A 71500-nucleotide genomic window follows, 5' to 3' on the forward strand; every position below is an offset into this window, starting at 1 on the left:
CGCTGCGGCGGCGGCTGCACCACGCGCCGCGGCCCCTGAAGAAGCGCAGCTCCATCACGGAGCCCGAGGGCCCGGCGGGTCCCAACATCCAGAAGCTGCTGTACCAGAAGACCACGCTGGCTGCCATGGAGACCATCCCCATGGAAACCGCGGCCACGGCGGCGACGCAAGCTCAGCCCGAGGCGACGGAGAACGGGAGCGGCGGCGCGGAGCGTCGCTCGGCCTCTGGAAACGGCGGCCCCGGCGTCGGCCTCAGCTTCGGCCGGCCCCTCGCCGACAGCCCCGATGACGACCTGACTCCGCCCCCTGTGCCGCCCCGCTCGCCCATCTCTGACCCCGCCTCCTGCCACGCCCTGCCGCCCCCTCTGGAGGAGGAGGATGGCGAGGCGTGCCCCTCCTCCTCACGCCCTCAGGAGCCCTTTTTGGACGAGTACCCCCCCTACCCGCCGCCCCCCTACCCCAGCTCCGTGGAGGCGGAGCAGCCGGATGACATCATCAGCCTGCAGCCGCCGGAGGTCACCGGGCAGGTCGCCCTGCCGCCGGTAAGCAGGACACACACACACACACACACACACACACACACACACACACACACACCCTGCACAAAAACATTTGACCATCTTTGACTTTATTACAGACTGAAAAATTAGAGTATTAAAGTAATTAATAAGTAAATAAATATAGAAATGAATCTGGATCACTAAACTAACCCAAAGTTAATTAATAATTAATAAATAAATCTGGAACTGAAAACAAAACTGTTTAAAAAAAAAAAAAAAAAAAAAAAAAAAGCCGTCAGAATAATTTCACTCTATTATTTTGGACTTTTGCAGAATTAAATTAATTCTATTAATTATATGAGGTTTTTTCATTAATGCTGACAGCACGTAAACTGTTATTTTATTCATACGTCCATCAGCCACTGGAGCCTCGTTCATACTGACAGTTTGTAAAATATCCTAATTAATTTTCCAGTGAATCCACCAAACCAATCAATCGGTTTCTGTCTGTTTATCAAACGGAGTCTCGCTCAGACTGACTCCGCCTTTACGAGGTTTGATGGGCTCTGGCTTTGGACGGCTTAAAGAGACTTCCAGTTTATTAAAACGTCCAGTTTTAATATGCCAACATTTGTCATAATTTATAACTTGTGACAGGCTTCATCAAAAAACAATCAAAAATCAGTGAAAATAGCCATTAGCTGCAGCCCTATTTATTATTTTCTTTATTTCAGGGTGTTTTCAGATTTACTTTTTGGATCACATATATTTATTTGTTTTCTTGTTTCTTTGTGTTTCTGATTCCCGTCTCCCGTCCGGCCTCACAGGGAAAGAGGACGAACCTCCGTAAGGCCGGCTCGGAGCGGATCGACCACGGCATGCGGGTCAAGTTCAACCCCCTGGCGCTGCTGCTGGACTCGTCTCTGGAGGGCGAGTACGACCTGGTGCAGAGGGTCATCTACGACGTGAGTCCCCAAAGAGGAGCGTCTCCCCGTTTAGGACAGTTTAGGACACAAAACGTTCTCTCTGATATGCAACCGTACCTTTCACAAACAACAAAAACAACTGTACATCTGAGTATTTAGTTAGTAGTGAAAAGAATATATGAATACAGTCGTCCCTCGCTATAACGCGGTTCACCTTTCACGGCCTCGCAGTTTCGCGGATTTTTTTTAGTGCAATTTGCATGCTTTTTTTTTTTTTTTTTTTTTTTAATACAGCGCATTGTGTTCTGCGTCCTGATTGGCTAAGGGAGAGCCCACGCATTGTGTTCTGTGTCCTGATTGGCTAAGGGACTGTAGACCATTGTCAATCAGTCTCAGAATGCGTTCATTCTATAATACTGGACTTATTTTTCTACGAAGGTTTGAACTTTGAGAGTTTAAACAAGAGAGAAAAGTGAGAAAATGTTAATGCCTGTCTGAGAAAAGTGTATAAAGTGTGTAGTGAGGGGTTTTACAGCCTTAAAACATCTAGAATAATTGTAAAAAAATAAAGCTGACTACTTCGCAGATTTCGCCTATTGCGGGTTATTTTTTAGAACGTAACCCCCGCGATAAACGAGGGACCACTGTACCGTATTTCACCAATTAATCGCCCGGCCACAAATAGCCACCTGGTTCTTATAAACGCCTCGGGTCTGCACCCATTTTGCGTATTAAACGCCCACCCGAATAACCGCCGGGGCGATTATTTGCATCATAATGAGGTAAACCCAAAATAAGGCTACTCACCCTATTTTTGCAGCAGTAAACAGTTAGCCGCACAATAACTGTGCCGCACTTCTGTTTTCTGTCAAAATAAGAGCGCTAGCTAACATTAGAAAAAAAGGGTGTACCGTAATATTAAATTGCCCGACTGTAAATATGTTGGATGGTAACTGTCATCACGATAATGGCCTGGTGCAGGTCTGTGCAAAAATAAATAAAGGCCTGCAGCGAATAGCCGCCTGGTTCTTTTAAACGCCCGGGGTCCAAGTTGATTTTGCACATTAAACGCCCGGGCGATTAATTGGGGAAATATGGTAATGTAAAGTGCAAAAAAAAAAAGTTTACATTTGTTTTTTTTGTAATGAAAATGGTCTAATCATCGCCGTCAGTAGCTCTGATGTCCGTCACGTGTTGGTGTTGCAGGTGGAGGATCCCAGCATGCCGAACGACGAGGGCATCACGGCGCTGCACAACGCCGTCTGCGCCGGCCACACCGAGATCGTCAAGTTCCTGGTTCAGTTTGGCGTCAACGTCAACGCCGCCGACAGCGACGGCTGGTGAGTCCGAGCCGCCGGGATCCCCTCGTTACCCGGTTCAGAAGTGAACTCGTTAATATTTAAAGTGTAAAATGGAATATTCAGAAGCAACTAATTAATATTGAAGTAGCCGATTAGTAATGAATATTTTATTCATCACTCGATGGGAAAGGTAATCAGTTGCAAAAAATGGAGGCATAAAAACCTCCCTCCATCCTCCTTTCTTCGCTCCTCACCTCCATCCCCTCCATTCATTTCAATCCTCTTCTTCTTTCTTTTTCTTTCCTCCTCTCCATCCTCCATCCAACCAGTTTAAAAAACAAATATAAACAAATGATTTTTGCAAGATACAGGGAAGAGGAGACATGAGGTTGTGTGTGTATGTACATATTGTGTATGTATATAAATACAGTATATATTTTTGTTTCATTTTTTATTTAATACATTTTGTGTTTTTTTGTACAGAAATTACAGATGAACAAATTATTTTCTGACAGATTATAATGAAATAGAGATTAGGGGGTAGGATTAAATAAGTTTTTACTTCTTCCTGCTCCTTTTCGATGCATTTTATTTTTATTTGGTTTTACTTTATTGTTTTGGACCTTTGTTTTCTTATTTACATTTATTTAGTATCAATTATTATTTTGTTTTGTTTGATTTTACTGCTGTTTTTATGCTCGAAATAAAGATCTCAATCAATCGCTCCTCCTCCTCTCCAGGACGCCCCTGCATTGCGCCGCCTCCTGTAACAACGTCCAGGTGTGTAAGTTCCTGGTGGAGTCGGGGGCAGCGGTGTTCGCCACCACCTACAGCGACATGCAGACGGCCGCCGACAAGTGTGAGGAGATGGAGGACGGCTACGCCCAGTGCTCCCAGTTCCTCTACGGTGAGACGAAAACACCACACACTGCACACCTGAGCTTTTTCAAAAATGGGTTATTTCGTTCAGTGCTGATTTTTCTGGACCCTGTGAGCAGTGTTGGGACCAATTACTCACAAAACTCATAAGTTACAATTACTAATTACTTCTGTAAAAAAGTAATTTTGATTACCACTCAATTACTACTGCAGAAGAGTAATTCAATTACTGGGGAAAGTAATTTTTATGATTACTTTTTTCTTTTCTTAAATCCTCTTATTAATGCACATATTTTTGCGTTGCTGTTGCAGTGTGGACATTGCTGTCAAATTTCATCTATCATTGTCAGTGTTGGGCACGTTACTTTGAAAAAGTAATTCATTATAGTTTAAAGTAGTGATGACAGCTTGTCCAGGTGGGGAATTGAACCCCCGGTCTTCTGTATGGCAGGAGGAGATACTATCCGCTCTGCCGTCGGGGAACATGTGTGCTTTTTGTAATTTGTGCTCAGTCATTCTCCATGCATGTTGATAAGTTACAAAAAACTGCAAAGTCCGACCGTTTGAAAATTGACACACCGCTTTTTCTCCACAAGATGCACATTTTTCGATTAGGATAATAAAATAATAATGATAATAAATATTAGTAGTAAGTAACGGCTAGTAACGGCGCATTTTATTGTCAGTAACGGTAACGGCGTTGTAACGGGGGAAACAGTAATTTCTTTGATTACTCGTGACTGATAAAAGGAACGCCGTTTCTTTGTAACGCCGTTACTCCCATCACTGCCTGTGAGACACTTTGCATCAGAGGATAAAACATAAAACCACAGAATGAGCGAGCTAGAGGAAGGGTTAGGGTTAGGGTTAGGGTCTTTGTGTTTAAAGGAGGAAGAGCATAAAGGGCTTTTTGAAGGGGTTCTTGAGATCTTTGACAGGGTTCCTTGGGTTCTTGAGGGGGTTCTTGAGGGGGTTCCACAGCTCCTTTACATGTCCAATCTTAGGGCATTAGCTGCAGGGGCTACGGTGCTAGGACTACCCCCTCGTAACACTTCGTCCTAACTGGAAGTGAACGAATGCCAACAAAGAATGAAACAGATCACTGCCATTATTATCAATGGTGGTACGTCTCCACAGAATCTTCATGTCTATGCTTCCTATTCATTGTCTATGTAAGCAGCCATGCAGTGCATTGAGGTGCAGAGTGTGGATACCTGACCCGAGCCTGTCAGGACTCGTCAGGACCTGACGGTTCTGGCCGGGTTCGGACAAAAATTTTGAAATAATGTTTGGGTTCAGGTTGGGTTCGGTCACGTCGGTGCAGTTTTAGTGAAAAATGATGGACCTACTCTCTGTTCCGGCCAACTTCCTGTATAGTGCTGAAGTTTTCATGATGATGCTGAAGGCAACACTTTGGCAGTTTCAGGCGGTAAATCTCGGGTCTGGCTCAGTTTCGGACACAAAAAAAAAGAATACCTGCCAGGTGGCTCCCGTCTTGGCTCGGGTTCAGACAACAAGAGATGGGTTATCACATCTCCTCATTTGCATAAAGTTGACATCTCGGCTACTTTATGCAAAATCGGGGTATCAGGTGCAGCTCACCGCCTCTGGAAACTCCCTGAGAAACTTTTAAACTAAACATCATGGATCTTCACAGGTGTTGCTAATGAGAAGGAGGCCAACAGTTTCTGACTGAGCTCGGTGTGCGATGGCTTTTTGTCTGACTACGTTTGAATTTTGATTTGCAACCGGTAGCGGCTCAAGTGTAGGACTATTAGTCACTATAACACCGTTACTGTTTAGAGCCGACATCGTTCATTTGCATGTGTTTTCCACGAAAACAATGACGAGCCGAGCATGAAAAAAAAACCAAAAGAAGCTTTGATGTATATAGGGGAGAGTGGGGTAAATAGTGCCAATTTTTACTTAAAGTGCCTTTAAAACGAGGGGATTACAGTAATGCCTCCAACTAAAATATGCACATATAGTTTAGGATGTTGTGCATCCCTGGGAACAATCACTTTGGATCTTATATAAACTGTTTGAGAAATATAGCTTTCGAAAAAAAAGTGGTTTTGTGGCACAACTTGCCCCCGGTGCGGGGTAAATTGTGCCATTAGAGAGAATACACTGGGGTAAATTGTGCCATTGATAATTGAAGTAAAACAGATCATTTTAATCTCACAAATGATAATGCTATATAAAAGCAAAACAAATTCAAAACAAAATTATTTATTTAACATTTATTTATTATTTTAACAAGATCACAGGCCACTTTTCTATAACGAGGCCTCGCGCCACATGAACACACACCCAGAACAAAATAAAAATTCAAAAATGAGCACCTGCAAATCATCTTCATCTGAATCTGAATAGTTTTAGTGATCAAAGGTAAGAAGACAATGTACAATAACAATAAAATACAATAAAATAATATATAGTATATAATCACAAGTTGTGCCACTGGCACAAATTACCCCAAGGCCCTTTGGCACAAATTACCCCAAGCCCACCATTTTGAAAAAAATGCATCCCCCAGCTGTTTTGAGCTAACATCATGCTAACTGTATAGACTCATGGTGTAGCTTACTAAAGTACTAAAACCTGTGTGAACTGTTTTCAAAGTTTTCTATAATTGTTCAAACACAGCAATCAAAAAACCTTGATCATAGAAATTTTACTTTGGAGGGCAAAAAAATGTTTTTTGAACTTAAATGTGCTTTCCTCTCAAGCCATGTGTCTCCCTTCTTTATAAGATGAGTGAAATGGATGCCTCTTCAAAAATATGTGGTCACATGACCAACTTCTTCTATGGTTTTCTAGATAACAGGGGTGGACCTACTTGCCCCTTGGCACAAATTACCCCACTCTCCCCTATTTAGTATATTTAGTCTCTATTGTATATACTTTTAATTTTAATTTAATTTTATGTTTTTTTATTGATGCTGCCGTAACGTGTGAATTTCCCAGTTTGGGATCAATAAAGTATACCTATCTATCTATCTATCTATCTAAAGAAATAACAAAATCTATGAATAACATTTGAAAATGAAATGAGATGCCGGTCTCCAGTCCAGGAAAGTGGGCCATCGCAAACGGCCTCTCTGCACGGCGACTTCACCCCCGGAGCCTGAGACTGAATGAAGCCATTTTTAATCACAGGCTTCGCTCTGTTATCCCCCCAGAGGGCGGAGAATTCAACAAGTCGATATAAAACCAACACTTTAATGAGATTTACTCGCTGGGACTCAATCTCATTAAACTGAAGTCCTTGACATGAAAATGTTTGAGGATCCTTTTCTAAGAATGAAGAGTCTGACCTTATTTCAACTCGGAGCTGAAATCTGCACTGCCGCAGAATGAGAGCCAGAACGCTGGTCGCAGGTTTGAGTCCACACTGTGATTTTACTGTCCCGCTGTGCCCCCCCCCCCTCTCAGGTGTTCAGGAGAAGATGGGCGTGATGAACCGCGGCGTGGTGTACGCGCTGTGGGACTACGAGGCGCAGGGCGATGACGAGCTGGCCTTCAGCGAGGGCGACTGCATGACGGTCCTGAGGCGGGAGGACGAGGTGGAGACGGAGTGGTGGTGGGCGCGCTGCGGCGACCGCGAGGGCTACATCCCCCGCAACCTGCTGGGGGTGAGACACGAGCAAGATGCATGACTCCATGTTCATTTCCATGACAGCAGCCCGGCTTTTTATCCAAACCGTGAAATACTTGAGCCCGGTTTGATGCCTGGTGCCGGCCCGTTACAGACGAGGCTGCGTGGGCGGGACACGGCGCCATAACTGAGCACATCACCACAGAAACAGTTAATAGTTAAAGGAATACTCCAGTGTTTATGGTAAAATCCCCTTTTCCTGACTTCCCCAGACTGAGACCAGATGTTGGACACCAGTTCCACTTCTGTAAATCCAATCCCAGCTGGCATTCAACCGACGTTCAACGTTGAAATATAATTTAAAACATGTCAGTTGTTGTTTCTACATTGAAACAATGTTGAAATAATATATAAAGCTAACAATTGCGGAAACGTTGACAACCTATCAATAAATCAATGTTGAAATTTACACAAGATCTGTATGTTGATTCAACCTATTGGCCTCTTCCACCCAGCTGGCATTTTAACATTTATTCAACACTGAATCAACATCATAACTCATGGGTGAATCAGTGCTGAATTTGGTTTTGATTTTGAAGAGCGAATCAACGTTGATATCGTGATGTTGTTTCAACATGAGTGAACTAATGTTGAAGGCCCAACAATGTCTTTCTCCAATCTCCAATGTCTTTCCTCCTGTCTTTCAATGTCTTTAAGACATCGAAACAACATCACGATATCAACGTTGCTTCGCTTTGCAAAATCAAAACCAAATTCAACATTGATTCACCCATGAGTTATGATGTTGATTCAGTGTTGAATAAATGTTAAAATGCCAGCTGGGAATGGTTCAGTTCCTATGAGTAACATTTCCTGTTAGCTTAGCATAAAGACTTGAAGTCTATAGGAGTCGTTAGCCTTGCTCCGTCAAAGTGAAAAAATAAACCTCACAGCAGCTCTGAAGCTGTCAGATTTACACAGAGGATCATGCGGATCTGAAATACATGTCTTGGATGTTTTTTCTACAAAACATGAGGTTGGTTTCAGGAGCAGTCAGATGGTGGCGCTGTGACCTCTGAACACATTCATCCCTCCGTTTGTCGCAGTGATCCACACACTGCCGAAGGAAGAGGAAGATCCGGCACTGATTATCTTCTCAGACCACTCGAGTTTGTTTTTTTTAAATTCCAAGACGTGATTTTCAGATCCACATGATCCTCTGTGTGACTCAGACTCAGCTTCAGAGCTGCTGGAAGGTTTATCTTTTCACTTTGACTGAGCCAGGCTAACGACTCCCATAGACTTCAAGTCTTTATGCTAAGCTAACAGGAAATGCTGCCCGTAGGAACTGAACCACTGGACGTCCAGAGGTGGAAATGGTGTCCAACATCTGGTCTCAGTCTGGGGAAGTCGGGAAAACAGTATATTGCTCAAAACATTGTAATATTCTTTCCACAGCAGTTAAACATGATACAGTAAAATGACCAGACAGGAAAGTAGAGTATCTTTACTGCAGTGTAGTACTGAGTGTAGTACAGTATAAGTACTTCATGTATTTAGCCGGGAAGTTAGTTTGCTTACAGAGTTAGTTTAGCTACTCGCTAGCTATCAGTGTTGACAGGACTGACCTTTGAACTGCAGGTTTGAGCTCTTATGAGTCTGCAAAGCAAAGTTATCAGTAACTGACTCAAATAATGACAATATGAAGAACCATACAGAAGATCATTCACTGCTAAATTAGTTATTTTGCCTCCATACTGTGTCCGTCCCAGCGTTAAGCAGCGATATGCAGCTTTGAGTTTTACTAAGCTGCAGTCACATCAGCTGACCTGTGCATCACTCCCGGCTCTGGGAGGAGAAATATTACCTCCAAATGTGAAGCGGTACGCCTGCCATTTGAGAGCCATTAGCTCCTAAGACATTTTTTCAGCGGGCAATCTGTGAAATGATGAACTGTGTTTCCGACTCACAGAGTTTCTATAATGAGCATCTCGCTACGAGACAGTGAACAGGAAACAGAGCTGATGTTAATAAGCTGATGGGAATAAGGCAGCATCACCTGCAGGGGCTGCTCTCCTGAAACCTCAACCAACATGGCAACCAAGACAGACCAGGAGAGAGTTTGTAAAAAAATGTTTGAGGAAGACAAATTTAAAATCATGCTATTTTAAAAAGTGTGTAGCTGAGTTTCCTGATGGCTCTTCTGCCTTAAAGCGGCTCTGAGAATCCCCCCGCTCTGTAGTTTCATGTAAAATGTGATTTAGATGGTGCTTGAACAGTTTTACTGATTTGATTCCAGCGTAGTGACACACTCCTGTCGTTCCACAGCTTTACCTGAGGATCAAGCCGCGGCAGAGGAGTTTGGCCTGACCAGCGGCGTCCCGCCTGCCGGCCCTCGCCGAGCGCCCGGGCGGACCAACCACCTGATCAGGAAATGTTGTTAAAAAAGAGAGAGAGAGAGGCGTATTTTCCTCGCGGTTTGAGGCGTCCTGGTGGTTTTTCAGCCAGACGACACGGCAGAGCGTCGGCCTGATTCAGCCTGGAAACACCACGACGCCGCCTCAAGGCTCGAGCCACAAACCTGCTGTTCTCAAGCACAGACGATCTCCAATCTCCTGGATTACACAAGCAGGACCTGGACGTGACATCAAGGCTTTAGTTTCATGTGTCTGTGTTCGTTTTACAAACAGATGATTCGTTTTGGAGTGAAACTTGAATTAATCCTCTGCACCACACGAAGACTCAACCTGTCTTCACATCAAGCAGCACAATCAGACCGAGTCCCTTCACTTCCTGCAGAGCTGAGTCAGAAATCAGAAATCTGATGTAATGTTGACTACAAGCCCTAACCCAGATCTGGAAATTCGGGTTCCAGCACTTTTTCTCTGAGGGGAAGATCCTTGTTTTCTTGTCCCTGTCGCAGTCTGGGATTTGAGATGGCGTTTAAAACTTTTACCCACATGTTTCTCCCTCAAGTGGGAGTGGACCTACTAAATTCTGCTGCCACTTCCCAACCCAAATCTTTATTTTTCTCACACCGCTGCACGTTAAATACGTCGCTGCTGGTTCTGTGAGCGGCTTTGTCTGATAAATGTCCAGCTGAAATCGTTCTAGCTGCTGCTGAGCCATGAAAAAAACAGCCACCACATCCATTTCTGTCCCGTCTGTCCTCTTTGTTAAAGGACGACACCGAGAGCATTAAGTGGAGAATCACTACAACTCAGCACCGAGATAATGTTAAGGTTATAAAAAATGTGCAACATCTTTTTTTTTTTTTTGTTAATATAAATATATAAAGCTCAAAGAGACCGGCACACTCAGCAAAAAAATTGTTAATGTCTTATTTATTTTTCATCATGATGTACATGGAATGCCATATCATGTACATAAAATAAAAATAATGAGATAAACATATTTTTGCTGAGTGCGGGTCATACTGGACTTCAGTCTCTTTGCTGTGACTGAATTAAGTTAAAATTTTGTTTGTCAGCAGGTGAGCACATCAGTCATAAAGCATATTTTTTCTACATATACACACACCAGTGTCTAAACGTGATCGATTACTTTGAAAGAATCAGGAAAACCACATTCATTTCTCCTCTAGAGATTTGTTTTTACATCCATGTGACTGCGTGTTGCTCGTATTATTTTTAAAACCAAAGCCCAGGTAAACGAGGAGGTGCTGAAATCTGGTTGGCTGTGAAAATGTGTTGAATGACGCCATTCTCCTCGCTCAGCTCTGTAGGAAGTGAAAGGACGTGACGTGTCGATCGTGTTGCTGACGGCGTGAACGCCTGGTCTGCTGCAGAAAGCACACAATCATCTGCAAAGAGGATTTGATTAGAGCTCAGTCTCATTGTGTTTCTGAGGTGAAGGAAGCCTCTCGCCCAACGTTTTTTTTTTTAAAATGACTCCAGTTTAAGGCGATTACTGATGCCTTTGAGCACAAACACTACCGCGGATTTGTTACCGACACATCAGGCTTTTTTCTACTTCCCGTCGCTGCCGGCTTCACTGCGTCCTGCCGAGAAACTGATGATGAATGTAGACAAAAACCAATCCGAGCCGACGGGCTTGTTCACGCCTGCGTTCAGCAAAGAAGAAAAGATTCTGTCGTAACTCGGCGGTCCAGATCTGACCTTCTCGAGGCCGAGAGGGAAAACAGTTTGAACAGCTGTGAGAAACATCTGGACCGCAGCGAGCTGTCCGGATGCTGCAGAAGAGCTGAAGATCTGAATGTACATGTAGATATTTTTGTTTGTTCCTGGTTGCTGCATAAAACAAGATTTAGTAAGCCTGCGTCAAAGGGTAGCAGCATTTAATTTATTTTAGAGGAATGGTTAATCTGTTATGAAAAAAAAAATAAATACTGTATTTCACTTCCCCTCGAGCTGTTCTGTAGGACAGCGGTGCTGCCACCTCAGTGCTGGGTACTGTCTCCGACCGGATCTTTCTGGATGTTGAAAACAGGGAAAGTACAGTTATGAACGGTAATTTGAGCAAAAATTAAGGAGGCGTGTGGGCATTTGTTTTGGAAAGTGACTCTTGTAAAGCCTTAAACTGTTGAGTTGATTAAAGGCTATTTTATAAAGGTTTTAATAAAGGTTATTTTTATGAATATTAGAAGGCGGTTAGCATTTGGAGCTTCCAGCAGTCGGATAGCAGCACCACCGTTCTCTAGCACAGCTGCAGGGGCGTGAAATAATACCAGGTTTTTCCAAAAACTGGGTGAATTATCCCTTTAACCTTGCTGGAGGACCAGGTTAATGGCACGAGCACAGCGGATATGTTGCTAATGATCATTGATCTGTGATGTTCCAGTCGATCGGGTCATCGTGTGTCAAAGCTCCACCCACCTGGTGCTCCAGACAGGTTAAAATGAGCGCTCCTCTGGACCCTGTGCAGGTGTGTTTGTTTGTTAAGGAGCCGCCGGTGTTGCCGTCTGTGTTTGAGTTTGATGTTTCCGGTGCAGATTAACGAAGCCAACACCTCGACCGTGAATGTCGACCGAACTGAGACCAAGAGTTTCACTTCAGAATGAGGCGACGGCTGCTGTGAGAGCGCCACCTACCTGCACCACCCAGAACTTCATTTACTTTGTTTTTTTAAAGGATGGTAGAGAAATGTGTGACAGTGAAAAAAACACTACAAAGCAGGGGGAAGAAGGGGTAATATTCTGAGAAAGACTTACTGAATTATCAAGAAAATTAAATTTACATGAAAAAACTCAACTATTCTTCGAGGAAAAAAAAAATCACAAATTTCTTGAGAAAAAAAATAAATTGTGAGATTATTTAGTCACAAATTTGCTAGACAAAAACTCAGAAATTCTGAGATTAAAGTCATCTATTTATGAGAAAAAAATTCTGAGGAAAAAAAAACTTAAAAATGGTGAGATTATGAAGATTATGAATTTTATGATTTTATTTTATTTTATTTTTTTGCCAAGGAACCAAAAGATGCCATGTGGTTTCTTGACCAAAAAAAAAAAAAATCCAACTATTTTTCTTAGTGTTTTTCTTGTGAATTTGTGACTTTATAATCTCAGAATTTCTGGGGTTTTTTTCTCATAAATTTGTGAGTTTTTTTTTCGTAAATTTGCTTTAATCTCGAAGAATAATCATGTATTTTTCCTGTAAATTTATAACTTTAATTTAAAAAATTTGAGTTATTTTAGTAATTTTAGTTATTTATTTATTCATTTTTTTCCCTCAGAATACTACCCCTCATAAAATTGAGGTCCTTGGTTGACTAAAGAGAGAAAACTTTTCCAACTGGAGGCTGTAGATTTGGGAGATATTGAAAGGTGGAGTTCAGGTGTTAACTTTTCCACAGCAGACACACGACATTTTGCAGTGAAACTCTTCAGATCTGTTTTTTTCTGTTTTATTTGCCTCATCTGGATCCTGTTCACTGCTACTGGAGAAGCTGCAGATCAGCAAAGCCAAATAAAACTCTGTCCCTGAGGCAACGTGTCCAAACACTTCCTGCTGCTCTGCTTTCTTGTGTGTGTGTTGAAGAGATGAGCAGCCGGCCACAGAGTCCACAGTAAAACATGTTTAATGCACAGCTCGGAGCGCAGCACACACACACACACACACCTGTATGCTGCCTGGGAGTTAAGAAAAAAAAAAAAACACACCTCATGGATGCTAATAAACACGATCGGGAACATTTTGTCATGCTTTTAGAACAAAACAGTCCGTTATTCCAAATGCTGAGTCCACGTGTGGAGGCGCCGCCTTCGTGTCGCTGACCGGGAAAACTGATTTCAGCTGCAAACGACGATCTCTGCAGAAAAAGTCTCTGTTCCAAAGCGGAGCTCTGATTGGTCTGTTTTGTGCTTTCACTTCAGTCTGTCTGGAGAGAAAACTAAACCTTCAAGTCACAGCCAAGTTTTAGCTTGTTGGCAGTTTCTTTAACGAGTAATAAACTCAACACGGCCAAAAGATTTTACATTCTCAGACTTTCAGACCAAAACTAATACAGCAGATTTTCAGGGGACACTGGCACGTTCAGAGGCCCTTCCTTGAGTTTTATTATCAATAATCAATGACGGTCCAAAAATTTACCACCTGAAATGTTTTGTTTCACACTCTGAAAAAAGTTCACAAACAAAAACAAACTCATATCAGCTTTTTCAGATTTTTTGGGGGGTGATTTTCTTGTAGTTGGGGTAACTTTATGGTGTTTTGGATCTTTTTTTGTGTAAATTTGCGGTTATTTCTTGTAGTTTTATTAATATTGCTTTACTAACATCACATTTTCAAATTTTGTTGGGTAATTTTCTTGTTTGCAAATTTGTTACTAATGTTCTGATATTTATTTATTTATTTATGTATTGCCTAACTTTATCTTAATTTCTTGTAGTTTGACTGATTTTAATACTTATAAATATATTTTTCTTATTTTTTTAATTAACTTTTGGGGGCAGTTTTCTTGTTTGCAAATTTGTTACTAATGTTCTGGTGTTTACGTAATTTTATTTTATTTTTAAATTTTTTTTTGCCTGATTTTATGGTAATTTCTTGCAGTTTTATTAATTTTATTAATTATAGTTTTCTTACCATTTTTTTCCCTGAAATTTCTCAAATTTTTTTTATGATCCTCATTGACTTTTTATGGTGTTGCTGACTGAAATGAAGTGAATTTCTCAGGTTTAAAATCAATCAATAATAATAATAATAATAATAATAAATAAATCATATTGGTTGTGGGGGCCCTATACAGAGGAAGGCGGGACCCCCTGCTGTCAACCTGCAGCTTCACTGTGACTTGAGGAGTTTCCTGTGTTAACTGGAGGGCTGGCTGTGACAGATCGGCTCCTCTCTGAGCTCGGCTTCCTCGTCTCGCCGGCTGCCGTCCACACAGGCAGCGCCGCCAAAACACAAAGTGCAAAGTCAACAAGAACAAATGTCCGGAGCGCTCTCAGTGCCTCCCTCCGTCCATGGAAATACATTCAATATTTAAGTTTACAATTGCACAGAACCTCAAAAACAAAATGAAGATAAAAACACTTCAATAGATAGATATTATTTTGGAATCCATTAAAGTTAGGTTATCTCTTGCCGGTCAGTAGCATGCAGATTCTGGGTTTGTTTTGCCACAAAAAGCATCAACACGGCCCGCGGCGCTCTGCCTGCAAGCGTTTTCTACTCGACACTGAACAGTCGGCTGGAAATCACCGACTGTCCAAACCAGGATGCAGATGTTTCAGCAGCAGTCTTCTCTAAACGCAGATGCAGGCTGTATGAGTCACAACAGAGCTTTGTTTTCCTGCTGTGAATGTAAAACTGATGACCTGTGACCGCGTTCTGTCACCGCTGACTGAAGCCTGACGGATTTTTAACGTCATGTTTCATTTAAACAAAAAAAGTGAGAAGTTAATCTGGACGGTAAACGGCCACATTCAACGGTGAGTTCCAAAACTGTGCAGGTTCCTCCAGTGTTTCAGCAGCCGGATTGATTTTTTTGTTTTGTTTTGTTTTTGGGGCAAAGAGCAAACCGAGTGTCGGCTCTCCATCTGCTGGAGGAGCTGCAGAGCCGAAGATCTGAATTATACCACAGCGTATTCAGGCCGTTTTAGGGAGAAAAAAAATACAGCACCAGGGAGGAAAAAACTTTCCAAGATTGAAGTCATAAATTTACAAGAAAAAACTTGAATATTCGATGAGATTTAAGTTGTAAATTTATGAGAAAAAACGTATAATTTTCTGAGATTTTAGTAGTAACTATTGGAAAAAAAAATCAGATTTATGAGAAAAAAAAACTTGAAATTCTGAGATTATAAAATTTATGGGTTTTTTTTGTTTGTTTGTTTGTTTTTATTTTGGTCAAGGAACCACATGGCTCTGCTTGGTTCTTTGACCAAAAAATAAAAAAGTAAAAGAAAACAATTTTTCTAAGTTTTCTTCATACATTTGTGACTTCAAAATCTCAGAATTTTCAGATTTTTTTTCTCAGAAATTTGTGATATTTTTCTTGTAAATTCTGAGAACATTTTTCAGTATTTTGAGGAGAGGTATATTGCAATAATTATTGTTGTATGGACAAGCCCTAAGCAAAGGTATCATGGTTAACAACGGGGTTATGACTTCAGCATCACACCAGTTTAAATCTGGGATGTTGCCGTGACGACATTTTGCCCCTTCCTCTTTTATTTATTAAATGGATTCGTGAAGTCTGAAAATAAATTACGAATCGGTCAGAGTGACCATCCACCAACCAGAAGGTCACAGGTTCATGCGTCAGCTCATTCAGGTGATTCCCAAACTGGGGTCCCAGGGGCCACTGAGGGTCCTTGAGAGGGTTGAAGGACGTCCCAGCAAAAGTAAGAACACTTTAATGTAACGGTAACAGATTTCCCTTGAAGCCGGAGCAGCAGAATGAAAACTGATCATAATTTCTGCTGGTCCTAGTTTGACTGTACGTTCTTTTTTTCTTCCCACCATGACAAAAAAAACAAAACAAAACAAAAAAAAAAACATTCTCAGTCAAAATCCTCCAAAATATCGAGGCCATGGTCAGTTTTGTTTGAATGTTCTGGGTCCCTGACATGAAGAAAGTTTGGGATCCTTTGAGCTAAATGATGTGGAATTGTAAAGTCCTCTCAACAAGGTGTCTGCAGGTAAAACTGAACATTTCCTTCATGTCAGTGAGGAAAAAAAGAAAACACAGGCCTGTCAAACTGTCTTATTTCTAACCGGGAAAAAACGGCAACAGGAAACGGCAAAATATCTAACCTTCACCTCAGAATGGGACGTTCGGTCTCAGTGGGTGGAGGTGTCTGGGCGTTGAGGGGCGCAGCGGTAAAATCCTCAATTAGATCTTTTCCATGTGACTGCTGGACCTCATCAGCTCACTGCACCCACAAGACTTGAGAAGCGAGCAATCTGCCACTTTAAAACCATTCCTCAAATCCATGAAGTAATCCCGCCGGATTCTCGTGACAGCCGCACCGATGAAAAGGAGCCTCTTAATGCAATCTGTGCCACAACATCAGATTATCAGTGCGGGCTTAAGCTCGGCTCCCTAAGAGGTCAGCTGGCTGCGACTCAAGACACGAAATGTTTGTTGTACAAAAAAGAAAAAAAGCTAAAAAGACTTGAGGATTTGCCACGAGGAGAGAGATGACAGATTAATTTTCAGGCGAGTTGAGAGTCTTTAATGAGGAGGGAAGCTGCAGATAAGAGGACGGACGAAGGCGGATTAAGGAGGGCGAACCCGCTCTGTGGCGTGCTGATGACGTCCAGACGCTGGACGGACGTTCTCACGGAGGCGGACAGGAGCGTCTGGCGGCGTCGAGGTCCGTCCCGCTCCGTCCTCAGTGGTCCTGCAGGTTCTGGTCGTGGTTCTGGTTCTGGTCGTGGTTCTGCGAGGTGGGCAGGAGCCGGGTGACGTGGCCGATGCCTTTGGTGACGCCCTCTCTGAAGAGCAGCTTGGCACCCAGCCGGAGGTACTCTGGGTGTTTGATGAAGCGGAAGCGGACGACGGCCCGTTCGCCCGTACGCAGCTCCTCCTGCAGCCGGACAGGGACAGCACAAATTAGAGACGGACCCGGCCTAACCCCAACCCACGAACCCTAACCTGGACTGGGAAGAGGTTTGGTTTGGTTTATTTATTTAGCACACATTAAAGCTCAATGGTGCAAGGAGGGAACGAAGCCCAATGGGCTTGTACAAGAGTACCCCCCTTTCAATAATTACAATCAATTCAGATTCATAAGGCTAACAAATAAACATTGAAAAAGAAGGAGATAAAATACACATAATCAATGTTATATGAACAAAAAATGGAGGTAGAGTACATAATAATCAATATCAAGTAGAGACAATGGAAATAAAGTATATATAGGGGTTGAAATCATGGAGAAAAGGCATAGAATAAAGATGTAGGGCAATGGAGAGGGCAGGAAGTGACTATATGTAATGTATGGAGGATTCACGAAAGGTTAAGATGTTTTTTTAGCTGCTTTTTAAAGAGTGAGTGGGAAGATCTGGATCTTAATGAGGGAGGTAATCCATTCCAAAGCACAGGACCTCTACAGGACATGTTAAACTGATGGTGTGATGTGCAGTTACCATTCAAAACAGAGCTAAAACAAAGCTACAACACTGAATAGTATTTTTATCAGGTTGAAGTTTCACACGGATGGAGCTGTGTCGTCTGCATAGAGGATTTTTTTTCTACCACTTGCACTGGTCAGGGGGAACTTGGCTGAAAAAATATTTCAAACCCATTGTTGAAAAAGTTGGAGGTTGTAAATCTGTCAGTGAAGATGCTGTCTCTCATTATGTCCTGCATCATCCTCAACAGAAGGGCTGTTTTTGGTATTTCCTGAATTTGTCTTACAATACCTTCTGCACCGTGTTATTCTCTGTTGTTTCCCAGAGGACTCGTTATATTTTCATGTGATCTGACAGACAAACTGACCTTCCCATGAAGGCACTCCACGGTGGCCGTCTGCCTGACGTTGCCGACGTGCACGGTGACCTGCGACCCCCGCCGGAAGGTCTTGGCGTGGAAAAGGAGGACGATGGCCGCTTCGAACTGGCAGCAGATGGTGGGGTTCATCTTAGGACTCACCATCACCATGCCCTAAAAAAACAGGGAGACTCCAGCTTCAGCACCTACTGAGATCACATGTTCATGTTTTTTTGAAGACAAAGAGGAAGAAGAAGAAGAAGATAGGCCTCTCTCAGCGTGTGTTCTTATGTTTTCCATGACACATTAAAACCCTGGACCATCAGCCAAGTTGCATTTAATTCCACAGGGCATGGTTTTGAACACAGCTGCCCCTTTTTTTTCCAGTTTTTTCTCTTGTTTTTCAGGTTTTGTTGTGTCAAATGCAGTTGCAATTTTCACACTCTGCATTTTCAAGGTCCAAGTTGAACATTTAGCAGCATCAAACCAAACATCAGGAGTGCCTGGAGTGATGGACACATTTTCCTGGTGAGTTTATGTGAAGTTTAACTACATTTTTGTACAAAACAGGCCATTAGTCCTCGTCTTCGAGCACAAGCAGACGCATCGTCAGCTTTGCCTCGTTAATTTTCAGCAACATACACAGATTGCAAGTACATAGCAACAAGAACGATGTCACACTCCTTGCGCTCAATCTGTGTTTAAGCGCCTTAAGCATATCCTGTGGCAAGAACCTTCCTGCCGCTCCAGAAAGTGAATAGTAACAAAAAAAAAAAAAAATGAGACAGAGGCCGAATAAATCACACTAATGATAACAGAGTTTACCGCCGCTCCTGTGGGATTTTAGAGTTTTATGAAATGTTAAGATAATTTGTCCTGGTGTCGTCTCTCTCCCTCTACTTTGAGAAAGTGGAGCAGGTCGAAGGCCCACGCTCCCTCTCAGCTGTGAGAACGTCCCGCCCTGCTAGGTTTTTGTGTTTGGGTTGCGTGACCTCTGACCTTACGTAGCAGCGAGCGGTCAAAGTTTCCCAGCGCCAGCGTGGCGGCCTGTCCGGCCCTCAGCACCCTGCAGGCCGATCGGTTCCTCTGGATGCTGCCCACCTTCAGGCGCAGGAAGCGTCCCTCATCGGTGGGACCGACCACCAGCCTCTCGCCCTCCCGGCACACCCCGCTGTCCCGGGACACACAGAGCGTTAGGGGTGTGACAACTCACTCAAATCACATTTCAATTTGATTCACACAATTACACGCTTCATGATTCTATATTCTCACATCTCGATCTGAAATTCAGTTCTGTTTATCTGCAGAATGTGATGTTTCGGATGAAGCTGTGAGAGGTGTGTGGAGGAAGAGGAGGGGGATGAGTGGAGCTGGAATTTAACAACAGAAAGAGAAAACAGCCAAACGCAGAACCGCGACTCGAGACCGGGGATGTTTGCATCGAGGGTTCAGTCTCGCTCTCAGAGCTGTTTCGCCCCTACAGAGCTTACAGTTAGTCATGGTTAGTTAACCCTGGTTTCCACCTGTCGTCTCTGTTTTAGCTCGAGTGGCTCAGCGGATCCCCGAGGGAACCTGCAGCGCCGTGTGGCACCTGCTGCTGCACCGAAAACATGAACTGCTCTGTTTGCTATTTGAAACCTACAAACCACTCAGGGCTGGATGTCAGGATTTTCACTTTTTCAAAGCTTTCTAAACCCGTGTAGGAACCCTGTGTCAGTGGTGGTTCTCTGACCTGTACAGCGTTCCTCCCACCACGGTGCCGACGTCAGGAACCGAGTAGATCTCATCCACCTGGAAACAAACAGGAACATGATGGAAAACAAACATACAGACTCTTTTCCCTGGTTGCTGGGTTTGCTGAAGTAAAAAAAAAGAACCTGAAGGCCTCTACACACAGCACAGAGTACTGCAATACGTCACCTCCGAGTGCACTTACCTGAAAATCACATCAAGTGTTTTTATTGTGTTACTGTGGCAGAAAAGTAAATACTACACATTACACTGAAGCATTAACTAGACACTCAGTGAGTTAGCAGGTAGGGGAAAGCCTGTGTGTGTGTGTGTGTGTGTGCGTGTGTGTGTGTACCTGGAACTCGGTGAGCTGCTGCATCAGCTCCTCCTGCTCCTTGCTGTTGCTGAGCGGAGGCAGGATGTTCAGGAAGACCTTCAGCAGCTCCAGACTCTCTCCAGACACACTGGACAGGGTGAAGATGGGCGTGATGCTGCACACACACACACACACACACACACACACACACACACACACACACACACACACACACACACACACACAATAGTGCTGTCAACTCTAAAGCTACTGAGTTCTGTCATAGTAAGTATTTCTTGTAGTATTAGTTGTCACATGAGCAGTAACAGCAGTGGTAGTACTTGTGTTACTTGAAATATTAATAGTGGTGGAAGTTGGTGGTACTCTATCTAAAGGACTGAACAACTGTAACAGCAGGAGCAGTAGTAGTAGTAGTTGTAGTAGTAGTAGTAGTAGTAGTAGTGGTGTTTATAGCAGTAATAGTAACAATACTTGCACTAGAATTAGTAATGGTAGTGGAATTTAATGTTTTTTAGGAAGTGTACAAAAAGTAGTAATTAGTGGAGTATAACTTTGGCACACCTGGATGACAGAGTGAACTGGACTAGTCGTAGTAGTACTACTGTACTGGTAGTAGTACTGGTGGGCGTTGGTTATGGTCCAGGTGGACACCTGACTGTGACAGGTGTAACAGCAGTGGCAGAATCCCTGTCTGCCTAACGGGCCGTGGGAGCTGGACTGGAGGGCGCAGTAACAACAATAACAGCCGAGGTAGTACCCTGGAGCACTCGCTGTAGTAGTAATGGTAGTAGTGGTAGTAGTAGTGGTACTAAAAGTAGTATCATTATGTATTATGTACTGGGCAGACTGAGTGAGCTGGATCAGTAGTAGTACTAGCAGTACTAATAGTATTAGTTGTATTTTGTAACCGGAGGAGGGTGTAAATTGGATCAGTAACAGTAGTAGTAGTACTAATAGTAGTAGTAATATTTTGTACCTGGGGGGGCTGTGTAAATAGGTTTCAGTAGTAGAAATTATTGTAGTAGTAGCAGTAGAGGCAGTAGTAGTAGTACTGCTAACAGTAGTGGTAAAATCAATAGTATTTTGTACCTGAAGGACTGTGTTAATTGGAACAGTAACAGCAGTAGTAGTTGTACTAACAGCAGTATTAGTAGTATTTTTTGTACCTGGAGGACTGTGTGAACTGGATGACTGACAGTATTAGTAGTACTTCAAGCAGTACCAGCAGTGTGTAGTACCTGGATGACTGACAGTGTTAGTAGTACCTCCTGCAGTACCAGCAGTGTGTAGTACCTGGATGACTGACAGTGTTAGTAGTACCTCCTGCAGTACCAGCAGTGTGTAGTACCTGGATGACTGACAGTACTAGTAGTACTTGGAGCAGTACCAGCAGTGTGTAGTACCTGGATGACTGACAGTACTAGTAGTACTTGGAGCAGTAGCAGCAGTGTGTAAAACCTGGAGGACTGTGTAAACTGGAGGACTGACAGTATTAGTAGTACTTGGAGCAGTATCAGCAGTGTGTAGTACCTGGAGGACTGACAGTATTAGCAGTACTTGGAGCAGTACCAGCAGTGTGCAGTACCTGGAGGACCGACAGTATTAGCAGTACTTGGAGCAGTACCACCAGTGTGTAGTACCTGGAGGACCGACAGTATTAGTAGTACTTGGAGCAGTACCACCAGTGTGTAGTACCTGGAGGACTGACAGTATTAGTAGTACTTGGAGCAGTAGCAGCAGTGTGCAGTACCTGGAGGACTGACAGTATTAGTAGTTGTACTAACAGCAGTATCAGCAGTGTGTAGTACCTGGAGGACTGACAGTATTAGTAGTACCTCCTGCAGTATCAGCAGTGTGTAGTACCTGGAGGACTGACAGTATTAGTAGTACTTGGAGCAGTATTGGTAGTGTGTAGTACCTGGAGGACTGACAGTATTAGTAGTACTTGGAGCAGTATTAGTAGTGTGTAGTACCTGGAGGACTGACAGTATTAGTAGTTGTACTAACAGCAGTATTAGTAGTGTGTAGTACCTGGAGGACTGTGTGAACTGCTGGGCGGCGGTCACGGCGTCGTCGGGGCTCGACACCAGCAGCGGCACCTTGTTGCAGCCCGGCTGCTTGAGGACGCGCTCCAGCTGGCGCACGGTGCGCTCCACGGTGCCGCGGGCGCACAGGTCCACCTTGCTGACCACGATGAAGATGGGCACCTTCAGAGCCATGGCCAGGCCCAGGTGCTCCCGCGTGGTGCCGGCTGCAGGGCGGGGGGGCGGGGCTCGTTAACCTCTTAACTCGTTAACTTTATGACTTTATTACTGCATGTCAAGCTGGTCGCAAGCAGGCAAAACAACACGACCTCTTGAATCGCTACACAAAAACGCCCTCAAAACCCATGATAAGAAATCCTGATACTATCACCACTGTCATATCCTTGATAAGTATAATATGCTGAATTTTGAAAATCTGATCATGTACTCAAATGTTTGTCTCTTGTTTAAGATCATCCATAATGATGCTCCTCCCCCTGTGAGACAGTTTGTGACTCTGAGCTCTGGAATAATGACCCGAGCCAGGGATTGTGGTTTTAAGGGTTTAAGCTTTGTATTAGCTTTGTAAGTAACTATGGTCGATGGTTTATTAGTTTACAATATTTTAATGATTGTGTATTTGTTTGTCCAGGGACTGAGGGTGGAAATTAGTTTTAGGGCTATAGCCTTGTACAGTGCATCTCTCCCTTTTGGGTTAATGTCCTCTGTACCTTGTCCCTGTTTTCCAAAGAATAAAAAAATCACAAATCAGCTCAGAGTTTGTTTTTTTTACAATAAATTTACAACTTTAATATCAGAATTCTGTATTTTTTTCACATAAATTTCTGACTTTATAATCTCAGAATTTGCGAGTTTTATCCCATAACTTTAAAACTTTTTTCCAGGATTATTACCTACCCCTCCCTCGTCTCTGTTTTTGCCTTTTTACTCCCAACAGTGGCACTAATACACCGCAGTACTGAAGCAGCGACTGTTTCCTAAAAAAGTCAGAGGGTGAGTTCTGCTGGGGAGCCGTCATGGCATTCGCTTTAATTCGCTTTAGCACAGCCGTCACATCCCTGTTCATATCAGTGCAGATTCCCAACTCCATTCGCCCCAGTTTTGCTAAATTGCTTAACAAATCTGAAGGAACAGAAAACAAACAAGATGAAAAGTACGGTAATGTTTAGAGCCATGGTGATATGGAATGCTCTGCCGTGACGTATCATTCAAGCAAAAAACAAATATAGATTTAAAGAATTATTGAAAGAGTATTTATTAGCAAAACAGTTCTCGGGGTCTGCTGATGTTTAGTTGCACTGCAAAAACGCAAAATCTTACCAAGATTATTTGTGTTATTTCAAGTCAAAAACGTCTTATTTCTAGTCAAAATATCTCATTACACTTAAAATAAGACATGATCACCTCAGAGGTAAATTGTTTTTAGACAATTTTCAATGACAATGTTTTAGACAAGCAAATTTTGCTTGTTTCATTGGCAAAATTTGCCAGTAGAAAAAGCGAAAATTCACTTGAAATAAGTGAAAATTAGCTAGAAACAAGAAACAAATTTTGCCAATGAATCAAGCAAATTTTCACTTGTTTCAAGCAAATTTTCACTTGAAACAAGAGACAACTGTCTAAAAACAATTTACTTCTGAGGTGATCATGTCTTATTTTAAGTGTAATGAGATATTTTGACTAGAAATAAGACATTTTTACTTGAAATAAGACAAATAATCTTGGTAAGATTTTGAGTTTTTGCAGTGAGTGGCTACTGGGTTTAAGTAATTACTGTCAGTTTGATGAGCTTTATGAAATCCAAATGTTGTTATTGTAAATGCAATATACTGGAATTACGTCTAACGTATGTTGATATATACCTGACCATCTGACCATTTATGAATTAGGTTGATAGCTACATGTCGGAGGTACAGTTAACGTGAACTAGGTCCCGTACTGTATATATGTTTATGTCTTTATTTTGCAGATTGTTGTGAGTTGGTTTTTTTGGTGGTTGTTTGTGTTGTCTTGTTGTGTGGTGTGTTTTTTGTAATATACTGTAATGTAAAGATAATTGTGTTGGGTGTGGACTAGAATAGCGATGGCCTTAGCCAAAGCTAATGGAGATCCAAATAAAGATAAAGATAAAGATAAACAAAGACGGCAGCGCTCCTGAATCAGCCTCAAAGCAGCTAAAGGACTCTCACAGTAAACACTTCCTCACTGCCGGAGTGCAGGAGGGCGGCCTGTGGCTCACCTATGCCCGTGTTGGCGCTCACCACCAGCATGGCGAAGTCCGGGCAGTAGCTGGTGAGGCCGAAGATGGTCGTCTTCAGGTATTTGTGGTGGCCGGCCAGGTCGATGAAGGTGATCATCTTGGAGGAGCTCTCGCAGATTTCCTCGGCCGTCCGAGACTCGCTGTAGTTCACGACCTGGACAGCCAATCACCACGCTGCAGTTAGACAGACGGCTACACCCGCTTTAACTTACTGCCACACAAATAGGGCCAATCCGAATAAACTTTGAATGATTTTAAAAGAATGTGTTGGAGCCAAAATGTAGTTTCTTGTTTTTCTTGTTTTGCTTGCTGTGTGTATGTGTGCATGCACTTCTTGTATAGCTGATGATGACGACAGGCAGGTGTGTGCGACGGGAAGCAAACCGTTTTTTGACCGTATCTGTGGGCAGCGTCAAAGTCTTTTTGTTTATAAATGGAAACTTTACTGTTTGAACAGAATATGGAATAAATTGATCGCAGATATACAATGGACTTTGGTTTATTTTTAGCCCACATGTCACGCGTCACAACACGTTCGCCCGTTCACCCCTCAGTGACTTATTTTAGTAGCTTGTTTAACTGAAAGTCACTACAAAGAATATTCCAGTGTTTTGGGAAAAATCCCCTTTTTCCGACTTGCCCAGACTGAGACCAGATGTTGGACACCATTTTTACCCCTGGACGTCCACTGGTTCAGTTCCTGTGGGTAGCATTCTGTATTTATCTGTATTTTTCATTTTCCATATTTATTATACTATCTGTATTTTTCATATTTCATTTTTCATATTTATTATTTTCATCAGTATATCTTACATTTCTTACATTTCAACACTTAAACAAAACATCTCATATTTTCAGGCTACTTTATTGTACTTAGCCCTTATTGTCTTTAGTGTATATATTTCGCATTTTTAGTCTCTATTGTATATACTTTTAATTTTAATTTTTAATTTTTTGTTTTTATTGATGATGCTGCTGTAACGTGTGAATTTCCCAGTCTGGGATCAATAAAGTATACCTATCTATCTATCTATCTATCTATCTATCTATCTATCTATCTATCTATCTATCATTTCATGTTAGCTTAGCATAAAGACTTGAAGTGTATGGGAGTCATTAGCCTGCCTCCATCAAAGTGAAAAAATAAACCTTACAACAGCTCTGAAGCATCTGATTTACACAGTGGATCATGTGGATTTGAAAGACAGGGGAACGGGGATTTGCCTTAAACGTTGGACTGTTCCTTTAAACATCAGTGGGAACCTCAGCGGGGGCAGACCAGGCTAGCCAGTCCAATTTTTTTTTTTTTTTTTTTGGACCAAGGACTGTGAGAAGGGTATAAAGTGTTTAAATGGAGCTGAAACGCCCTCTGTACAGAGCTGACTCTCGTCCTGCTCACTGCTGTAAGAACCCCGCGGTCCCTGGAGCCGAGATTCTGCTTAACAAACAATTTCAGTCCAGAGAGGCCACCTGGAGCAATAACCGTGCAGTTTAATTTCTTACGGCGCTGTCTGCGTCCCGGTCAATTCATAACGCTGCTGTGTTTTTACCAGCCTCCTTTGTTATGTTTGTATTTGTGCTGAAGCTGCAAGTCTCTCCTCCACCGCTGCGCCTGAGAGGATAAAAGGCCCCGAGCTGCATTAAAACATTAAAGACCTTTAGCGCATTAAAGATTTAAGCACAATTAAAAAGGTCTGCACATGTATCATAGTGCATATAGGAAGGGGGGAGGGGCGGGTCTGATCGAAGAGTGGAGCTGAGCAAAGTGAACGGTGAAAATTCAAAAAGTGGAGAATAAAGGAGACCTGCTGCGGGTTCAAACATCGCGGGGGGGAAAAAGCTGCGAGCAAAACTGCGATAAAAGATCCAGAGCAGCTCAGACACTCAAACTGTTTGAGGTGAGCAGATTGTGGATCAGGCTGTGTATATTTTTCTCGATATTTCTCGATATTTTTAAAACCCGACCCGAGATTTTGCTTATCCTCCATCGCTAGGTTACATTTACCGCCTGAGATACCCGATGTGTTGCCTTCAGTGTCATCACGTAAACTCTGTACTGTACAGGAAATGGCCCAGAACAGACAGCAGGTCAATCATTTTTCACTAAAATAACACCGACATGACCGACCCAAACCTAATTTCTAAATTTTTGTCCGAACCCAGCCGAGTCCCGACGGGCTGGGTTTGTCCTTTGAAAGGACAAAAACTGACGTCTCCTGCACAGATACTGACGGGCGTTTGTCAGTGCAGGAAATTCAGAAATGTTCAGATTGTTTTGAATGCGCTGTTTGCCGTATTGTCCTTTACTCACAAAGCACGTTAAAACAAAAAGTTTATTTCGAGTTTTGTTGGTGTGCGGCAAGATTTGAACATTTGTACATCCTCTGCATCAAATTATTCATGATTCAAAAAAGTGGGGTCTAATGTGGAAAACTATGAGATGCATGAGAAGTGATCTTGTCTGATATTTTTCACATTTCAGAAGAAAAATCATAGCTGTACGTTATTGCAAGCAGTTTTTTTTTTGTTTAATGGAAACAAAATTTGGGCTACAAGTGTTTAATGGAAACTGTCTGACTTAAATCGTGGTTTTCAGACTTGAGAGTAAAAATTGTTCTTAAATCTAAATTAAATCAAGCTGAATCTGTTAACCCTGAGATTCACACCGCTACCCGGCTCTCGATGTAAAACTCAGACGCGTCGACTGACTCCAGCTCCAAACTGAGTGAAAGTGAGAGTGAGGAGGCGTCATGTGATCACCTCTCCTTTGCTGTTGAAGCCCAGGATCTCGAAGCTGATGCTGGACGTGCGGCCCGTCTGGATCTCGTGCAGGTGCCTGAACAGGTTGAGGCGGGCTCGGCCGCGCCCGTTGTCCAGCTCGCCCTGCGTCAGGACGCCCAGCAGCGTTGACTTCCCCGAGTCCACGTTACCCAGGACGGCCACGCGCAGGTCCAGGAACTGCCCGGGTCAGACGGCACACAAACTTAGTTTACGCCTCAGACAGCCGGCTCAGCTGGACAATATATGTGTGTGTATATATACATACAAAAATACATATACACATATATACATAGTGACCTTTTAATTCACTGTTTAAATATCTGTTCTGGCATTTACTCCAATTAGCGCATATCAAATCAGATAATGTGTGATATGCATGTGTAAACAGAATAATTCAAAGAACTTGTAATTGACTTTTTTTCTTGTCTTTGTGTGTGTAATCAACTTGTGATTTTTTATAGTGATATCTGAAAGTAAAATTTTGAACCCCTTTCCCCTGTGTGTTAAAAAGTTGTTGTTTTTTTTTTGGTATTACATGGTCATATAAAGGTGATTTTCAAAACTTTCCACCAATGGGATTCCTTGGGACTTTTTTTCCCCTCACTCAGGACAAACTGAGGATACAGAATCAGTTGAGTCTTGGCCTAAAATGACTGGACTAAAAAAACATACAACTTGGAGATGTATAAACAGTTACACTTGTTTTGACTTATAATCTTTTCATATCTGTTGTAAATGAGGTAATTCCTCCTCGGTTATAATCCGATTATATCCCATTATATGATTCAACACTGCAATAACTGCAGTGTCAGCCACACTTATTTTATTTAGTTTATATGTGAGAAATAACTAAATGAGGAGAAAAACAAAGCACAAGTGCTCTAGGAACAGAAATACAAATAAAAACAAATAAAGGGAAATAAATAACAAGAGGAACAGGAAATAGGAGGCGACTAAAGTTCTGGCCTTGCTTGGATTAAAGGTGACCGTCATCTGTTTTCAGCTGTAATCTCACTGTGATTTTCTCCATGATAAAGATTTAGCCTATATGTTTTTTTAACCTCGTCTCTCCAGTTGTGTTGTGCTGGGAGGCTGTGGCTTCAGTCAGGAAGCTGTTGCCATTTTCTTTCGCTATTCAAAGCAGAATTATTAATAAATCGCCCGTATGAAAAGTGCTGGATCTAAAGTGAAGTTAATACCCAAAATCTGGTTAATCTCCTTTTGAATATTCATGCAGAAATCCAGGAGCTTTGGGCAATCCCAAAATATATATGTGTGTGCAGTCAGTTAGGATTTGTTTTAATTGAACTTTCTGTCGGCCTCGTCTGCTTCCACTTCAGCCGACGATTTCCTCAAATGACTTCCTGACATGGCTGAACCTGAGCTGCAGCGGCTGCATTTCCACTCAGGTTTCTGGGCAAATTATCAGCAAACTTTCTCAAAGCTAAAGTCAATCACCGAGACGAGGCAGCGGTCACAAAGTTCAAAGGCTAATCGTCCTTTTTCAGAGTTTCCATCTGCAGCTTTCAGGTGAAAATGGAGCAGACTCTCCACTGGTGAAATAATAATTATTAACCCCATAAAGCCTGAACTATGAAAGAATTGGCAGAAAATTCCAATTTTTTGAAATTGAAATTTAGTCCCATAACAAAATATATATATAAAAAAAAAATAAATAAAAAAATATGTTATTGCACGACCTTTCTGGTGTATGATATGTACTTGAAGTGCCAATGGTATGGTCCAGGGTGAACAGGGGAAGTGTTCAAAGGTATACAACAGTATTTTAGTCAAGTATTGATTAAACTGAAAACGAAAAAATGGAATTGAAAATGTGTATCATATATGATACGAATGGCTTCATAGGGTTAACAGATGAAATCTCGCTGTTCTTCTTGCTTTTTCAAGCAGCAACAACCAAACGCTTTGGCCGATATTCACAAAAACATCCAAAACACACAAGGCCACTTCCTACATTATCATCCATTCACAAAATCTGTTTCGTTTCCTCTTCATCCACATGCCACAATTCAATTATTCACTTATTCCAATTCAAAATTAAAAACGCCCAAAAGGTGGTGGTGGAGAGCCAGTCCACAGGACACGTCAACCCTGTGGTGATATTATGTTTTTTTTTTGGTTTTTTTTACGGTGTAAAGTAAAGATCTTTCTCATCACGTCTTTAGTCGGGCCTCCACCTTCACCTCCTCACCTGCTGGTCGTCTGGAACTTTCCGGACGAGGACCTCTGCGATTTTGCGGCAGTTTCTGTCCGAGTCGTAGTCGACCTCTCTCTCTCTGAGCAGCGTGATGTCGGCGCCGACCCTGAGCAGAGCGGGAACAGAGAGGGAAACCCCGATCAGACACACGACAGCCAACCTCACACCGCACTGATGAACGAGTGCAGGTTCAACGCTCGGGCTTCCTGCGGAGCTTCCACTCAAAAACCCTTAGCATTTCCTGACTCTGTTCATTTCCTGTGGAGTGACAGCGGGTCCACAACCGCATAAGGTAAGTAATATAATATTTATAACATTAACCGTTGTTAAACAGCCATTCTTATGCCATTTTCAGACCTGGAAATTATTAAATTGATTTTGCAGACTGGGCTGTGAGCTGTGACCAATACGAGCAGCCTCTAGGTGAATGCTGCATGTATTTTCAACAGTAAACATAAAAAACACAGGAGATTTCTCCTCAGAAACAAACATGAGTAGTCGCAGGTGGGTCTTTCCATGGAAACTGGTTTTTCTTCAACAGGATTTTTTTCTGTCACGGACTTTGAGCATCAATCTCTTGGGGAAAATGAAAGTTTGAGCAGCAGAACTGGAGCAGCTTCATGTCTGAGACTCAGAGGGACAGAAACCAGCGCTGGTGTCCTGGAGGTGTCACATGTTTTCTGGTAATTCATCAGAGAAAACTGGGAAAAGTGCATTTTGGGAAAACTCTCAGGGGTCATATCAGCGTGTGGGACAGGAGGCTGTTCAAACAGGTTCTGGCAGGTGAAAGCTCCCAGTTTCAGACCAGCCTCATGTTCAGGCCGTGAAGAAAAAACAGATTTTGGTTCAGGACTGTGACTCTGACGATGGATGTGAAACTGAGTCGGCTGCAGTTTTGAACAGAGCTCAAGTTTGTTTTTCAGCCCTGAAACTTTCATGAGGCTGTTAGGAATGGAGTTATGAGGCTCAAAAATGCTAAAAAAAAATAAAAATAAATAAATAACAAAAAAAAACAAAAACAAAAAAAAACATCATTGTGCATTAAAAAAAAGCATGAAATTTGGAGCTACCTGTATGTATGTCATATACCATCTGTATATTTCATATTTACCATTTCATATTTACCATCTGTACGTTTCATATTGTTAGATGTTTTTTTTTTGTTTTTTTTGTTTTTTTTACTGTATATAGTCTTTATTGTATATATTTTTGCATGTATTCTATTTAATTTTATTTTATGTTTCCATTGCTGCTGTAACATAAGAATTTCCCAGTTTGGGATCAATAAAGTAAATCCATCTATCTATCTATGAACTCTGAGGAGCTGAAACTCAGAAAATAGTAACATGAATGTCAGATTTTGCATGACTTCACTGAATATACAAAAGATATTGTAGGACAAAAATCAGCTGATTCTGAGGCGGTCAGGTGGGAAATGTTTTTCTGAACTGCTTGATTTGATATGGAAAGACCCCGACACATGAAGTCGTGTGTTCTGAATACAAACAGATGGAAGTTATGCAAAAATCTTGAGCCAAGGCGTGAAAACTGACAATTCACATGGAACGATTTTCAGTGTAACAGAACTTTAACTGCGTAGGAGATAATGCTCTGTAGACAGACGAGATCTGTAGAAAACATTTCGTCTGTGACACTAAATAGCAGGTAAAAAGGATGATCATCTTCATGTTGTGTTTTTGCTGTAGGAGCCATGAAGTAACGTATGGTGAACTGTAATTTTGTGGTTTAAATTTGGGTTATTTTGGTTATTATATTTTGTTATTTTTTGTTGGTTAATATCACAGCAACTGGGTCACAGGGATATGGGTGGTAACCTCCTAGTTAATATAATCACCTGGGCACTGGCACGGCGGGAGATATAACAAAGAAAGAGGGTGAGTGACGGGAGAGGCCGTATTTTTTGTTGACCGCTGTTTTTGCTTTTGATCGCTGTGATTGTTTTTTTTATACTTTGAGCACGTTACAATAAGTTGTTCTAATTCTTTAATAAAACTCGTTAAACGTATTTTTTGATCTCAGCGAATATTTTGTTTGTACAGCGTGTCGGACAATCAGCAAACACCCTAAGCTCAGCCTCTCAGCGACTTCTTTGTTTATTATAATAGTCGCTATATTTTTGTCAACAAAAAAAGGCATTAAGGAAAACAACACCGGACAGCGCAGGGGATTCAAGGATCAAATGGGAGAACGGATCATCGGAGATAAATGACGGAGGAAGGCACCGGCTCTCAATTATTACAACATCGGGAGAAGCACTCAAAAGCCAGGTATGCTTACCGGTGTATATGCGCATTAAGCTGTGTAATAATGGAAGGAATGCGGCTTGCATATTCTCTGCTCTGAGTCCATTGGGGACAATTGTTTGATTGAACCGGTTGGGAGAGTGGTCATCCCGATTGCTGGCATTGATTGTGTGGATCCGGTGCTGTAAATTCTCCTTGCTGTCAGATGAGGAATCTAAGCTTTGTCTCTTTGAAATTGCCGCTGCGCTGCTGATGTGTGTGACGTTTTCTGGAGGAATTTCCTTTCGGTCTGTGGAAGTGTTTGGATGCACAAATGTATTGAAAAGGAACTGGAAAAAGGAAATAAAAGAGGAAAATGAGTTAAATAAATGCTGTTGTTTCAAGTGCTGAAATGGAGAGTGGAAAAAGGCAATCAAAGCTCACTGCAAAGGCTATGGAGAATAAAATTGAAAAGCTTCAACGGGAAAGGAAAATGAGTGTGAATAAAGTTAAAGGGCTCATACCACAAATGAAATCATTCATGAGAAACAAGGAAAATGTCTCACAGGTACAATCTTTTTTGGAGAGTTTAACTGAATATTGTGAAAATGCCACCATGTCACATAACATGTTGATTCCTTTACTCCCTGAGGAAGAACAGAAAAGACACAATGAATGGTTTTCTAGCATTATGGGCTACAGCAATACATTTAAAAGGGATGTTGAACAATGGTTGAATGAACCAGAGGAATTAATCCACGTCTTTCATGCTCAAGCTGATTCTGGTGAAATGAATGAACAAATATCCTCTCCAACAGCTGATGAACCTCAGCTATCAGCTGCTTCCATAATCAATACAGATGACATGCAAGACAATGTAAAACCAAGCGACTGTGTCAAATGTGGGAAGCGGAGGTTCCAAATCACAAAACTCTGCTGCAGGAAGAAAGTCTGTTGCTTCCAGTGTTTCTTCTGCACGTCTCAGAGCAGAGGCTGACTTGGCAGCTTTAAAGATGAGGCAAAAATTATTAAAAGACAAACATGAACTGGAAGAAGAGGAGGAACGGCTACGTAAAAGGAAGGAGCAGCTTAAACTGGATGAGGAAATTCCAGCAAACATGGCTAAACTGAATGTGCTCAAGTCTCGGAGCATCCTAAGTGGGAAAACCTCTGTAACTAAGCGCTCAGATGGAATGAACTCCTATTTGGAAAAGGGACAAGGGAAAGCACAGACCCTCAGTGCTAAAGCAAAGACATTTGTACCCCAAATGTCACAACAGGAAATCAAATATATTCATCAAGAGGCAGGAACAAGACCTAAGGAGAAAAATCCATCTCAGTTAATTTATCCTGAACTTATGTCACTTAGCACCTATGAACCCAAGCTGCATGCAGTGAATCACAGTTCTCAAGAAAGAACACAAATGCAAGATGGAAATGCCTTCGAGGTAAATATTGTTCCAAATGAAGATCAAAACAATATGTTTGGCATTATGAGGAAACAAAATGAGATCACAGCACTGTTGGTACAGCAGCAATGCCTTTCTTCGTTACCTAAGAGGGAGATACCAGTGTTTGATGGCGATCCATTAAAATATCATACATTTGTGAAAGCTTTCGAAAACAGTGTGGAGAGGAACACAGCGAATCACAGTGACAGACTGTATTTTTTGGAACAGCACACAAAAGGTCATCCCAAAGAACTGATAAGAAGCTGCCAGCACATGGAGTCTGAGAGAGGATATGCTAAGGCAAAAGCTTTGTTAAAGGAGCAGTTCGGAAATGAGCAGAAGATTGCATCCGCATACATGGAAAGAGCTCTTTCATGGCCATCAATCAAAAATGAGGATGTAAAAGCTCTGCAAGATTACAGCCTTTTTCTCAGAGGTTGCTGTAACATCATGGAAGAGGTGCAATACCTGCATGAACTGGACATGCCGGCTAACATGTTAACCATCATAAGAAAGTTGCCCTACAAATTTCGGGACAAGTGGAGGTCTACAGCCTGTGAACTGCAGGAAAGGCGAGGCCAGAGAGCTACATTCATTGACATTGCAAACTTCATTGAGAGACAAGTGCGGATTCTAACTGACCCAGTGTTTGGAAACATACAGGACGCCCCATCACTGACAACTAATAGAGGCATGAATAAGCCTAATCAACAACCTCATTCTGGAATTAAGGGAACCAGCTATGCTACCACTGTAGCCCCTGTGATAAACAGAACTCAGCCTGGAGCTAAAGGAAAGGAGCGTGTCGAGTCGGCAAGGAGGACATGCATCTGCTGTGGAGGAGGACATACATTAGATTTGTGTCCACAGTTGGGAAAGAAGGCACACAAAGAGAAGATAGGCTTCTTAAGAGAAAATGGTGTCTGTTTTGGCTGTTTGTGTAGTGGACATATCAGCAAAGTTTGCAGAAAACGGATTACCTGTGCAGAATGTGGTCTGAAGCATCCAACTGTACTTCACATTCCTCAAAGAGAAAAGGACAAAGATTCTGACCAAGCTGAGAGGAAATCAGAGTCGTCAGTGGACAGCGCTCTGATGTCCAGTGGGCTTACAGGGGCTGGTGATAATGACTGCAAACTTCCCATAGTTCCAGTACAAGTGAAGTCGAAGAAGGGTAGTAAGATTGTCACCACCTATGCTTTCTTGGACCCAGGAAGCTCTGCAGTGTTCTGTACAGAGGCCTTAATGGAGAAGCTTGATCTTGTAGGAAAGAAAGTCCATATTTTGCTACGGACGATGGGCCAGGAGAAAATTGTGAGTAGCCATGTTGTGCCAGGACTGGAAGTGGCTAGTTTGACTGAGGAGCATTTCTGTGAGTTGCCCAAGGCTTACACACAAGCATACATGCCTGTCCACAAGGGAAATATTCCAAAACAGAGTGATATTCAGAAATGGCCTCATTTAAAGCATGTTCATTTGCCTGAGATTGATGCAGAGATTGAACTGTTGATTGGGACAAATGTTCCTAAAGCCTTGGAACCCTTGCAAGTCATTCGCAGTGTTGGAAATGGACCCTATGCAATCAGGACAATGCTGGGCTGGACTGTGAATGGGCCACTGAAAGGAGACAGTGGTGATGCTGTGGATGGTGAGCAGCCCAAGTTAACAGTGAACAGAGTGTCAGTTGTGGATTTGGACCAACTTTGGCAACAGCAGTTTAAGGCAGACTTCCCCGAATGCAGCATGGACGAACAGCCTGGCATGTCAAGGGAGGATCGGAAATTCATGGAGCTGGTCACAAGTTCAGCAAAGCAGGTCAATGGCCATTATCAGATCAATTTGCCATTGAGGGAAAAGGACATTAGCATGCCAAATAATAGAAAAATCGTTGAGCAGCGTGCCTTGCACCTGAAAAGGAGGCTTCAGAAGGATTCCTCATTTCATGCTGACTATACGGCCTTCATGAATGATCTTGTTGCCAAAGGCTACGCTGAAAGGGTGCCTGAAGTGGATTTGGAACGTAGTGATGGCAGGGTCTGGTACATCCCGCACCAAGGTGTTTACCATCCTACAAAAAAGAAGATCAGGGTTGTTTTTGACTGTGGGGCAAGTTTCCAAGGAACATCACTTAATGCTCATCTCTTACAGGGTCCAGATCTTACCAGTTCGCTGATTGGAGTGGTGAGCAGATTCAGGAAAGAATCAGTTGTGATCATGGCGGATGTGGAATCAATGTTTCACCAGGTCAGAGTACCACCAGAGGATGCTGATTTATTGAGGTTCCTCTGGTGGCCTGCTGGAGATTTAAGTCAAGACCTTGTGGACTTCAGGATGAAGGTGCATCTCTTTGGGGCAACGTCCTCTCCCAGCTGTGCCAATTTTGCTCTCAGGAAATGTGCAGAGGACAACAAAGGACAGTTCAGCCAGGAAGCAGTGGATAAGGTTCTACATTGCTTTTATGTGGATGACTGTCTTGTGTCTGCGGCTTCAGAGGAGAAAGCTGTGTCTCTTTATCATGAGCTCGTTGCGATCTGTGCTAAAGGTGGATTCCAACTCACAAAGTGGATAAGCAACAGACGGGGTGTTCTAGCTGCAATACCTGAAGAGCACAGAGCTAAAGACATGAAAAGGTTGAACATGGACCAGGATTTGCCACCTGTGGAGAGAGTGCTTGGTGTGGAGTGGTGTATCCAGTCCGATACCTTCAAGTTCAAGATTGTTGTTAAGGACAGACCACTCACCAGGAGAGGAATCCTCTCTACAGTCGGCTCCATCTATGATCCTCTTGGTATCTTGAGTCCTGTTGTCTTGTCTGCAAAGAAGATCTTAAGGGATCTGTGTAGGAGAGCACTTGGCTGGGATGATGCCATACCCCACAACGTGGCTCAGGAATGGACAAGTTGGCTGAGTGAACTTTTCCATTTGGAGAAATATAACATCATGAGATGTCTGAAACCTCTGGACTTTGGCGAGGTGACTACAGCACAATTACATCATTTCTGTGATGCAAGTGAAGATGGGTATGGAGCAGTGACTTACCTGCTGTCACGAAATGCACACTCACAAGTACACAGTGCTTTTGTCATGGGCAAGGCTAGGGTGGCGCCACTGAAACCTGTGACCATCCCCCGAATGGAGCTCATTGCTGCCACCATGGCCAGTCGCATTGATGTTTTGTGGAGGAAAGAGCTGCACATGGATCTTCAGGACTCTGTGTTTTGGACTGACAGTACTTCGGTGCTCAAATACATCAGGAATGAGACTTCCAGGTTCAGAGTCTTTGTTGCCAACCGAGTCACAGAGATTCACAAGGCTTCACAACCCTCTCAGTGGAGGTATGTTGAAACTGCAAGTAATCCAGCTGATGTCGCCTCCAGGGGTGTGAAAGTGGATGCATTTCTCAAGAATGCAACATGGGTGTCGGGGCCGAGTTTTCTCCTTCAACCTGTGAACGAGTGGCCTGTCAATCCTGGGGATGTTCATCAACTTCCAGCAGATGACCCTGAGGTCAAAAGGGCAGCCACAGTGAATGCTCTACAGGCCAGCGAGGAGGCTGATGCAGTGACCCGCATGATCCACCACTTCAGCTCTTGGATCCGTTTGAGAAAGTCAGTAGCTTGGATCTTGAGATTTAAAACTTGGCTCTCATCTCTCTTTCAGAAGAGGAAACAATTGAACATGGCTCTTGCACAGTCTGGCTTGGATATGGAACAACGACGATGTTCATTGGAGAAGGATATGGAAACATTCAAGAGAAAGATGGCTCCAAGTTGTCTATCAGTGGAGGAGCTGGAGAAATCAGAGCTGGAGATCATCAAGTTCAGCCAAAGGAAGAGGTTTCCAGAGGAATTCTCCATGCTGGGAAAAGGCAAAAGTGTCAAGGGTCATAGTCACATCCACAAACTCTGCCCACTAATGGAGGATGGTGTTCTGAGAGTTGGTGGTCGGCTCAGTAGGTCATCTATGCCAGTAGAAGCTAAACATCCCATAATACTGGCAAAAGACTTGCATATCTCAACCCTTATTCTGAGACATGTCCATCAAGAGGTGGGACATAGCGGGAGAAACCACATGTTGTCCAAGCTGCGTGAAAGATACTGGATCACGGGAGCTAGTGCAGCCATAAGGAGTGTTCTGTCAAAATGTGTGACCTGTCGACGATTGAATGCTCAGCCAGTGTCTCAGCAGATGGCAGACTTACCTTCCGAAAGGATTGTTCCAGATGAACCTCCATTTACTCGGGTTGGAGTGGACTATTTTGGACCTTTTGAGGTGAGGAGCAGAAGGAGTGTTGTGAAGAGGTATGGGGTAATTTTCACCTGCATGGCCATAAGAGCAATCCACATTGAAGTGGCACCTTCACTTGATACTGACGCCTTCATAAATGCTCTCAGATGCTTTATAGCGAGACGTGGCCAAGTACGTGAATTGCGCTCTGATAATGGGACAAATTTTGTAGGAGCAGAACGTGAATTGAAGGCATCCATTGAGCAGTGGAATCAGGCACAGATTAATGACGTCCTCCTTCAGAAAGGGATAAAATGGACTTTTAACCCCCCAGCTGGTTCCCATCATGGAGGTTCTTGGGAAAGGTTAATTAGATCAATCCGCAAAATCCTCAATTCCACCTTGAATGTACAGAGTTTGGATGAAGAAGGCCTTCACACAGTACTCTGTGAAGTGGAAGCCATTATCAATGGCCGACCGATTACAAAAGCTTCCATGGATCCTCACGACCTGGAAGCATTGACACCTAATCACCTGCTGCTGTTGAAAGCTTCACCATCTTTGCCACCAGGAGTCTTCCAGGAGGCTGACATGTATGCTCGCAGGCGATGGAAGCAGGTTCAGTACATGTCAGACCTGTTCTGGAAGAGATGGGTTAAAGAGTACTTACCTCAATTGCAGGAGAGACAGAGATGGTCAGGAGTGAAGCGCAACCTTGTTTCTGGAGATCTGGTGCTTATAGCGGACAACACAGCACCTCGTAACTCCTGGGTCATAGGACGAGTCCTGCAAACTTTTCCGGACAGAAGAGGCTTTGTGCGTCAGGTGCGCATCAAAACAAAGAGTAGCTGCCTGGATCGGCCTATAACCAAGGTCTGTTTGCTACAGGAAGCTGATGCTGGATGTGGAGCGGCTGGTGTGGATTGATGCCTTGACCTCTGCTTTGACCTTTGACTTAAACTTTGACACTTTGACTGACAGTGACTGTGAAGATCACAGATCACTACAGGGCTATGTGCTGGCAACCTCTGGCCCTACTGACTTATGACTTTTCACAGGATCAGGAGGAAGGAAGAAGACAAGAAATGTAAAGTGATTATGTGGATTGATTATTTTTATTTCATGACTCCTATTATGCATAATGTGGGTAATTATTGGGTGATAGCACAATAATTAGGGGCTGGTGTGTAGGAGCCATGAAGTAACGTATGGTGAACTGTAATTTTGTGGTTTAAATTTGGGTTATTTTGGTTATTATATTTTGTTATTTTTTGTTGGTTAATATCACAGCAACTGGGTCACAGGGATATGGGTGGTAACCTCCTAGTTAATATAATCACCTGGGCACTGGCACGGCGGGAGATATAACAAAGAAAGAGGGTGAGTGACGGGAGAGGCCGTATTTTTTGTTGACCGCTGTTTTTGCTTTTGATCGCTGTGATTGTTTTTTTTATACTTTGAGCACGTTACAATAAGTTGTTCTAATTCTTTAATAAAACTCGTTAAACGTATTTTTTGATCTCAGCGAATATTTTGTTTGTACAGCGTGTCGGACAATCAGCAAACACCCTAAGCTCAGCCTCTCAGCGACTTCTTTGTTTATTATAATAGTCGCTATATTTGCATTAACATTTTTGCTGGGACTTTTTTGAAAAAACAGTGGATTTTTTTTTGAGGGTACATTTATTTATTGATACTTACACCCAAAATGACTAAGGACGTCATCAGTATTGGCTTTGAAATTAAATATCGACATTGGCCTGAAATGAAAATTCTCACTGATATCACATGTCGATGTGCGAAATGGGTTGAAAATCATCCAAACCTGCTTCAGTAGCACGGATCTGACAGTTTTGTTTGAGAGGAAACGTCTAAAAATGACGTATAATATGGCATTTTTATGGTTTTGACATAACCTAAGTTGAAGTCGCTTTCTTATTTGGTCCAAAAAATGTGTACATTTCTGAAAAGTTTATGTCTGCATCTGCCAGTGGGTTTTCAAAATAAGAGCATGTTAATTCCCCCACAGGAGAGGCTTGATGGTCTCTGCAATTAGGTGGAAAAAAACATGTGGATGCATCAGCAATCAGACAGAAGAGTTGGAAAATATCAGCGTTTTGGACATCGTGTGGACGAGGTCAGAGGGCCACCTACTTCTCTGCCATCCTCCTCAGGGTTTTGAGCGACGCCTTCATGTCGGCGTCCGTCAGGCCGACCAGCAGGCCGTTGTCCTCCACGCCGATCTGGTAGACGGCCTCGCCGCGGCCCTCCTGCAGCCGCCACTTCAGCTGCGTGGCCAGGTGCTCGAAGCGATACTGAGTCGGGTTCACCAACTTCAGCTGGGAGAGAGTGAGAGAGAGGGAGAGAGAGAGAGAGAGAGAGAGAGAGAGAGAGAGAGAGAGAGAGAGAGAGAGAGAGAGAGAGAGAGAGAGAGAGAGAGAGGGGCGGAGCTACTGATCAGAAAATTTCAAACAGAAGCATCTGAAGAGTGTGACGGTGTGTAAGGGCCGGAGGAGGGGGGGTGATATTCCAAGAAAATAACTCAGAATCTCTGAGATGTACATTTTTAAGAGAAAACTACTGGTGGTAAATTCATGAAATTATTAAATCAAAAATGTTAAATTTGCAAGACAAAACTCAGAAATTCTCTGAGGTTAAAGTCGTAAAGGTATGAGAAAAAACTCACAAATTTATGAGAAAAAAACCTTGAAAATTCTGACATTATTAAGTTGCAAATTTGTGAGAAAAAAAACATGAAAATTCTGAGACTATAAAGTCTCAAATTTGCAAGAAAAAAACTCAAAACATCTGAGAATAAAGTCATAAATGTATGAGAAACTAAAAAAGAAAATGCTAATTATAAAATCACAAATTTGAAATTCGTGAGAAAAAATCAGATAGTCTGAGATTAACGTCGTAAATTTCTGACAAAAAAATTCTGAGATTCTGAGATTTAAGTTGCAAATTTAAAAGAGAAAAAACAAATAGTTTTTCAAATTTGCAAAATCTGCATTTAAATATTTCCATGACGTAGACAATATGAAGTCATTATCTGAGCTCAGAGTTTATGTTTGAAGTTTGATGGGTTTGTGACTTGTTTTTTTCATTTTACTCTATTTATTGCTGCCTTTGTGAACTAATTTGTAACATGATTTTGAGAAGCACTCTATAATGAGCATTATAATATTATTATTATCATTATTATCATCACAACTATATTCAGCAGATCACCCTTCATTTTTTGTCCATATCAGCACAAAGCTGCTAAAATCAGTCAGCAAATGAGAAGTTACCTTGTACTCGATGTTTCCTTCTTCAGCCTGAAGAGACACAACAGAGGAAACAACAGAAGTCAGTCAGTAACAAATAAACATTTCCTCATCCTTCTCTGTCTGCTTCTACCTGCTGGTCATTTCCTACATTTCCCACAATCCCTTTCAGCGGCAGCCTCCAAAGAAAAGAGCTGAAGCTGTGTGTTAAAGTGATCAAACGGCTCAGTTTGACGATAACCTTGAGAGTTTTTTTAGGTCGGGGGGAAAAAAGGAAAAGAAAAAGGAGTCGTGCCATCACTCAGAACTGAACCTGTCTTAACGCAGCAGTGCATGCTGGTCTATCGGCTGCTCCTGTCGGGCTGCTGAACGGCGGTGAGAAACGGCACAGAAGAAGAGCCTCGCTCTCTGGTTGTGAGGGACTGACACCAAAACCTGATGTTTTAGATCCTGACACATTAACAGGAGCTGCAGTGGGACATCAGTGATTTCTACACAGCATCAAATGCAAAGGAAAATTAACCTGGGTGGGTTATAAACTGTTAGGAGGGGAACACACTCCACACAGCAGCATGTGTGTAACAGACAGCTGGAGCAAGATTTAACGAGTAAAAGTTGCTATTCTCTGTCATTTTGTGACAAACATGTCAAAAAATAAAATCTGCCAGTTTGATTCCTGTGTGATGATGTTAGTCCCCATAGCAGCCATTTCACTGCAGTCAGAATGTTTTTTTCAAACCGGATGTCACTGTGTAAAATGACCTATAGTGACCTCTAGGAGAATCACAGCCTCAAGAAAGTTTGCATCCACAAAGTAGAGGAGAATTCAAAAAATAAAAATTGCACTAACTCGTAATACTGAATTGCAATACTTAAGAACTGTAATACATACTGTAAGGGATTGGAACCCAAGTAGGCCTAGACATATCATCCCAGCTCTTTAGTTGACTTTGCAGTCTATAATCTATGGAAATAATACACTATACACAACATAACCAACTTGACATGATAAGTGAGATGAAAGAAAAACACTTTAGCATTATGATCCAAATATACCCTGACAGACCAGTAGAACAGTGTGTGTGTGTGTGTGTGTGTGTGTGTCAGTGAGAGAGAGAGAGACTATAATATCCATAGTTTGAGGGGACAACATTTCACCTATATAGTATAGGCATTTTGTGAGAAAAAGGGGGTGAACCTAGGAAAAATTGCAACAGAAACTCTTTCAACTTTTTTAGACTATATATACAGTAACCTTGAATTAGTGAATTAAAAGGTTACTGTATATATAGTAACCTTTAAATTCACTGTTTAAATATCTGTTCTGGCATTTATTCCTTAAATTCCTTATTAGCGCATATCAAATCAGATAATGTGTGATATGCATGTGTAAACAGAATAATTCAAAGAACTTGTAACTGACTTTTTTTCTTGTCTTTGTGTGTGTAATCAACTTGTGAATTTTTATAGTGATATCTGAAAGTAAAATTTGGAACCCCTTTCCCCTGTGTGTTAAAAACAGTGTTTTTTGGTAACATGTGGTCATAAATAGGTGATTTTTAGGACTTTTGATATGTTATAACCAACATATTTATGAGACTAAAAAAGTTGAAAGAGTTTCTGTTGCAATTTTTCCTAGTTCACTTTGCATAATGCCTATACTAATAACCATGAGCTAAGATATGAAGACAAAAAGCGAATTCACCGTCAATTTAATGAAACCTTGGTTATGATGCAAAACTGCATGACCCATAACACATGACTCGACACGTTATCATCTTATTCTGATTCACTCTTCCGTTCGGCATAAACATAATTAACCCAGCACTCCTTCCTTCAGTAAAACATGTTTGTTTGTTTTGTTTCACCACGGCGGCTTCACGGCGCACAGAGGTGGGCGGCACCAGCGGGCACCAGGGAACCAGGAGTCAAACTGAAGATGCTGTTCACACATCTCAGATGGTGTTCAAGCCGAATGAAAAAGCCCCTCATTTCGAGTCGAAATGGACATTAAATGATAGTTTCTGGTGTTTGTATGTTTACCAGCGGGCAGAGTTACGATACGCTGCGAGATATCTGAGTGGACTTTGGTAAACAGAGTTGCGCAGATAGAGACTGAGGCAGAAATAAGACTTAATTAATAACAGTGGTGTTTTCACCTCTTAATAAATGAAGATAATGGGTTTATTAGCAACAACACTGCAGCGTTTTGCTTGCTAGCGACGGTTAGCTGCAGCGGCTAGCTAGCTAGCTGTGGGGATGATAGCGCTAATCCCCGGGCTCAGGACGGTACCTCAGGCGGTAAATACGGTGGCGGGGTTTTGTTGTTCCTTGGTGTCTTTTTATTCTTTCTCCTCCTGCCTCGTTTCCCTCTTTTTGTGCGCGACTTTTTCGACATTTTTCTCCCGTTGCAGGAGCAGTTGCCCTGGCCAGCGGCTCGGCTCTGTCCGGACGACACTGCGTCAGTTTCGGACAAATCCACCATGATGCCTCGGTTTGGGGGAAGCAGCGGCTCGGATCACAGCTCAGGTCTCCTCAGTGAAGCCGCATCCGCCACAAACACGGCGCATCCATCCGTCCGTCCATCCGTCCATCCATCCGTCCAGGTGAGGAGCTGCAGAGGAGGATGCTCTGCTGCTGCGGCTCCTCAGCATCATCACCTGCCGTCAAGCTGCGCAGAACACAGCGCACTTCACTTCCGGCCACCGCTTTCAAAATAAACCTCACCGGCACTTTGGTCAAGTAGGAATTCCGGTCGTGAATTTCAAAGTAAAGCAGCAAAACACAAAATTTCCAAAGTGAGCATGAATGATTGATTTGAAGTGTATGACGGCATATTAGGGCCACTGCCGGGAGAAAAAAATTACAGAGTCAAGGGAAACTGGGGGTTAAAGTGAAGTAAAGAGATTTTAAAGAGAAAAAATCTCACAAATTTGTGGGGGGAAAAAACAAACAAACTCAGAAATTCTTTGAGTAAAGCCGTCAGTTTATGAGGAAAAAAAAGAATATTCTCTGTGATCAAAGTGATGATTTTATATATGTAAAAAAAAAAAAACAACAACTCAAATTTATAAAAAAAAAAAATCTTGAAATTTCTGAGATTATAAAGTCACAAATTTATGAGAAAAAAAAGAAAAACAACAGTGAAAACTAATTTGTTCTCCTCCTGTGGGATCCAGTCAGAGGGAAATCCTGCTGGTTTGAGTCCAGAATCACAATCTCCTCCTCAGCATCTGGACTCTGAAGAGACGCTGCCGTGACTTGAGCTGATTTTTGTGTGTGTGTGTGTGTGTGTGTGTGTGTGTGTGTAAATTCTGAGGTTTTTTTTTTGTTTTTTTTTTCTCAGAATATTATGGCACTAACCTGCTGCTGTCAAGGGGAATCTGTAGTACACTGAAAAAAATAAATAACACATGTTTGTCCATCTGTGGCGCAGCAGGAGGAGGCTGGTGTCACTGTGGAAAAAAAAGCCCTGAAATCACTTCTCATCACCAATCAGTATTTTCCATGTGGTCTGCCAATTTAAACAGGGTCAAAACAATATTTTCCAAATCCTGCCTGTTTTCCTTTTTTCTATCTTTTTTATTTATTTATTTATTTATTTATTTTCAAATTGTTTGTGTTTAGTTTCCTTAATCTTTCTCATCTTATGGAAACTATAAGTCATGTCACATGAGTGTAAACTCTTTGTCTGACAGGGCGGGGCTGCCTGCATGTGTTATGAGTGTGTGTTCTTCATGTGTATGTGTGTGTGTGTGTGTGTGTGTATTTATTTGTGAGTGTCTTATGACTCTGACTCACTTCATTATACTTGTGTTTATAGATGGGTATTTATGAGATGCATTGTTGTTAAAGTGCTATGCCATAATATGTTTTCTCTTTCTTTTACTTAAAAAAAAATGATTAGTATGATGCATAGTATTAGTATGATGTGCAAACTTTCCAGTGACATGCTGCCTGGAGAACGGCGCTTTTTAGTTTTTTTCAGTCAATTCTCCCTCACACCTCCCTGCTAATTTTATGTTGTATGTTGTAGAAGGTTTCTTGTATGTGTAAATAACCTGAACCAAGCAGTCCCGGCAGGTGAGCAGGCAGGTGGGAGGTTCAAAATGCAGGAAGAAGAAGAAGAAGAAAAGAAGAAGAAGAAGAAGCAGAAAGTGGGTGCTGGCAGTGGACGGGTGAATGTATGAGAGGATGAGACGACTGACTGATGAGACAGAAACTGGAGGAGCCATTCATGTTTACCTTTGGCATTTAGTATTATTTACTCATTTATGTTTGTTTATTTGGATCTCCATTACCAAGGTGGCAGCAACCTGCCGTCCACACAGGTAAACAACACAACACAAAAATATATATCCTAACACCAGAAGAAAATCACAGCAATGACACCAGTGACCAGAGACCCAGGCTCTGTCAGGAGGTCATCAGATAGCTCAAAGTGACACAGTAGCATTAAAAATTTTTTAATTTAAATAGGGGCACAGGTGACCGGAAATGAGGGCATATCTCATAGGCGCAAATCCGGGGTGGTCAAATGGTCAAAGCCCCCCCCCACACACACTTTTCAGAGATGCCCCCGCATCCATGACTTAGAAAAAAATATTCATATACATGTCACATCGCCTCCCCACACACTGCTTCCCACCTTCCGACACACCGCCTTTGTATGGATACACATTATTATGTTGTTAGTGGGAAAGCTGTCTATTTATCTATCTATCAGTCTGTTTAAGACCTGTTTCTGCCGGGTGTGATGTTTTACTGCCCCCTGCTGGCCTGATGGGAGAACAACATCCTGAGTGTTGTGGAGTGACACCTGGCTCCAGGTCCAGAGGAGCTCAGGTGACTGATCTCCTGATGAAGGGATGGAAACAGCATTATCTATCCATCTACCCATCAATCTATCTATCCATCTACCCATCAATCTATCTATCCATCTACCCATCAATCTATCTATCCATCTACCCATCAATCAATCAATCAATCTATCTATCTATCTATCTATCTATCTATCTATCTATCTATCTATCTATCTATCTAACTCCTCAGTCCTCCTCACACTTTTCAACCCAAATGCTCATATTGTATGTATTTAATTAAATAATTACTATTTATTTGTAATTTATGGTTGTGTTCTGCATCATTTAAATTATTCATTAATTTTGAGAGGGAACCATCGAGGAAGAACATGATGAAATTAGCCCTTGTGTTTTGCCCGTGAGCTCTTTTGGAGCGCTGCGCTTTCCGTAGCCAAAAGTTTTTTTGGTCAAGTTCGCTGGAGCTACACCGGACGTTGGTTCAATTAACCTTCAAATTAAAAGTATAAAAATTTGGCCCAGAAATTTGTCAGCGGGGGCGCGTGTTGTGAATTTTTGCTCATCGACAGTGGTTTCACTGTGGACTGAAAAGTTAATAAGGCCATGGGAAGTCAACAGTATAACATATAAAAATATAATGCACCCCTGTATGATAATAACTGGTGTTCATGTGGAATTCAGTTCAGTTCAGTTTCAATTTTGTTTGTATAGTTTTGTACAGTTTTATTTTAACAGTTTTATTTGTATATTTGTATGAAGTTAGAGAGACAGAGCAGGACGACTGACGCTCAGAGTGAAATGCAGAACACAGCGCAATGCAACTTTCACACAGAGATGTAGGCTATACTAGTGTTAGCTGTGATACTGATAAAAAACAAATAAATAAATTATAACAATAGCTATAATAATTGTTATAAATAGTAATTATCATGGCAGGGTAGTAGGATAATAGAATTAATAACAATAATAATAACAATAACATATATCGCATTAATAATATCAGTACAAATAACAGGTACAATAATAATTGTCGAACAAATCAAATCTAACATTAACAATTCATGTTGTTGGGTTTCACATAAACAATCAATGCTACCGCAACATTAATTATTTACTCAAATCAGACTTCGACAAATACATCATGGTGGGTTAGGCACTGACCGATTGACTGATTGAGTGATTGATTATTTTTTAGAACCTATTTCAATTTTATTTTTATGATTACAATCATTTGATTTTATAGTAATGAATTTAATTTAAATCGATATATATTATTTTATTGACATTGTTTATTTACAATTATATATATATATATATATATATATATATATTTTTTTTTTTTTTTTTTTTTTTTTTTTTGTTCATTAAATAGCAGCATCAGTCTGAGAATTTGCTTACACACGACTACAAATATAGGATTTTAAATAATTAATTTAAATAATTTATATTCATTAATTTCATTAAATGTAATTAATTTAAATTATTTTTATATTATATTATTTTATTTTTATTATTCATTTATTTATTTAAATGTCCATTAAACAGCAGTATCAGTCTGTGAATTTGCTTACACAGGACTACAAATATAGAATTTTATTTTTAGAATTACAATAATTTTAAATTATTAATATTCATTAATTTCATTAAATGTAATTAATTTAAATTATTTTTATATTATATTATTTTATTTTTATTATTCATTTATTTATTTAAATGTCCATTAAACAGCAGTATCAGTCTGTGAATTTGCTTACACATATATGACAACAAATATAGGATAATGGTATTTTGGGACGCCTAAAAATGTAACATGTCAGTTTAATAAAAACAATTAATTATTATAATATATGCATGATCTCACGTGGCAGATTGGTTACGTTGGCAATCGGGACATTATTTTGAAAGTCGTAGGCGGAAGGAGCTGCTAGCTTGCCGCTGCTGTGGACCAAACGCTGCCCGTGATGTCTCCGCTCCGCTCGGCCGTCCGGCTCCGTCTCAGAGGCTTTAACTTGTGATATCCGGTCCGCGGCTCCTGAAGCAGCTGCCGCCGCTCCGAGCCCCGCAGGGAGTCCCGCAGGAGACCCGCAGGACCCGCCGGCTGCCGGGTGTTAGCCTGCGGATGCTAACGCTAGCTATGCTAAAGCCCCGGGCAGCACCGAGAGACTCACCGACAGCAGGAGCCGCTCGTCTGGCGTGAGCCGCAGCTCTTCTCCGGTGGTTTTGTTTTCTATTTTTATAGTTTAAAGTGTTCGCTCGACATGTGGAAGATCACTTTCCAGGCGCTCTTCGTGTTGGTGCTGGCGTGGTTCTTCGGGAACTTTGTTTTGGGCTGGTTTCAGCAGAGCCCCGTGAAGCCCCGCACGGCGAGCCGAGCGGCGGCGGACGGCCCGGACCAGAGCTGCTTCTGTCACGTAAGAAACAAACACACCCAGCCCGCCCGGGTGACGCTCTTTAATTTACACTTTTATCGTCTAAATCCCCTGTAACGTGGCAGACGGTGTCCTCCACTGCCATGAACTCTCTCCATTCAGAAAAATCTTCTAGCATTTTCCACTGTCATCTTTATTTTGACGTCACTCGCTGTGTGTGTGTGTGTGTGTGTGTGTGTGTGTGTGTGTGTGTGTGTGTGTGTGTGTGTGTGTGATGCTAGCTAGCTGCAGTAGCTCTCCGTAAAAAAAAAAAAAAACACATTACACTCATATTGCACAGCTTTGTCAGTTATGACTTAGACCACATTCTGTAGATTTCTAACGTTTAAATACTCGAAACACCAGATTTTCTCCAGTAAATTCAATTTGTTCGTTATTTTATTGACAAAATCCCTTCAGCGCCTTCCTGTTTTGAGAGAGGAAACTCAAGGAAAACGTGGCTTTAACATGATCAGTAACACTATTCGTCATGTAATTCACCTTGCAATGCAATTTTGCACATTTTGAACTATTGCTGGTCATCCAGTTTTGTGTTAAAAGTTAAGGAGGAGGTTAACAAAATACAACGTAACCCAATTATTCCGCTCATCAATCATTATATAATTATTTTGATCATTATTATTATTATTTTTGGCTAATTGGTATATCCTTAAAATGATTTGGCTTAAAAAAAATCGGTAAAACAAAAAAAAGTCAAATCACAACTTGACAAAAACTATGAATTTACTCCAATTAGTGAGTATACCTGCGGTTTTGGTTTCTTTCTTTTCTTATTTGTTGTTCATCGTACTTTATTTTAATGTTATTTTTCTATACTTGAGTAAATCTATAGAAGGTGTTTGTGTGTGTGACGCGTAAAACATCGTGTACTTGAATTCAATCAAATTACGGAGAAGGAAAAAACTAAAAATCAGTCCATAAATACTAAAATAAAGTTGTGATAACCACAGTAAACACACGGTGATTTCTTAACCCACTGTTATTTTCATCGGTGACTAGCACAGCGTGGTGGACTCTGATTGGCCGCGGCCGAGCTTCCGCCTCGCGCGGCATCACGGGAGTTGTAGTTCTTTCCGCGGCGGCGCGCTGCGGGTCCCGACGGCGCCGGGCGGGACTAAAGACTACAGAGAGAGAAGCCGGGCGGGCGGGGCTTAGTTTGACAGCTGGTTTGCTCCCGGAGGCGGCGTCCAGGTGCGGGCGGGCGGGCGGGCGGGCATGGAGCAGCGGCTGTCGGCTCAGTCCGCCGCCCCTGCCGCAGCCGCTGACAGCCCGCCGCGGAACTCCAGCTGATTATTTTAATTAATTAAAGGAGGATAACAGCGCGACACACACCTGCTGCGGCATGCCGAGGGGACTCTGCCTGCTGTGCACCGCCCTCCTCCCGCTGCTCGGCTGGGGTGGCCTGCTGCTCTCTGAGGTCAGCTTGTTTCACTCTTTTTTTTTTTTTTTTTTTTTCTTATTTGCTTGTCTGTAAGCGCCACTGACTTTCTGCCTTATTGCAACACCAGGGGAAAAAGAGGAATCAGACTTTTTAACTGAGTGCTGATTTCTTTCCTTCTCTTTTCTTTTCTTTTTCCTTTCTCTTTTGGATCTTACATGTGCCTCACGGTGCCCAGCATATGTTGCTGTAGAGCCGGGCGATGTGGATAAAATCGAAAATCGCAATATTTCTTCAACCGAATACCTCGATCAGCTTGATGTTGCTTTCACAAAACAAAGTGTTGACACAGTGAGGTTTCTGATGAGCCGTCTGTAGTGACGTGGACGTGAAGAACCAAGCAGCTGGACACAAACGACAGAACAGCTGGAAGTTCAGAAAACTGCATTTATTTGCTGTAACGCAGCCTTTAAGGCCAGGAAAACAACATTTATGCCTTAATATCATTTAATAACAATATCCAAAATCCCAGAAACAGCCAGTGTGAAATAGTAATCAAAATTTTTATGTCTTTTTAAAATTTCTTTTATTACTTTAATTTATTTATTAGTATTTTTTCCTATTTCTTTTTAACTACTTGTTTATTTTATTCATTTACTTTGTCTTTTTCTGTATAAGCATTTATTTATTCTTTTTCTTTTAACTGCTTGTTTGTGTTTATTTTGTTTATACATTTATTTTTTTCTTTCTACCTACTTGTTTGTTTATTGGGTTATTTTATTTATTTATTTATTTATTTAATATTTTTAATTAATTAATTAATTTTTGTTTGTTTGTTTGATTACATCATCTGATTGTACTTTGAAGACTTTTAGCTGCCAGGAGAGTAAAGCTCTTCTTCTTGGTGACTCGCCGTTGAGGCTCGGTCAGAACTCGTTTAAAAAAAGTCTCTTCAGTCTAAATGAATGAGTTTTATGTTTCCTGTGTCCGTGCGGCAGTTCCTCAGTGGTTCTCCAGGTGGCGCTGTGATGAACCCGCAGAGCCGCGGCACGGCAGCCGGCGATGTCTGCTGGTTTCACACAGGGGAGGGGTGGGGGGTCGAGGTGGGGTGGAGGAAGAGGCCGGCTGGTCAGAGGACAGGCAGCAGAAACCTCCTGTCGTGTTGCAGGATGCGCTCTTTCAAGCCGACTTTTAAAACTGCAGCGAAAAAGAAACTTCCTCTGTTCCTTCATTACCTTTCTGTTACCAGCTGAGCTTTTTTTTTTTTTCTTTGCCAGGCTGACAAACTGACTCTTTAATCCGCTGGGCAGAGCAGCTGTGGACCAAAAACAAACACTTAACGAAAAAAAAAACACAAATTATTAAAAAATAAACAGTTGATCACATTGTAATGAAGGGACTAAAAAACATCACTATGTTAGCAAGTAAATCCTGTCATCCTAAAATAATATTTGTCTCTGTCACATTTCAAGACATTAAAGATCATATAAAATAATAACAACAGCAACGTAAAATCAATAGAAATAGTAAGAAAACAAGGCAAGAAGTGTTAAGGATCATAATAATTTTAATTTATTCTGGACGTGGATTATCTTTTGCTGAGTGACAGTGAATATTTTTACATTGCTGTGGTAGAAATCTGTTTGTTTTTTAAATCCCTGACTTGAGGACGGCCAATAGGAAGCTGCCCTCTCCTCAGGCTGTGCTGCAGGTCTGTAAAGTCTGTCAGTCCGTAGTAAAGATGGCTGATCACCGGGAGGCGGCTCTGAATCCTCCCTGCTGTGTTTGGGGAGGCAGGAGCTCAGAGCTGCAGCCTGACTGAGAAAAGTTAAAAAAAAACAAAAAAAACTTTGGTGAAATAATAGATGTGAGTTATTTACTGCTGGGAAAAAAAAAAAAAAAAAAAACATGTCCTGCCCTGAAGTTTGACAGAGTCGCCGTCATGTGATTTTATGTTATTTATCCGTCTGCTCCCTGCAGCTGACCGGCGTGCTGGATGACTGCTTCTGCGACATCGAGAGCATCGACGTCTTCAACAACTTCAAGATTTACCCGAGCATCAAGAAGCTGACGGAGAGAGACTACTTCAGATACTACAGGGTAAGAGCCGCCGCCGCCGCCGCCGCCACCGCCGCCGCCGCCGCCGCTCAAACTAACAAACACACAAGGTGTTTCCCATGTGAGCTTCGGGCCTCAGCTGCCTTGTGATTGACAGGTCACCTCCACTTTACGCTGCCTTTGCTCCGCCCCTTTGCCTCGCTCTCACTGCTCCGGTTTAAAAGAAACGGGACCCACTCATGCTCACAAAATTCTCTCTAAATGCCACATATGAGCGATTCAAGAGAAGTCAGTGCGAGGGGTGGGCGATGTAGACTTAAAATAATATCACAATGTATTACCATTACCAAGACGATATGATGAAAAAACTATAGTGTTTCCCACAGAATGACACTTTACAGTGGGGGGAGTGACAATTTGAAAAAACTACTTTAGCCTAATATCTTACATTTTTTCTATTTCACCGTCTTAATTCCAGTCAATCCTCCACCTTAACTTAGTGTTTTTACTTTGTTTTACCACACACACCTGGCTGCCCGGCACCCAACACAAAACACACAACTCGTGAATTTTTCTCACCTGCGATTCCATTTTCACAACAAGCCAGGTGGGCAGCCAGGTGGGCAGCCAGGTGGGCAGCCAGGTGAGCAGCCAGGTGGGCAGCCAGGTGGGCAGCCAGGTGGGCAGCCAGGTGAGCAGCCAGGTGGGCAGCCAGGTGAGCTGCGTTTGCTTTTAATGATCAAAACCATGGAAAATAAGATGGTACTGACCGACGCCTCCTTGGTCCAATAATCAGTCATAGCGAGGCGTTTAAGGTGCCATAAAGGAAACGAATTTTGACCCCCGATTCTTCTAATAACATGTTTCAGTGTGTGTGTGTGTGTGTGTGTGTGTGTGTGTGTGCCTGGGCCGACCAAAATGCTGCTTACATGGTGGTGGTGACCACATAGAAACTAATGGTGCTACTGGGAAACCCTGAGTGGGTTTAATGATATTTGTGCAGGTGTTAATGCACCTGGGCCGTGTGGAAAACACTGACCTGACTCCTGCTCTGTTGGTTGTCATGGTAACAGAACGCTGTCATTATGCTGCTTTAACTCTGTTGTTATGATATCATGACACTTTGTGTGTTTGTGTGTACAATTTCATAATGGTGTCATCATGAACGATATGATATGGCGCCACCCGAGTCAACACGTTCACCAATATTCTCAAACATTTATGAAAGTTTCCTGAAGTTATGAGTTTTTGCTGAATCCAACGTGGCAAACTCGCTCAGGCCCGCCTCACGAAAAAAAAAAAAGTTGGGAGTCAGTCTGCTTAAAGATCGAGGAAGATCCACCACTGATTGACTTCTCCTCAAACCGTTCTCCTTTGTTTTTGTGTTTTTTTTTTATGTCCAAGACGTCCAGTTTTAAAATTAAAAAATCCCAAAATGTGTATTTCAGATCCATAACTGTCCCCACGACGCGTTCAAGGATAAGCGTTTGGGAAATTGAATGAATGAATGATCCTCTGTGTCACTAAGACAGCCTCGGAGCTGCTGGAAGGTTTATTTTTCACTTTGACAGAGCCAGGCTAACGACTCCCATAGACTTCAAGTCTTTACGCTAAGCTAACAGGAGATGATACCCATAGGAACTGAACCACGGGACGTCCAGAGGTGGAAACGGTGTCCAACATCTGGTCTCGGTCTGGGGACGTCTGCAGAACAGGATTTTGCCTGCAATGTTGGAATATTCCTTTAAATGTCCTCTCATCCCCTGTCTGTGGTTGTAGAGATGCTCCTGAAGTGGTTCAGATATTTTTGTCCCCTGTTCTCCTCCTGTTGAGAGGTCCCACATTAAAAAAAAAAAAAAAAAAAAAAAAAAAAATCCTTGTGGTTCTGGTTTATCAAGCGATCAACTCCACAAATTCACCGTTTTGTCTTTCCACCTGACCTCACATGGTTCCCACCTCATGTCTCTGTCGATCGCAGTCATGGGTGATGGTTTGTGGACGTGAAACTATCTCATCGCCCCATTGTCATCCATTTCACTTTTGTGGAAGTGTTTTGACCTCCGTGTCCCAGAGGGGTGATCCAGAATAGGACGGAGACGAGACTGAAATAACTGAGAGAGTGTGGAATAACCCACATTTCCTCGAGTTTTGATTTCCCCTGCAACACCTCCCAGAGCTCTGCTGTCTCAGTCTGCTAACGCTGATTTACCAGATAAAGAAGACAAGATTTCTGTTGCAAAAACAGAACTGAAATGTTCTCTTTTTTTTACCTGACCTTCTCAACTGCATTACCTCTGTCTTTTTTTTTTTTTTTTTAGATCGATAGAAATGTGCCATCTATTACACCGTTCATCAGCACGTCAACAGTTTCTGTCGGCTTTTAATTCTCTGCCATCAGGTTTATGTCATCAGCATAAAGCAAAGAGCTCAGGTTTACGTCCCTGTGTGTTGCACCCACTCCCAGCTGTTTGATTTCCATCGCTAGATCTTTAATACAACAGCAAATAAAGCTGGAGATAGGGCATCGCCTTGCCTCATCACGATGATGCAGGCGGCCGCTGTAGATAAATTTTATGGCGTGGAAAAAAATGTTTCCATGGATTCCTGTTTGATGAAGCTTAAATGCACGGAAGGCTCTATTCACCAAACAGAAAGCCCTCTGAAAACCAGTGAAACCTGCAAAAGCCGAACTGTTTTCTAGGTTTTTGTGTGTGATGACCGTCCGCGCTGTGTGTGTAAATGATCCGTACCGGCTGTTGCCTTGCAGAAGCCGCGATCCTCGTCTTCTAATCGTCGATTGTTTCCCAGGAAAGCCATTAGTCGATGATTCAAAATAGACGAGTAAACCAACACCTCTGTAGTTTTTAGTAATTTCTGATGGATTTAAACTTTGCGGAGGCCGTGATAATGCAGTCAGAGCACTGTTTGAGTGGACTGTGCTGAACATCAAATAATTTCAGGGATTTGAGCACCTCGTTTTTCTTGCCCATGTGTAATATTTGTAGTCCAGGGTGTCTCTGTAGCACATTAATACTTTACTGAGAATGTTTTGTCAGGCATTTCACCTTTATAAATAAATTATTTACTTAAAAGCAACCCATCAAAAGTAAACTGACACCGTCACGGCAGCTTCGTCCAGTGTTTTTTACGGCCTGTTCATAATCCTAGCAAAATGAAAAACTCCATTGTCTGTAAAAGCGGTGAACACAGCATCTGACTGCAACAGATTATTTTTTGGAGATCGCGTCACGATGCTGAAGTTACACATCTACCCGGTCTAAAGCGGTTTAATTTCTCATAATAAATCAAGTCGTTTCTGTCCTTGCATTCACATTTTCATCGTCCTACACGTGAACACATGCAAATTTATTCTTTCTAAACTCTCCAAATATAGTGCTGACTACACTGAGTTTATTTACTCTTGCTCATAAATAGAAATAAATAGAGTTTCGGAGTGTACCTGCTGTTTTTTTATTCATGTATTTTTGGTCAGTCTGTCACTGCCACATATATATTTCCTGTGCAAAATGTGTGCTTATCTTTAAAAACAAAAACCTCAGTTCCACGCTTTTATTTTTAAACAGCACTATAATTTGTTGTGCAATAAAATATTGGCGATCCCTTGACATGATAACATAATAACACACACCTCCACATGTTGTGACTGCGTGTGTTTTGTATGGACGTGGCAGCCAGCGATGACAGAGCTGAGGAGTGAAGCCACACTTCCCCGTATTCAAATCTGTGCTAATCTCAAACAAAACGGCTCCAGGTAAATCCAGACATTTGCATGTTGTCGCTTCTACCATCCTGCTGTTTTTTTTTTTTTTTTTTGTATGTGTGTATTTTATCCACATTTCTGTACCCGACATTTCACACGTTAGGCTGATGTTGTCATGCAGAGTGTATTACGACACACAGCGAGCCACAGGGCTGTTAGAGAAACAGGAAGAATGAATGTCCTCTTCAAATACAGAAACACAAAACAGGACAAACTTGTTGACTGCACCTGCTTCAGCTCAGCAGGCGTCGTGTCAGGTTGCAGCTGTGATGTTAAACTGGGATTACACCATCCACCGATGATGGTTGTCACTTAATTTGTAACGCAGGAGGTGTGGTTTTGTTTTTTTCTTTTCTGTAAAGCGACTTTGAGTATCCTGAAAAGCGCTATAAAAATGACATGTATTATCATTATCATCATCATTATTATTATTATTATTATTATTATTATTATTAGATGTAAGAGAACATGTTGGTTTGATATAGACTCCCGCAAAAATCATACAATCCCTTTTTTTTTTTTTTTTTTTTTTTTAGCATTTTTTTGGTGAAAATTATAAAAAAAAATTTATTATGCACCCATTTTTGCGAATTTTCACCCTGCCCTCTGGCCGGGGAAAAAAAAAAACAAACAAACAAAAAAAAACAACTTTTATGGTCAGAGTGTCAGCTCAGCTCCATCAGTGTGTGAAACAACAACCTGATACTGAGGAGTTTTTTTTTTTTTTTAACTTGTTTTTTTGTTTTTGTTTTGTTTTTTTTAATCTCACATACCCGTTGCAGTACTCCAGTGTACCTCTAGGGACATGCTTAACTCCATTTGAGAACCAATGAAACGTGACCTTTAGCGCCACCGGCAGGCCCAGCGGGTCATCTGCAACAGAAATAACATGCTTCTCACTTTAGGAATGGCTCAAAGGAAATATTATAAAATATAAAATCAGAATTACTTCCTGTTGACTGACCAGTTGATGAACTGGTCCGTCATTTCAGCGCTGCTCAAATACAGGCGGTATGTAGGAGCCCAGGAAGAGCAGCTGTGACGTGGTAACAGCGACTGGAGATCCAAATAAACAATAAACAATAAACAGTTGGTCACATGACTCAGGATCTAAAGTTGTACCACAGGTTCATGTGGTCTGAAAAAAGAGTTTAAAAAATCCTCCATGCAGCTTTTTTCTGTTTACAGGCTAGAAAACCAGCCACACCTGCGGCTGCCGCTGCTACAGCACTGTGATCCAGAGCTGCACATCCCTGTGATTTATTCTGAAGCAGCTGCAGGACTGTCTCACAGACACACACACACACACACACACACACACACACACCTGTAATTTGTCTGACTTTCCGTCCCGTCGTCTCTGCAGGTGAACCTGAAGAGACCGTGTCCCTTCTGGCCGGACGACGGCCACTGCTCCATCAGAGACTGCCATGTGGAGCCCTGCCCGGAGGTCAGAGGTCAAAGCTGCTGCACATCCACACCGCTCAGCCCTGAGCTGCGTGACACACGGCTGCACTGCAGATCAGCTGACTGCACTGTAGACTTTACTGCTTTACAGCGTTTGTAGATGGTGCCTTAACGGGGCTCTGCGTCTTCGTTAAACCGTCCAAATCTCAAATCCCTGCAGCCGCCGATTCTGTCACCTTCACTTTTTACTGATTTATTCTCACTTTGAACAAAATTTACAAAACATTTCCAAATCTAACGTGAAGTTAAAGTCTGTACCGATGTCCCGTTCTACACATTTCCCCTCTGTTGCCGCTGATCATCATCTGATTAACCACAATACATACAAAACAGTTATATTTTCTCGGAGTGCTAATTCTACCTCAGTTCATAAGTCAAAACAAAAGATTTACATCGCCTTGCTAAATTAGAAAATTGTGAGAATATAATTTGCAATCCACTCAAGAAATAGCTCTAACATTCCTGCCCTAATTGCTTAAAATATAACAACTACAGTTACTAATAAATAGCGCTAATGCTCAAATACACGTAATCATTTGTTATATTCCATTTGATAACTGACTTGGAAAGGTGGATTTTATGTGTTATGATCCTGATTAACTGACAAAAAATAGATGCATTATTTATCAGATTTGTAGATTGTGGAACATATGTTGATGCTTTGATGAAATCGTGTCTTTTTTTTTTGTGTTGTTTTACAGAGCAAGATCCCGGTGGGAATCAAATCTGGGAACTACAACAAGGTGAGACCGCCTGACCCGATACCGGTTCTGAGATCAACATTTGTGATCCTTTTTATTTTAAAATTTAAAACGAAAATACAGACATATCAGACGCCGGCTCTGATGATCACTGAGCTGAAACCCACGGCTCCCGCGGGTCAGAGGGTTTCTGGAAAACGCCGAGGGATTTTTAACACGGCTGTGGGTGAATCAGTAACTCGTCGCTCACCAAACGTAATATTTATTTTCCACGAGCGTGCACGTTCTGTTCGCCTCCCTCCAATAGAACCAAACAAAATAACACACTTTATTAATTCCTCTGAACCTGAGGTGTGTTTAACATTTTGATCACGAGATCATGGAGATTGAACGTTGTAATGGAAAGTCGGGGGGTTTGATGGAGTGGGAGGCTCGTACCTGTTGTTCTGTTCCCGTTTGGGACCAGCTGCGTTTTGTTCCAGCACCTTCTATCTGTACAGCTGATTCAGTGCCTAAACACACACACACACACACACACACACACACACTTAAAATCAGCCACCACTCAGCTTATCTTCTGCAGTAGTTTCCATTCGGACGGAGGGACGCAGGGAGGGAGGGAGGAGGGGTCGGCGTCTGTTTACCGGCGAGCGTTCTGGCGCGGCGCCCGGTGTTTGTCTTGTCATGAGGCGGGAGTGTTTGGACATCTGGAGCGGATTCACTCAAGGTCGATGTCACTTCAGCGGCTGGTCAGACGGAGCGCCGACTCCCACGCTACACCAGGCGGAGGGATTTCAACCCAAACCGCAGTTTCTGCACGGCTCAGCGGGAAAAACCATGAGTCACACACACACACACACACACACACACTCGGCTGCTCAGGTGTGTGTGTGACTTTCATCGAACGCCGCGTCAGCACAAAGCTCTTATGGAGGCGTGAGGCCTGTCCGGACGGTCTGCACCTCCTCAAAGGGCTTCAGGTGTCTTTTCTATAAACATTAGGCCTTAAAAATCAATTACATTTGAATTCAAAAGGTCTAAATTTCAATATTCGCATGTCACACCTGGACACTGAAACCTACAAAGTCTCTTGAGAACTGAGGTCTGTAAAACGTTTGGAAATTTAAAATCGTGACGGCATTTAAAATATGACCCAGCCTTCATGCCTTCATCATATCTGTTTTTTTCTAACGCGGTGACGTGTTTCCTCTTCACCAGACGTCAAAAAATGTGATTTTTATCATTTGTGTCAACTGCAGGCCACCGTAACCACCGGTTCCCTGCGGCTGTGTGCGAGTCGCTGCGTCTCACAGGCGTTTGCTGCTACTGACCGGCCTTTTTTTTTTTTTTTTTTTTTTTTAAGATTGTGGCTAAGATAGTGGCTAAAGTAATTTTTTTTTATCTCCAGAGTGGAAGGTCACAGCTGGGACTCATATCGTTATCTACATACGAACATGCGAGATACGAATATCTCAAAAGGAAACGATACGGACGATGTTATATTATATAATTCAGGGTTAGGGTTGGCCTGAGACTCCTCATTTCCTACATCCAGTTGGTGTTGTGCTGTTTTTTGAAGAATGCACTGAATTTTCACTGTTATTACACTTAAAAGTTCAGATCAGCGTTAAGCGTCATATCATGTGTTGTTTGACTATCAAGACATTTGGGATAAATATCACCGCATTCAATTTTTTTGTCCATTTTGTGCAGCATGTAAACACTAAAATAGTCTGTAGAAATATACCTTCTCTTCATGTGTGTGACGTCCTCTGCAGGTGTAGACGTCAGGGGATTCAATAAATTCTCGGGATAAGTTCAGAAATTTGTCAGCCTTCATTAAATAAATTAGTTAACTGGTTACTTAAAATATGCACAGGAACCATGTATAATTATGGCCTCCGTTTCTATGCATTATTATTAGTAGTAGTAGTAGTAGTAGAAATTTAATTTTTACATTTAATGCATTTATTTATTGATTTATTGATTTATTCATTCATTTATTTTTTCCTTGCATGGTGATGATGGTTATGTTTCTGACTTTGACAATGTCCCCCTCTCTCTCTCTCTCTCTCTCTCTCTCTCTCTCTCTCTCTCTCTCTCCCAGTATTCCCAGGCAGCGAACTCGGTGTCTGGCCTGAGTGACTGTGAGCAGGCGAAGGAGCTGGGAGCCATCAACAGCACCCTGAGGTCAGAACACACACCTCCTCACCTCCTCGTGTCTCACACTCTCACTCCTTAACAAAATGAAAACGAGGCGCTGGAACCTGCTGGAGTTAAAACACCCAGCAGGAGGTTTCTCACTTGGCTGGACTGGGATCAGCTGAGATTACCAAACTGCTCAGGGAGAGGCGGCGTGTTCAGAGGCTGTGTTCCAGACATGGAGAGTCAGGGAGTTTGAACATTTCTCCAGTTGAAGCTGAGAAATATCAGGGAAATGTACAAATGGATCATATTACAGGAATAGAGCAGGATGTGATTTCCAGTTTGTTTCTCATGGCATCAGGCGGGTTTCAGGCCAGCTGGAGTGGAAACCAGACTGAAAAAACTATTTTTAAAACTGGAATACAGAGCCAGGACCTGTGCAAGTCCTTAAAAAATCCTTAAAAATGAAGTCTTAAATTCAAATTTTATCAGCAATAGGCCCTTAAAGTCATTACATCGTCCTAAATTGGAATTTATGAGGTCTTAATTTCCATATAAACATTTTATCAAACTCCATGAAACATTTCTGCTGCTACAAAGCTCTAAACCTGCCGCTAAACATAATACTAATGTTTTTAATACATTTTATATTTATTCACATACACTACATTTTACATGCACACAGAAAGCAGGTGATTCCCTTTGGCATCTGTGGAGCGAAATCCACAAAACTCTGTGGACTGACCCGTCTTCAGTTCTGTGTAGAAACAAGAAAAGTCCCTGTGAGATTTCTTCCAGCAGCAGCTTCTGTCTGCCATCATGATCCTACCTAAAACCTCAACACAAGACCAAATATAGCACTTACCTGCAATGTTGGTTCCAATAAGAAAAAGTGTTTTTTTTTTTCACCAAAATTTGTTGATATTTATTTCGAAAAGGACTTAAAAAGCTTGAAATTTAAATCTCTGATACCTGTACATGGTGGTTTTTCAGTGGCTAGTTGTTTTATTTATCTGGATTGTGGAGGTTTTATTGGGTTACACAAATATTACGATGGTGAGAGAACCTCTGCAGAAACCTCTGACCAGGCAGAAGTCACAGGTAGGCCGGGTCAGCAGCTTGTTTTTCTACATTTCGGCTGTTAAATTTGTCTTAAATTCAGTTTCAGGCAGAATATATGAGGCCTTACAAAGACATGAGCTTAAATCTCAGTTTCATTGATCATATTTTTTTTTTTTATCTGCAGCCTGTTCCCTCATGCAGCAGCGACCCACTTTCTCCTCTGGGATCAATAAAGTCCATGTTCCTTTGTGTTTCAGTAACCAGAGCAAAGAGGCGTTCGCTGACTGGGCCCGGCACGACGACGCGCAGGATCACTTCTGTGAGCTGGACGGTGAGTTTATTTTATTTATTTATTTATTTTATTGTCTGTCACCGTGCAGACGCTTGTCTCTCAGTGTCCTGTCACCATGTGAGCTCAGGTTTACCTCCCAGCATCCCTCACTGCCTGGAAACACCGCGAGTTATGTGTTCAAAGATAACAGATAATAACAATAGTAATAATACTTTATTTATATAGCACCTTTCATACAGGGGGTGTAGCTTAAACTACTTTACAATGAAGTGAAAAAAACGGAGAATAAAATAAAAAAAAACAAGTGCCAATACTGTGCGATAAAACCAAGCAATCAGTTGAAAAACAAAGAGAAAGGCAGTAAAACAAACGTCAGAAAGAAACATGAAAGATGGAGATAAAACAAAGACAGAATCAGTAAAATATTTAGAAACAGAGAAAGACACAAAGGACGACGGAAAAACAGTAAAATATGTAAAAGTACAGAATAAAAGAATAAAACCAAGGAAGCGTGACAGTCAGTTAAAAGCGATGTTGAATAAATCAGTTTTCAGTCGTGGTTTATTTAAAAATGTCCACAGAGCTCGTTGCAGCTCTCACAGCCGCGGGGAGGGAACGAATTAAAAACGTCTTCGCCGACGATTCTCTTATTTATGTGGCAGTCTGTATTTTAAAAACCAGCAGCAGCAGAGGATCTAAGAGGCGGTGAGGGATTATAAAAACATAAAGAATCAGTGATGTGGGCTGGTCCTAACCCTCCCTTTGATATACAAATCAAACAGAACTGTGACCCAAAAACTGCAGTATAAACCGAACCGTGGGTTTATTGATCCATTAGACCTCTAGTATATATGTGTGTATTTTTTGTGTGTGCAGGACATGGCTTTCCAAGAGTGTGTGACGCTGCTTCTCCAAATGGTGTTAAGAAACTGGCCAGCGTAGTTTATTTGTTTTTGAGAAATTCGTAGCATCATTTTTTCACGTTCTTAGAGCTGCATACGTTCCAGTTCAGCCGCAGTTTCAGGTAAAATCAGCTGATTTTAGGCTGATTATTCAACAGAGCTTTCCGGAGGACGAGAGAGCGTTTCTGTTTTTCATTTTCACTCCTCTGTCCCGGCCTGAAGGCCACAAGCAGCTCCTCCAGACTCTCAGTCCGTGTTCAGTCTGAGAGCAGGGAACACGCCGGCCTGCTTTCAGCCCAGTTCTGAGTGTGTGTGTGTGTGTGTGTGTGTGTGTGTGTGTGTGTGTGTGTGTGTGTGTGTGTGTGTGTGTGTGTGTGTGTGTGTCCGTCCTGCGGGTGTGCTCCTTCAGATGAAACGTCTCCAGACGCCGAGTACGTGGATCTGCTGCTGAACCCGGAGCGATACACCGGCTACAAGGGCCCTTCAGCCTGGAGAGTCTGGAACAGCATCTACGAGGAGAACTGCTTCAAGTGAGACACACACACACACACACACACACACACACACACGCTCAATCCTGCATGGATTTAGAAGGCTGGGAAACTGGATAATGAAAACAACTTTTGAAAAGAGTTTTGAAGTACACTGTCACGATTCAGACTGTTTCACTGAAAGAGGGTTAAGACTGATGCCAGTGCCATTTATTTTTTATTTTTTCTTAAAGTGCTAATGGACAACATTTTGTGCCTGATGCTTCTCCACTACAACAAGAGTAAACATTTGGAAAATCAGCACAAAAATGTTTTTTATGGGCAGCTAAACTCTAAAAACATCAGCAGCATCCGTTATAATCTTCATTAATAACCATTATTAACCTGTTTCCCTCGTCAGGCCCAGGTCGGTGTACCGACCCCTGAACCCGCTGGCTCCGAGCAGAGGTGAGTCACGGTTTGTTTGTCGAGCTCGTTTTAGATCAGACGCAGTTCATCGAAGAGTTGTACAGGATGTAAAAAAACAGCAAAAACGGCAAATGATGCACTAATGAAACAGTTTATTGATGTGATAATGTATGCAGCTTCTCGTTAACATTGTTAAATTTAATTTCGCATGCTGTCGTGTGCAAGGAGTTTCAAAATGTCTGCTTCACATAAAGACGTGTAGTTCAAATCTGCATGATGTGCTGTGCAAATAAAACCTCTTCAGAGCTGCTGTGAGGTTTATTTTTTCACTTTGACAGGGCCAAGCTAACAACTCCCATAGACTTCAAGTCTTTATGCTAAGCTAACAGGAAATGCTACCCATAGGAACTGAACCACTGGGCATCCAGAGGTGAAAACGGTGTCCAACATCTGGTCTCAGTCTGGGGAAGCAGGGAAAAGGCGATTTTGTCCAAAACGTTGAAGTTTTAGTCACAAACTCGGTGTCCTGCAGAGAAAAAGTGCAGCTCATGAGCAGTGAAATCAAAACTTTATATTTACTATCCCGCCTTTTGGACAACATAAACAAGATTTAATTTTTCATGACGTGATCGCCTGCATCATCCCTGCTGCATGTTGGTACAAAACAAACAGCAGCCGCTACAGTTCGATGTTGTTGGGTTTGTCGTGCTGCAGAGTAAATATTTAATACAGTAAATATCTGTGTCAAATTGTGTTTTTAATCCTTACACTAAAATAAGAATATAGATAAATGCTGCAGCTACGGGCCGTCTGCCTGCTCTTCTTTACCTTTTGGCTTTTTACCATCACATGTTTGCATTTTGTGTGTGTGTGTGTGTGTGTGTGTGATATAAGGCATTTAACACAGCCCTGTTCTGTCTCTCTCCCTCTCTTTCCTCAGGAGACGATGATGGTGAGTGTGTTGACTGAGTTTCACATGAATTTATTGACAGTCGTGTTGAAAAGAACTGAAAGAACGAACCGATGAGTTGATCTTTGTTTCCTTTTTCTCGTGCAGGGGAGGGTTTCTACAACTGGCTTGAAGGTAAGTTGCACTTCATGTATTCCTCTTTTTCTGTTGACCTGTTTTTCTGTCAGGTAATAATCAACATTTTCATCAGAATAAATGCTTTCTCCTCTCTCTCCGGTCAATATCGCGTTAAAAAAACTTTTCAGCGTCGTCTGTTCGGTGTGGTTGCGTTTTCCTTCTGCAAAGGAAGTGATGCGTTTTTACATTTCTGCTTTTTTGGGGCCTAAACAGAGGAAGAAGCGCTGGGTGGTTAGCACGAGCAGCGAGAGTCACTTTGGCTGAACAGAGAAAGAAAAGAGAAACTCAAACCGCATCAACAGGAAGTCCAAGCCCCGCCCACACGGTGTGATTGACAGGTGATCTCTGGGAAACACCACAGAGACGAAAGATGAGCAGCAGAAGATGGAGACTAAATCAAAGAATGAGGAAATCACAGAATAATGGCGGAAACTGAATATTAACGAATGCACTGATTATGACTCAGCGCCTTCAGACATTTAAAAAAAAAAACAACAAAAAAAACAACCAAAATCTGTGGTGAGAAACATGAAGTCTCTCCTCCTCAGGGCGATTCCTGCTGCAGAAAGCGATTGAAAGCTATTTTTGCCCGAGCAGATCGTGTGAAAGTCTGTGATGTTTCCTGTCGCGGCGGCGGCTCCACACTCTGTGCTGACAGAAAGAGAGAGAGAGAGGCCGCCGGAGGCTCTCGGGGGTTTGAAACCAGGCAGAGAAACCTCGCGGTGCGTTCAGAGGCACACCGCGAGGTTTCCTGAACGCTGTGACACAGATGAGACCGCAGACGGAAACACAGTTCAGCCGGTGCCTCAGCCTTTCAGGGCGGAAGCTGCTGGCAGACGACTTTTTTTTGTCACTAAAACTGGACCATTTTCTTCTTCTTCTTTTGAAATGTGTTTTACTAGTGCTGGGCGGTATGACCAAAAATGTATATCACGGTATTTTTCAAAATTATAACGGTTTCACGGTATATCACGGTATTTTCTTTTTTCATGCACGACTGGGTGTTAACCACATTTTCTGATGATTTAGAGAAGAATTACTGCAGTAAATTAACTTAGAATGACCTATTTTACTGTCATGAGAAATGAATACTGGACATTAATGTCCAAGTTGTCCACCCTAGTATTAATACAGGTTTCCATGGCAACACAAAATGATGCAAAGAGGTGGCACTCATGATTCTAATGAAGTGAAGGAATCAGAATGCATGACAGTTGCAGTCAAAATACACAACCTTTTTATTATGCAAATTTAAGGCCACTTGCATTAATATGCAGACTGATTTAAAATATTATTATTATTTAAAAAATGTGAATTACTTATCAAATAGACATAACAATTCAGCGACCAGTGAATGAGCAGTAGTATGCCTGTGATAACATAGACTGAAAAATAAGCCGAAGTGATACCTCTTCTCTGAATAGACAAGCTAAGCCAATGTGCTGCTGTTAGTCAGTGAAAATAGAGCCGAGTGGCAACTCTTCACTTTGTTACACAATCTATGTCCGTGCGCTGCTGTAGCCTGGAAAGTTTCTCTGCCTTTTTTGAAGGTTTTTTTTTTATTTTTTGAAGTTCTTCAGCTTCATTTTCTGAGTTCCCACTGCTTAGTGAGTGCAACTGTAAAAACAGTCCCCCCTCCAGCGATGTCCCGCGGCGCTACGTTCCGCGTGCTGTTCCAAACGTTATGTGCGCACACACACACACACACACACACACACACACACACACCGGTATTGGGGTATCTGAAAAATTCATATCATAAAACACTGGTATTCGGTATGAACCGGTATACCGCCCAGCACTATGTTTTACTGAAGAAGGATTTCAAGATGTAGGACATGAGAACACCGTCTACATATTCATTTAGGGAAAAAAAGCGAGAGATTAGATAATATCCTCCATAAATAAACACCAAAAATGGACCATTTTCATGCTGAAAAAGTACAAAAGCCAAAGTATTAAGTGTTTCTGCCAGAAATTTATCACTGACTTGGTAGAAAATGCCTCTGAAGCAGGTTTGTCGTGAGGAGCCAGGCTTATAATCATTATAATCATAACCACGACGATATTGCATTTGTTTTTTTTGTGTTTTTTTTCTTCCATTTTCAAAGCAGAAGAGCGTGACAAACCAGCGGAGGAGATGCGATATAAAAATGAGTTTTTTCAGAGGTTTTGAATCACGGCGACCACGAGCTGTCCTTGATCATACAGTCGTGACTGTGCATGAAAATATTAGGCATGTTGAGGTGCAGTGGTACGAGATACACACACACACACACACACACACACACACACACACACACACACGAGCAAACACCAAAGATCCCCTTCAGGAAAGACTTTCATAACAATAATTCAGAAAAATAACCTGCTACCGAATGTCTGTGAGGCTGAAAAGACATTAAAACCACTCAGATGAAAGGAGAAAATCTGACAGATTAAATAACAAAAATAATCAAGACAAGAGCTTGAACCCAGACAGGTAGGAAATGGGAGAAGTGTGAGGCTTCCCAGTGAGAGCGCCACCTACTGCTCACTGTGGAGGATCCTCAGCTTGTTATCACTGCTTATCCTCTCTCTCTCTCTCTCTCTCTCTCTCTCTCTCTCTCTCCCTTCCTGCAGGCTTGTGTTTGGAGAAGAGAGTTTTCTACCGGCTCATCTCCGGCCTCCACAGCAGCATCAACATCCACCTGTGTGCCGAGTACCTGCTGGACGGTACGACAGGTCCCTTTAACTCCCAGACGCTAAGAAACTGTCGGGGTCAGAGTTCACCACGCCGCCGCTCATACTGATAAGCCTTTTTCATAACAAAACTCCAACTCATTTGTTGGGCATCTTTTATCAAAAGCAGCTCGCGGTTTTGGTTTCTTTATTTACACATACTAAAAAAAAAAAACTTTATAAAAGATGCTAAATAAAATGAGCAGGGAAATCGTGAGGGAGAATTGCCCTGAAAACCCTGCAGGGACTTGAAAGGTGGCGTTCTCCAGGCCATAATAATAATAATAATAATAATAATAATAATAATAATAATTACAGCAGTGAAATAAAAGGATAAACGTCATCAGCAGCTGGAGAGACGGAGCTCTCTCCGTTTTTGTTTTCAGTTCCAGTTTAGTTTTAATTAGTTTTTAAAGCAAATTCGCTTATTGATCTTGGTTTTTATTCGTTTCATTGTTAGCTTTAGTCTTTTTTCTGCTATGGGGTATTTGTTGGGCGGTGAGATTCAAAATAGTCAGAAAAAACATTGTTTAATACAAATTGAACAACAGTGATGCTGGGGTAAGCTTGTTTTGTTGTCCCTTGGCTCCTCAGAGGGGTGGGGCAAGCCGGTGTGGGGTCCCAACATCCAGGAGTTCCGGCAGCGCTTCGACCCGGCCGAGACGAAGGGCGAGGGCACGCGGCGCCTGAAGAACCTCTACTTCCTGTACCTGATCGAGCTGCGGGCGCTGTCCAAGGTGGCGCCGTACTTCGAGCGCGCCTTCGTCAACCTGTACACGGGAAACGCCCAGGAGGACGGCGCCACCAAGGAGCTGCTGCTGCAGGTCTTCAACGAGACCAAGTGAGGGCGCCGCGTCGAAATCAGTTTGATGCTTTTAGAGAGACGCAGAGCGATGCCGTCGACCAAAACCCTCACAGCCAGTCAACAAAACTAAAGGGGGATTCCAGCTTTTTTTTTTTTAAATTTACCGCATTTTCTCACTAGTTTTTTTTTTTTTTTTTTAGCTTTTATTACGTTGCAAGATTCTTTTTCCTTCATCTCAGCTGCTTTTCATAGCAAATATACGACACACGTTATAAATAAGTTATTTCCAGCAGCATCTAAGAGCTGAAAATGCAGCTTTATCTTCTGTTTGGTGGTGGAAGAGTCTCGCTTTAGTTTGTCTGGTGACTTGACTCGGGTTGATTGACAGGAGGCGGAGCTCACACATACCCATACTTCCATACTATTTAGTATGCAAGAAAAAGAATGAGTACGTCCCAATACATAGTATGTCAGATGCAGTATGCCAAGAGTACCAGGATGTTCTACTGCATCCGGTCAGATTTCACAGTCTGCATGTCAGCATGCTGCTCTGGCCATTCTGACCCACAATCCTTTGTGCAGCTGAAGTTACATCGCACTGAAACAGGCCACGCCCACATACGGACGACAGCACACACACACATGGCGCTCACCTGGCTCAGGTACAGCAGCAGCGACAGGAAGACAGCAGATCAGAAATCAGACAGAGGACAGCGCAGAATGAAACAGCACCGCCATTTTGACAACAACATTCAAATGTGGAGCGACGGACGGAGGAGGAAGTGAGCGAGAGGGGCGGAGCTCAGGGAGGACGTACGTAGTGTGTCCCAATAGTATGCATACACACGCATACTGCATACTACACTGCATACTTTGTAAGGGCAGCTGCAGTACATACGCAAAGTAAAAAGTAGAAGTATGAAATTTGGAACGCAAACAGAAGCTGAAGCGTGGCGCCCCCTGCTGTCCTGTCTCGCCCCTCACACACCCATTTTCCACCGTTCGGGTCCGTGCACCACATTTTGAACCGTTCTTTGCATTTCCACCAAATACACATCAGGTTCCTGGGTGGCGGGTGTATTACTCCACAAGGACAGACGAGGACGACCGCCAAGAAAACGTCTGCGAGTAAAAACGCTTCATATTTGTCTCTCTGCGGGCAGCAACTGTGTTTTCCCCGTCTCATCCTGCTCATTTCTCCGAGACAGAGTCAGCACACCTGAGGCTGAGGCTCCGGCACGATTTACAGTTTATTAATCTCAATCTGAACCCTGTCAGGCTCAGATTATGTAGGTTAATTATTCCACGATGCAGCGGTTTAACTCCGAAAGCTGGAGGAAACGCAGGCCGGTTCCTTAGTTTGCAGCTTTGTTCCATGAAATCTTGAACTGAACCAGAACTTTTTTGGCGGAAAAGGCATAAAAGTGATTCCTGATTGCATCGACTGATATGAAACAGTGACTGGAAGCTCTTTAAAAACGCAGATTTACAGTCTGATGTCACCGCTCTGATGCAGTTTAACGATTATTGGCTCCTTTAAATACTGAAATACTGAGAGAAACAACATGAACGGGTTGAAAATGTAAAACAGGAGAGAGACAGAGACACACACCTGCATCTTTCTGCGATGCTTCGTTCTGAGATGTCGCCCAAAGTATGAACCTTGACCTCTGACTTAAAAAAAAAAATCGAATTAGCTCATCCTTCTCTCGTTTACCAGCTCCTCCGTAAAAGTTTCATCCAAATTTCTTTCTTTCTTTGGATCCCCATTCGCTGCCAGCTTCTCTTCCTGGGGTCCACAACAAACAACAATAATCATCACATATTACAAATCTCAATAAAAAACAGTTAACAATCCTAATAAAAACATTTCCAAGACAAATAAAAGTCAAATAAAAACAAGCATCACAACACCTCAACTTGTAAATCGTGGTTGTTCGGTTCAGTTCATTCACATTAGGCTTATTCATCGTGTTTTTTTTTGGTTTTTTTTGTTTGTTTTTTTAGCAGCCTTAAAGCTTGCCTTACTGGTAGATTACAGTTCTATCATATTTCATTTGTTCTGTGTTTTTATTTAACCATGGAATCCCTCCATTAGTTGTTATTGAGTTGTTTCCTACAGACAAAAATACTGGAATTGCCCTTTAAACTCTTGTAAAATTCAGGATTTTTGATGGGAAAAAAGCATCAGACCCTCATTTTTGTTTTTTCATTTGTGAGTAGGGCCCTGGGGAAGCCAAGCCAGCTGATCTTGATGACAGTTTTTTCTGCTGTTTTTCACTTCACTGCCCAGTTTTATCTGATCAAATGTAAAAAATAAAAAACCCTCCCTGTTGTCTTGCAGGGCGTTCCCCATGCACTTTGACGAGAAGTCCATGTTCGCCGGCAACAAGATGGAAGCCAAAACTCTGAAGGTGAGCCTGAAGCGTCTATGTTGTCGTGGTTTCCGGAGGCGAGCGGAGACGGTTTCTATCGTTTTTGTGCGGCCGGGCGGAGCAGCTGCCCGCCGCCGCGGCCGCTCGCTCGCTCGCTTCGCATCGGCGCTCAAGCACGAAGCAGGCGGGCCGCAGCGGCTCGGCAGTTTGGGTTATTTTTATCAGCCATCCTTCCTTTACAAAGGTCTGCCTCTGTGTGTGTGTGTGTGTGTGTGTGTGTGTGTGTGTGTGTGTGTGTGTGTGTGTGTGCAAACTGCTTGTGATGTGACTAGTTCTGAAATGAGTCGTCGTTTAATTTATAAGTCGTTCAACAGAAAATTAATCAATTAGAATGCGGTTATCGATGACAAATTGTACACCAATAGGGCTTTACAATAATTCAGTAGTGCAATACCCCTGTGTGTGTGTGTGTGTGTGTGTGTAGGTTTACTTTTTCAAATGCTCAATTAATTATTTCTGTATTTATTGTTGTAATGTTAATGTGGGATTAATGCACATGTCTCTACATAATGAACATACTTTATTGCAGATTTCTAATGCACATATTTTTATAGTTTTCTGTCTATTTCTTATAATTTTACTTATGCGTCTATTTTTTTTTTCCCTTTTGAGAAATTTGGGCAAATGCAGCTGACCCAGTTTCTGGTTGTTCCTGATCCTGATTCTGATAACAATCGTTTCTCAAATTAAAAAAAAAAAAAAAAAAAAAACCCTCGCCTGATTCCAGTTTCACTCAGATGCTTCTTTTCCTCCAGTCATATTTTTATAAAAAATAATACTTTGGGTTTTTTTTTTTTTTTAGCTGCTGGTCAGGCTAACGAAGACATTTGAAGACCGCCTTTGGATTTATTTTCCACATTTTTTACACCAAATGATTTAAAAAAAAAAAAAAAAAAAAAATTACCTTCCAATGAAAATTATAATTAGTTGCAGCCATAGATGTGACTGTCATGATGCTCTCTGTAAAATACTTCAAATAAAATAATTAAAAAAAAAACCTTCAGACACTAAACTCTGAACTCGGGGACAAAAGATGAAAATAACCTTCTTTACATCCTTTTTTCATTGTGCATGTTAAATAAGCAAATAAAATGAATTCTAAGTGGTATGAATGAGGTGTTTTCTGAACATTTCAGCCCTGAACAGCCCTTTTGTTTTGTTTTTTTGACCCAGGAGGAATTTCGGCTGCATTTTAAAAACATCTCTCGGATCATGGACTGTGTGGGCTGCAGCAAGTGTCGCCTCTGGGGAAAACTACAGGTGGGCCATCGACCGCTTCTCTCTCTCTGCTGTATTTTTAGACCTGCTGTGGGTTTTTGTTTTCAGAAAAATATCTGTCGGTTTGAAATGATATTCCAAGTTGTTTTTATCGCAGCGGCCTAAAATAGTTTGGAATAAACACAAGCTGCGTGCGTGATCGTCATGTAATCCTGTTTTGTTTCATATCAGATCATTCAGACCTGATTGTCTCCTTTTTGTGTGCAAAATGTAGAAAGGTGTCTTCGGCTTGCATGTGCAAAACTATTAGAAATACAAGATTAAAAGGATTAAAAGAAAGCACAAACAAAATGTAATCTTGGTCGATATTAACATTATGTAAAGTTTGAAGAAAAGAAAATTACATCTCTGATTTCCCATCTTAACAAAGTGGTGACAGCACAGGATGATTGTGCTGTGTGAAAGCTTATTTTTAACTTATTTTTTCACTTTTTGTGAGTTAATTCAATTCTTGGACCTTTTAATCGTTTGAAATGCTTTCAAACCCCACTCGAGAATAAAGACACATCGAGGTCGAGCTCAAGACGCGACTGTTTTCAGTTCATTAA

General features: G+C 42.1%; 3 protein-coding genes across 7 annotated transcripts in view; 2 read left to right on the forward strand and 1 right to left on the reverse strand.

The window, feature by feature from the left end:
* Positions 1 to 10142, forward strand: part of LOC115374050 (apoptosis-stimulating of p53 protein 2-like) — a 54856-nt gene extending 44714 nt beyond the window's left edge. For both annotated transcript variants that reach the window (XM_030073162.1, XM_030073952.1), the window contains exons 13-18: positions 1 to 542; positions 1328 to 1465; positions 2633 to 2766; positions 3468 to 3634; positions 7045 to 7244; positions 9536 to 10142. The exon at positions 1 to 542 is cut by the window's left edge and continues 243 nt beyond it. In XM_030073162.1, coding sequence (XP_029929022.1) covers positions 1 to 542; positions 1328 to 1465; positions 2633 to 2766; positions 3468 to 3634; positions 7045 to 7244; positions 9536 to 9577 — 1223 coding nt within the window. In that variant the 3' untranslated portion in view covers positions 9578 to 10142. The remainder of the gene's footprint in view (positions 543 to 1327; positions 1466 to 2632; positions 2767 to 3467; positions 3635 to 7044; positions 7245 to 9535) is intronic.
* Positions 10143 to 15169: 5027 nt separating this feature from the next.
* On the reverse strand, positions 15170 to 43383 carry gtpbp2b (GTP binding protein 2b). The gene is made up of 12 exons (XM_030049045.1): positions 42986 to 43383; positions 40717 to 40743; positions 39578 to 39762; positions 29497 to 29608; positions 27264 to 27461; positions 24483 to 24657; positions 22230 to 22449; positions 20217 to 20352; positions 19863 to 19921; positions 19130 to 19301; positions 18140 to 18304; positions 15170 to 17225 (listed from the first exon to the last, which is right to left on the reverse strand). Exons 1-12 carry the CDS (start codon positions 43175 to 43177, stop codon positions 17031 to 17033), a joined length of 1836 nt encoding a protein of 611 aa, XP_029904905.1. The 5' UTR covers positions 43178 to 43383; the 3' UTR covers positions 15170 to 17030.
* Positions 43384 to 47412: 4029 nt separating this feature from the next.
* ero1b (endoplasmic reticulum oxidoreductase 1 beta) overlaps positions 47413 to 71500 on the forward strand; it is a 31383-nt gene continuing 7295 nt past the window's right edge. For 3 of the 4 annotated variants that reach the window (XR_003928169.1, XR_003928173.1, XM_030050052.1), the window contains exons 1-14: positions 47413 to 47923; positions 51300 to 51419; positions 56525 to 56608; positions 57327 to 57368; positions 59434 to 59516; positions 60791 to 60864; positions 62137 to 62257; positions 62619 to 62665; positions 63567 to 63578; positions 63684 to 63710; positions 66336 to 66428; positions 67029 to 67275; positions 69584 to 69653; positions 70848 to 70934. Coding sequence is in view for 2 of the 4 variants with exons in the window: in XM_030050052.1 (XP_029905912.1) it covers positions 47771 to 47923; positions 51300 to 51419; positions 56525 to 56608; positions 57327 to 57368; positions 59434 to 59516; positions 60791 to 60864; positions 62137 to 62257; positions 62619 to 62665; positions 63567 to 63578; positions 63684 to 63710; positions 66336 to 66428; positions 67029 to 67275; positions 69584 to 69653; positions 70848 to 70934 (1260 nt within the window). In the remaining 2 variants the exon portion in view is untranslated. Of the gene's footprint in view, positions 47924 to 49245; positions 49359 to 51299; positions 51420 to 56524; positions 56609 to 57326; positions 57369 to 59433; positions 59517 to 60790; positions 60865 to 62136; positions 62258 to 62618; positions 62666 to 63566; positions 63579 to 63683; positions 63711 to 66335; positions 66429 to 67028; positions 67276 to 69583; positions 69654 to 70847; positions 70935 to 71500 lie in introns of those variants that run through there. The other variant, XM_030050205.1, reaches the window with a different exon arrangement.

The sequence above is a fragment of the Myripristis murdjan genome, chromosome 1, assembly GCF_902150065.1.
Source record: "Myripristis murdjan chromosome 1, fMyrMur1.1, whole genome shotgun sequence".
NCBI lineage: Eukaryota > Metazoa > Chordata > Actinopteri > Holocentriformes > Holocentridae > Myripristis > Myripristis murdjan.

What these genes read in the sequence shown, in the direction of transcription:
- gtpbp2b (XM_030049045.1), bottom strand. Translation starts at nt 43,177, where the DNA reads ATGGTGGATTTGTCCGAAACTGACGCAGTGTCGTCCGGACAGAGCCGA. An exon ending in CTGAGGAGGATGGCAGAGAA is followed by an intron (nt 29,609 to 39,577) that starts GTAGGTGGCCCT and finishes CGCTCTGCTCAG; the next exon opens with GGTCGGCGCCGACATCACGC. An exon ending in GAGCGCCAACACGGGCATAG is followed by an intron (nt 22,450 to 24,482) that starts GTGAGCCACAGG and finishes CCCGCCCTGCAG; the next exon opens with CCGGCACCACGCGGGAGCAC.